Source organism: Vanellus vanellus, assembly GCF_965231255.1.
Source record: "Vanellus vanellus genome assembly, chromosome: 14".
NCBI classification, from domain to species: domain Eukaryota; kingdom Metazoa; phylum Chordata; class Aves; order Charadriiformes; family Charadriidae; genus Vanellus; species Vanellus vanellus.
In genome coordinates, this window is record NC_138919.1 from 10,354,528 (window position 1) to 10,415,475 (window position 60,948).

A 60,948-nucleotide genomic window follows, 5' to 3' on the forward strand; every position below is an offset into this window, starting at 1 on the left:
TTTTGGGGGTGTTCTTGTGTTCAACTACCCCTGTGGCCTGTGCGGCATGCAGGCAGCTCCTGGATCAGTGCAAGAGATCTGCAGACAAGTCCTCTGCAGTCATGCCAGGAATGTTGCTTTGGGCAAAATGTAATCTTAAAGTAGTATTAGAAAACTTCAGTTAAGTCTATGATGAATGTGTCTGGTACAGGATAGGCATGTTTTACCCAGTTTAGGAGCTGGAAAAGCATTAGCCATTTGGTAAAGGGGATCCTCAGCCATTACAACAGCATAGCTTCTGAACACAGAGCAAATTGATTTGTTACCAATTCCCCACTAGCTATTGAGGGTAGCTTTAATCCAAAGGTCAACAAGGTTATTTTTCATTTGTTTGTTTGTTTTCCAGTCTTGCTGACCAGAGAAGTTACTTAGGAATAGGTGCTGGAAGTTTTAAGATGTGTGTTTTTCTGGGGAGATAAAATATGCCAAAATGGCGTAACAGTTACATTAACACGAAAGTGGCTGTAATCCTAATACTGTAATTCTGTACAGTATTAGCAAAAAGGAAAAAAAGTACTGGGCAGAGCACAGGTCTGGGACAGCAGAGCCGGTCTTGTCCTTACCCTGTTTCCCTTTTCACCTGTGCCTGTCCCAGTGGGCCCCACATTCAGTTTGAGGATGCCCCTCTGTGCCGAGGACAGCATTTGCTCTCAGGAAGGGCACTGGGCACCAGCCTGGCAGTGACTGTTGTGTGGTGGGAGTGCTGGGGTAACCCCGGGTCCAGCTGGCAGCATCCTATCACTACAGAGTAGTTAAGGTAATGGAGGCATCCTTGCTGGGCGGCTTTGGGACACAAATTCCTGCAAGAGGCACCACCCCAGCAATTCACTGGCTTCCCAGCATTGTGCCCTGCTTGGTGTTCAGCTGCAGCTTTGTCTGGTCTGTAGTTTTGCCCATGTCTGCTTGAAAGGAAGACACACAGGGAGAGGGGGAAGACGAAAAATCAGTATCTCTGTGTTGCACTAAAGCAGTAGTTCCTTCTGGTCCCTACAGAGTACAGGAAGACAGGGCTGGTATTAAATTCACCACCACACTCTCCACACCTCCACCCCCCCTCAGGAGCTGCTAGTTACTGCCTGTATTGACATGAAATGTTTCTTTCACCCCTAGATGAGCCTTCCTGTAATACAAATAAAAATATGTGAGGTCAAGATCGTTCTTTATCTCTGCTCTACAAATCATTAATCCAGGGATAAAGGCAACACATCATGTGTCTGAAAACCATTTCTGTCCTCTTATTTTTGTGTTATTGTGATCCAGGGCAAAAGCAAAGCACGTTTTAATTCTTGGAGGGAAGGAGACTAAATATCTTGGAGATGAAATAGAAATAAAGCAACGCGTTCCACGGCAGGTAACACGAAATGGACTTTTTGTGGTTGTTTTCCTTTCTCTCTTTGAGCTGTAAGAGCAAGACTTCAGCTCCCCCTTTCCGGGGGTGCAGTTCCATGCACAGCCCCCTCGGGGGGAAGGAAGGGAAGGGAAGGGAAGCGGGCGGCCGCGGCGGCACCCACCGGCATCGGCGCGGAGGCGGGACCGGGCGCCGGGAGGAGCCGCCGCCGGGGCGGGGAGCCGGTTCCCGGGGCTCCCGCCGCGGACGCCGAGGCACCTGGCGCGGGCGAGCCGGGGCCGGGCAGCCCTCTCCCGGCAGGCGGACAGGTAAGGGACCGGGGCCGGGCGTCTCCGGGGCTCGGGGCTGTGGCTCCGCGATCTCAGCGGCCGGGATCGCCGGCGGCGGGGGCTGGAGCTTGCTGGGGTCCGAGCAGGGTGTGCACCGGCTCTCCGGCGGCAGGGCTGGAAGGTGGCTTATCCATTCACCTAGCCTGGAGGAGTCACTGGAACTGCCTGATGGGCGACTGCAGTTTAATAATGCTCGCGGTTAATTTAGAGTGATGGAACTTATAGGGCAGGACGGCATGTGTGCTCAGGGATGTACTTGCCTTCTGCTATCTGGGCAGTAAATAGTCACTCGGAGCAGCGCTCTGACCTTGATATCGGCCCTGGTGCGTGGCACCTCACGGCTTTATCACCCTGTTAGTCAATGCGAGCTTCCCCTGTCTTCAGCTGGAAGGGTTGGTCCCACGGGGGATTAACAGCCACATCCTTCCCTGGTGTATTTAGCGTGTGCCACACTTCAGTCTGTGAGGTGTGGGACCAGCCTTGCTGGGATCACCAGCTTGCAGCATGATACCTGTTTTTGCTTTGGTGTAGGTTGCATGTTGGAGTCTGCTAGCTAGTGAGTGAATGTGTTGCTGCATCTTCCAAATAGCAGGTTGTGAGTTTGATATGTTACAATAAGTAACAGGAAGCCAGAAATATATTTGTATTAAATAGGTGGGGAAAATATCAGGTTTAAGTATTCATGTTCTTTGTGGTCAATCATTTTGTCACTCCCTCAAAACACACAGGCATACTATTTAAATACTACTTTCTTTTTCTCCAGTCTCTTCCTTTATGCCCTAACCTACTAAGGTTGAAATGTTTCTGTGCAGCAGATTAAATATACATCTAGAAGCCAAATCTTTGCACCCAAGATTTAATTGCTAAGTCTCTGTCCGTTAGTAATTGTCTGTTAGTGAAGCAAACCTGTGAGGATTCTGTGGTACTGTGTGGGAGCTGTGCTAACTTCTGCTTCTGCTGACCTAGTGTCACTACGGTCTCCTCTGCCAGTCCTGGGACCGACAGCAGCCTGATCCTGCTCCATGTAGCCGAAGCAGCCAGTCGGTAGCCCTAGAATCATGTTTAAGGTGTGATAGCTCAAGTGCGATTGCCATGTCAGTCCCTGCCCATGTGATACAGCCCTGGCATGGGATAAGGATAGCAGTGGGCCACCTGTGTGTCCTGGTTTTGGCTGGGATAATTTTCTTCCTAGTAGCTGGTATAGTGCTGTGCTTTGGATTTAGGAGGAGAATAATGTTGATAACACGCTGATGTTTTAGTTGTTGCTGAGCAGTGCTTATGCTAAGTCAAGGACTTCTCAGCTTCTTATACTGCTCTTCCAGCGAGGAGGCTGGGGGTGCACAAGAACCTGGGAGGGGACACAGCCAGGACAGCTGGTGTGGTATGTGCTGACATAACTAGGAACTAGTGCTCTATGGCAGGGTCCCATTTCACATTTTTGTGAAAAACCCTCTAATTGCAACTTGTATAGTCCATAGCTTCTGTATGTTCATTGTAGAATAGAACCCTAACGTGTTACCCTGCATTTTAACGTAGCTGTATTTTGTCTGAAAAAAAAAGAAAGTATTTAGTTTGTGTGAAACTATTTGTCCAACAATTTGAAAACTGCATGTAAGGATTTTGAAGAGTTAGGAGAAACCCATGATAAAACTGGTTTTCTTTTCTTTTGACTTTTCTTCTTCCCTAGCCATTTTCTAGCTTCTTAGTTGATTTCCTAGAATATTGTGAATAGCTTTTGTTTTCCCTCAGGATCATCTTAAATGCTGGTTGTGCAAATAGTAGTGAGATGACAATATCCGAACAGGAAGTTAAGCCAGAAATTACAAACAGAATAACGCCCTTTTTTTAGTTCAACATCATCGTGTATCTCTAAAACCCTGGTTATTATCTAAAATGACCATATGTGTAGTTTTCATAAGCTTTTCCAATTGAATTTGTGAATGAGACTCCTGTAACTGATACTGCTCATTAAAGTATAATTCGAAGGTTGCATTTAAACTGGATAGATATCCATTGCAAGTACAGGATAAACAACGCTTTCTTTTAAGGCAAAACATTAGAACTGTTCTAGTAACAGTATCTCATGCCTCTAATAGACTAGTGTGATAGGCCTTTTCACTGAAAGCAGAAAACTAATTCCAAACAGGTACTCAAAAACTGCTTCCTCTTTTTTGTTACCAGACATTTCCTTCAAATACAAGTAGCTGGTAATGGTGGTTAATAGGCAGACTTAAAAAACTTGTTTTGCAAAGCAAGATTTAGTCCTGCTATATGCAAAGAACGTGATAGTCTGTAGTTTGGATATTTAATCACAAGACTGGCTTGCAGCAATATGAAGTGATTCTTGCCTTAGCCTTTTTTTCCCCATAATGGTCAAACTATGAGCTAGGTAACATCTTTCAAGTGTTAAAGAAATAATGCATAGTTCTGTTCACAGTTTCTTACTCTTGTTAATCTTTACTCTCTTTGCCAGGTATCCTGTTCTTACTCTTTGGTTCCCTATTTCTAATTTAGTAGTTATTTATCCCTGGTTGCTCCTCTTTACCAAGTGTCTATAGTTTTCCCAATGGATTAAGTTTGCAACTTGTTGTCAGAGTTAAGAAAATAAAAGCAAAAAAGCAGCAAACAAAAAGAGACTTGCTTTCAAAGAGGTCTCTGGGGAAAGGGTTAGATAGTGCAAAATCACTGTGATATGTACTTCAGTCCCTAAGAATTGAGATCCCATGGGGCCTTTTGGGTGGAGAAGCAGGGATTTGTGTGGTAGGTTAGGGAGAGTACAGTGAATTTCACAGACTTAATGAAGTATCTGAACTCTCACTCGCTGCAATTAAGCAAAAACTCTGAAGTGCGTGCCACGTCTTTACGGCAGTTTACTGGACAGTAAAACTTAACTATCTGTTGTAACAATTTTTTTGAATATTTCAGGAGGATGTTTTTAATAAAGGTGTCTAAACTCAGGTGAAGAAGTAGAATCCTGCTTGAGATGCTGCAGACAAAGTACTTGGCAGTCCTCCAAAAGCCTTGTCTAAGCAGCCACAGGTGATAGAAGGGCTTTAACTTGCAAACAAAGTGAACAAGATGAGAATATTGTAGTCTTACTATATTTGGGAGGAGGAAATTACAAGAGGAATGTTAAATGGAAAGGACAAGGCAAACAAGTGAGTAGGTACAAAAAATGGATAAAGAGCAGATGAGGATCAGAGTTCACGACGCTGAAGCAGTAGCTGGAGGCGATGGGAGCAGCCAGCTGAGAGCAGAGCTAGTCAGACGGTAGGATCTTCCCCCGTGTCAGACAAACACTATTCTGCCTGCTTCTGCCAGCCTGCCTGGCTGCTCTGTGACCCACTCTCACTAAGAGGGGCTGGGGAGACAGGGAGGATGGGGTCTGAATTCTGGTAGGTAGCATTGCACTATAGGACTAGGAAATACCTTCCTTTGCGAGCTCGAGTTCCTACAAGCTGTGGGAAGAGACGGTGGCATTGTGACTGTAATAGGGATGCTGTCACTCTCCTTTCCCTCACCAGTTTGGTTGTCTGTCCTTTGCCTATACAGTAGTAAGTAGATGAGTCTTTAGTGCTACCACATGTCATCTTTCACTGGGAAGATCTTTTGTAGCAGAGGCAGAATTTATATTGCTAAAATTGATTGAATGTCTAAAATAACGAAGTTGACATTGGCTCCTGTAATTGATCCCACTGACTTCAATAAAAACACAATGGAAGGACATTAAGAGGTGGTGATTGTCAGTGCAGACTGGGTACTTTGGCAGTATTTATAAAAGGTAAGTGACTTTCACTTCTGTGTATGATTTATACTTTTTCATTGCTAATATGTCAATTAAAGATCATGTTTTCTTGAGTGTAGTGTTTGATTAGCGTCAATCCACAAGCTCTTTAGAATTTCTGAGAGGCTCTCTTGGTTTGTTCCAGCGGTGCTGAAACTGTTGGAAGTGAGACAGTGGAAGAGTAGTGGTCAGTACTGGAACCTAGTTGCTGATGCAGCATGTTAATCTAGTTTTAACTCTGGTTTGTCTCTCAAGCTCACTTTTGGCTTCCAGAAAATGGTCTGATCTTTTCAGTGTGAAGCTGTGTGGGACATTTTAAACAGGACAGGGACTCACGAATAAAAATAACTTAGGTAACAGTGAAGCCCTGTCCAGTCATACCCTACAAAACAAAATTATCTTTATGGAAATAGAGCACATTCAACCTTCTGAATCAGTTCTTCCATGAGTTCTGTTCCTTTCATTCAATACTATTAAGTTGACTGTGATAATAGTTCTGGAACTTACTGTTTCCATTCTTCTTCAAGATTTGTGGAAGTAGAATTTACTTTACGTAATCCTTTTTACCGAGGGATTACAGGTAAAGGACTTGAAGGTCTAAGTGGCTTTCCTGAAACTTGATACCAGGACAAAGTGCTATTTTAGCAAGACATTCATGTTTGATTTATATTCTAAGTGAGGATTAGTGTCTCTAGCAGGGAATTACCTGTACAGGAATGGATGAAACTAACCTGGAATATTTAGTCAAGCCTGTGGGTCTGTGACGTGAAGGCAGTTATTTTTCTGGGAAATGATCCAAAAGCATGAGTCTGCGCTGCTTGGAGTTTCCTGTTCTATATCATTACAGTGCGTGTTGAATGATTTAAGCGGATAGAACTCACTCTCCACCTATCCTGTAACTTATTTACATATCAGTGGTTATTAAACCCACTGATCTTAAACCCTCCTGTTCTTCAGAGAAGGAACACAAGATTTGTCTAGTTGCTTGCCAAAATCCAAAATGTTGTCCAACAAATGGACACCACTCTGCAAAGGGAAGATTTATCAACCTCATGCTTTTTATCTTTATTTCACAAATGAGCTCTGTTCTCCAGCAATTTTTTTTTTCCCTTCTGGAAAACAACTTTTTAAAGGGAAAGCTAAGTCTAAATGTCATAGCTTTTCCTGGAACTATAGTTCACTCCATCACATCATAGGTCAAAAAGAAGAAAGAGATGGTTCAGCTTGAGCATTGCCTGCTTTGGGTTCTTTCTAATGAACTAGGACTGGTCAGAAATTTATAAACTGTCGGTCTACTGAACCCCAAACCAAACCTATAATGTAGGCGTCTGATTTGATAGGAAGAGTTTCTCACAATCTTTGGGCTTGGGATGGAGGAAGTAGGTGGATTGGCGTGCTGCCTGTCTACCCTTGGCATGCTACCTGCACACCATTGGCGTGCCACGCACACACCCTGAGCGTGTATGCTCATACACCCCTCCATCCCACCCTACAGCATTGATGTACCAAGTAGCATAGTAATTTCTGAGTGGCAACAGCCTTATTTAAGAAACATATGGGTTATCCATGTTCACGTTCTTGCTCACTCCAAATGTCTTAAGGTTTGGGATTTAATGCTCTCAGATAGCAGGAGGGAAGTCTCTATTTTTTCAAGAACAAAATGCAAAGATTTTAATTTGCCTCAGTGTACATGGGGAATTTATTTAAAATCCTTAAAACTTTGGGAGTGCGGAAAAAACAGAGTGGCTTCACATGCTGGATCCAGTGTTAAACTGTAAATGTCCCTGTGGATTTTCATAGAAATCCTGGCATAAAGCAATTCTTAAGACTCAAAGGAAATAAAGTGGATAATGATGGAACTAATAGATGGTCTGTCTTGCGCTTATTTGAGTGTCTTAGCAAGCCTTTAGGGGTATGCCTAGAAGTCTTTAAAAAGAGTAAGAGAAAGAAGTGATGGATGCATATTTTAGTCAGGCTGATCTGTTTCTTCCATTTGGTTGCACTTTAGCAAGTTGGTTGATAGAGGTGGTGGACGCTTTCTACGAGCTTGCTTCTGGATAATGCTGATTCTACACAACCCATACATTTCCATCAAAGTATCTGTTCTCTTCACAGTCTGAATGAGGACAAGGCAAGTTGACAGCAGTTTAGATCAGTGGTCAGCTTTCCAGCTGCCTTGCTGGCAAGCTTCCCACTTTCTGGATGGCTGAGTCTGAGTTGGGTTCCTGGGAAACCAGTTAAAAAATAGAAAAAATGTAATTTTGCGCACTCTTCAAAGGGAATTGTCTGAGAATTTTCTTCCCTTGAGAAAGTTATCTTTTCCTCTTTAGCTTTTCATTACAGTTTGAAATGTAAAACACTTATAGGGGGAAATTTAGTTTTCCAGGCAACTTTACAGAGAAGACCATGATTATCTTTTTCGAGGATTGTTTCTGTGCTTTTTAATGGAGTATAAGTGTACTAATTCCTGAAGAGTTTGTATAAAACTTCAGATATATTCCAAGCTAGTTTGTAAAAGATCATCAAGAGCTAAGTGGTTCCTGTCAAAGTAAACCTACCTCTCAGGAGATTTAAACTTCCCGTGACTTTTATGTAAGAGCCTTAGATTCCTGGGGTGTTTATTGGTATTCTTTGGAGATAAGGGGAGGAGGCTCTGCTAATTACTTTTCTGAATAGAAGAGGATCTCGCTCTGTCTCTGTAGGTGTGAAATTGTTGCCTGAAAAAACACAAGTTTCATGTAGGGGAGACTATGTTTATAGTTTCTTGTTGGCAGTAATCACATTCCTCTATTTACAGAAGGGATGGGTGACGCACCATGTATTCAAATTGCCTGGTATGCTTTTTTTACTGAACGTTTGCCGAGGACACGGGCCTCATAGCATGTCTCATCATGCTATAACGAAAGTGTAGACAATGTTCTGATTAAAATGTAGGACTTTTGATTTCAATTAACCACCTGTGTTTATATGCAAATCTCTTTGCCAGTCAGTGTGCAAAACCTGGGCAGTGTTTTACAACTGTATGTCATGCTGCAAAATTTTAGACTGTCTTCCAAGAACTTTAGGTATGTAAATGACACAATAGTAATTTAAAAGCTTCTTTTTGGCAAAATTAGGAGATTTTGACAAGCCTTAAGAAACTAGACACTATACAGTTATCCATTTTGATGATACTTTTCTTCATGTGATACTTCCTTTACTGCAGTAGAAATTGCAAATAAAAACCACTGCAGACAAAAACGTTGGTTGAGACTGTACCATGAAATGAGGTTCAGCTTTGCTTTTCCAGGAGTAGAGCTGAGATAAAAGCGGGGTCTGATGGGTTTTGCCAGATGTGTCCTTATTGTTTATTTTTTTCCTTCCCTATTCTTCAATAGCTTGCCAGCTGATCAAACTTGGCATAGTGCCTTTAAGAACAAATGCTAAAAATTGCCTCCTTTTTAATTTTGAGTATGACTTTGATTAATTGTAAGAGGTGCCTGTTTAATTTGGATTCTGTTTTTCTAATATAAGGTTCCCTTTTCATTGACTTACCTGGACTTCTGTTTGTTAAACTCTGAGCAAGTCTGGTTTGCTTAAGACTAAAATGGAGCACTCTGTGAGAAATAAAGCTACAAACCAAACCTATTTACAGGATCAAGACATTAAGTCATTAGAAGAGCCTTCATTAAGAGTGGATAATAATGTCAGCTCTGTACATAGCGGTGGTCCAGTGGGTCCCTTGTTCACAACTAAGGCTTAGAGATGCCACTGCTAGTAAGGAACTGGGCAGACCTCTTTGGTTTTGGAAATGTAGTACTCAGAGGAAAATTTGCATATCTGGCTTTTCCTGTATGAGGAGGAAAGAGAGAAGTTTTCTTCTTAATATTTCGACATACTTCTAAAAACCTGGTTTCGCTGTCAGTGTTGGGGAAGATTTCACATGGCACTCCAGTTCCTTATTTTTTTAGAGCTTACTATAGAGAAATATTAGTTCCCATTTTACCTGCAATTTCTGGTGGACCCTAATTTCCCGATGGTAAATAGTTCTGTTAGAACCATTTCCAATTTATATTGTTTCGTGTTATTTCTTAGCAGGGTGGCAAAATCTTCTAAGATGCAAAAATGAAGTTCCTTTCTTTTCACTTTATGTATACGCACATCTGTTCTGTAATTAGGTCTGTAATCAGTCTTCCCATGAACATATTAATGAAGCAATAGAGACGAAAATAAGGAAGATTTCATCTCTCAAACCAAAACCAAGGACTTAACATGTCTTACCGTTACAATGAAGCCTTTGAAAATCCAGACTACCACTTCTCAGAGACACTGGAAATTGATAGAAGGTCAGTTTATTTAATTTTGCTGTTGTGACTGTGCCATAAGAAATTAAATTCTCTGTTTATGTGCAGGAGATTTTTTTCTCCAGAGTTTTAATTTGTGGAATTCTTTTAATCCCTCCTTTGTGCTTGCATTCTCAGACACAAATTCTTAAAGCTGTTATCAGGAAGGCAACATTCAAGACAAATGGCATGTTTGCTTTTTACATGTTAGATTAATTTATCAGTTAAACGTATTTTAGGATTTATGGCATAATGTCACAGATTTTTTTTAGTTCCAGTAATTTTCACAGTGTGCTATAACCTTTTATGTCCTTGTTTTCCAAGCAATTATTCCTGTTTAGGTAGGGTCCAATGTGGAGAAAAGTTTTACTCTTTCTAGTTCAGTTATGACCAAATCAGAATTCTGATGTTGCAGTTCTAAATGCAAAATACCTCTCAGTATCAGAGTTTGTTTTATAATGTACTCAAATTTGATGATAATAGGTAACAATTTATTAAGAATATCTACTGACAGTTTTTGTGGCACTCAGGTTTTCCTTTTTGTTACTTACACAGGAGTTCTCAAAAGAATTTTTTTTCACATCAAACCCCTTATGATTCTTCATGGCATGATTTCTACGGAGAACACGGTGGAAGAGGACAGAATTACCCTCTGGCCATACCCATGGCCTCCATGAGACATGACTTTGAATACAGCGAAGATTTACCACGAGTTGATGTCCTAAGCAGAAGTCCATATGGAAATTCCACGTGTATGTCATTTCTTATATGAACAGCTTACAGAAACACTGGAACAAATAATGGCTTACTCTGTCCTGAGGGAGTCCTGCAGCTCTGGAAATCTCAATGCTGTATATATTTGTATGTGGTAGCAGTGGGTTTTTTTTTTCCTTTTTTCCTAGAAGTAGTTCAGATATTATATCAACAGATTCATGGACTGTCTGTTGTATTACCAGATCAGTGAATACTGACTTGTATGACCTGCATAAGTCATTAAGTACTAGGATGTACATTGGAGCGAGATATAGGAGTTTTTTTAATGGGATATATTGCTGTGTTGCCAATAGAGCTGTATTTGGTCAACAGGGCTGATAATCTGTGTCTGTAAATAATCCATAGTAGTATACAACTTTCTGTATAATTCTGATTCCCTTCAACAGATAATCTTTCCTTTGAGCCTGAGCCAGAACTGGCATACACCCCACCTTCTGCCTTCCACCGGCTGAATCGCCCCTATACCCACAGAATTTCCAATGTATCAGAAGGTAAGACATAATGATTGCCGTGCATCAGAATATTGCATGTCAGTCTCACTCTCTGTAGAACGTTAAATATGTAAAAGCCTTCTGGTTCAAGTATGAAGATCTTCACGTAATAAAAGGAATCATAAAACATAAATTCTCTGTTACTGTCCTACATCATTGCAGCTGAATGGTTCAGTATCTTTCTGCTGGTGATGATCTTTGTTTCTTGAGCAATGAAAGATATAATGCCTACCCACTTTAATCCAAACTCCCTGTAAGTGGGTCAACATAAAACAAACTTACACAGTTATCTGAAGAGACTCATTGTAAGAGGAAATAAGGGGAGGATAGGATGCATTTTTGAAACTCTTCAGTGAATTTTTCACTATATTGTCTCCGTGTAAATTCTAGACTATAACAGTAATTAGAGATTTATGTTCATTAAAATACAGGGCTTCTGGAATGGTATAATCTGGGTTCTGGTTTAGGCTAGCATAGTAGTTTATTGTTCATGTTCTGGGTAGGAACTGTTCTTCCTATATAGTGTAGTTTTTCTGTTACACTCAGTTTGGTTCCTGCCTGCTGCTCTGGAATGTAATTCAGAGTTCTCTTCTGGAATTGTTACCTAGATGCATTGAAAGAACCATCTCTCTGCCCCCAAAGTGAGGGATTCTTAGGTTGTTTGGTTTTTCTTTTTCTCATTTTTAAGAACATGGTTTTAAAGTTAAGATCTGATTTGGCAAAATCCTGTATTTGTATTAAAAAGCAATGATTTTATTGGTACTTGGAAATGCCTCGTTCCATGAGTCACCGTGGAAATAGAATGCTTCCAAACATTAACTACCATGCGTGGCTTTTCATACCTGATAGCAAGGAGAAGAGTATATTTCCAACACAATCAACTGGAGGATAAATATCTAGGTGCTGAAAGTTCAGGAAGTACTTCCACAAGGAGGCATGTATGCTTTTCTTTTTCTTATTCCTTTTAATTGTTACAAAGAGAGCTGGCTCAAACTGGAAATTACATTATCATGAGGGGACCATTAGATCTAAATAGTAAATAGGCTGACGAAGCCTGCGCCATGTGCATTAACTAACAGGCACATCAGCCAGTTGGGGCCTGGGTCGATGTTAAAAGGGAGCTGTAACATTGCACAGACTGGCCATTAGCTTACTGGGAAGGCGAGGCAAGGAAAGCTGTGGTTAAACTCATCTCCTTCATAGCTTGAAGGCAGCTGCATTTAAGGAATATAGTCACTCATGTTTGAGTAATTGGATGAGAGAAGGTTAAGAGAACAATTGCGTTTTGGCCCCAGGCAAATGGGAGTCTGGTACGTATTACACATTACAACTTATTCATCACGATTGCGTGTGATTCTAAAACAATCCCTCTGATGTCAGTGGAAGGATTTTTAAAGAAAAGACCTGTCTTCTAGGAAGAAAGTCTTGAACAATCAATGTGCGTATTCATGAATGGCTTAAATGACAAAGTTTTCCATGACAGCTGAAGACTGGGCTCAGTAGCTCTTCTACAGCATGTATCTGAAAAATTGCATATGGTCATCAAGCATGACCAGGAAAGGAGTGGGTGAGGGAGTCTATGTTTTCATGTAGGTAGTGAGATTGAAGGGTATACTTTTAAGTTGTTTCTGTGAAAGTGAAATTTGAATTTCTTAAGTGAATTTGTCAGGAGTATCTGGGCTTACTAAACAGTGCATGTTATTTAGATAGCTTTATTCGGAGACGCAACAGAAGACCACCTGATGAGATCTTCGTGACTTCTTCCAGCCTGTTTGAAACAGATCTAGCGTCCAAAGAAGGTAGGAGTTTAGATAAGTGGTTTTATATTAAATAGCATCTTGCACAAGCATGTGTGGTTGATACTATTCTCAGTTTATCACCAGAATTGCAAGTATGGTCTTCCTGTGGTTATGGGAACAACAACTTGGTTTTGTGTTAATGCCAGTGATTAATCTTTTATACTCTACTGGCACACTAAAATCCCATGATAAATGAAGGACAGCGCAGTGTGAATATGTGTTAAATTGTAGAAAGAAAAGCTAAACTCTTTATTAGAATTTGTTTGACCAGCTAATGGATTGTTTTCAGCCACTGTGTCTGGAATTAGAGTCAAATTCCAACTGTGTAAAACCAGCCTGATTGTCAAGTAATACAGTTCTGTCTATTTCATAGGTAGTGCTAAGTTTGGGCACTAACATCAACTACAATTATACAACAAATAAAACAAAAGTTTAGTTTTCAAGTCAGTATGTAGTGCCATAGAAATTTAACTTTTAAACAGTGATCAATCAATAGACCAGAATCTTGGAGTTTGTCAGTATTTTGTTTTCCTTTATATTGCGGCTCTTAGTATTAACATTAATACAGATGTAATTAAGTAGTGCAATACTGAATGTTAAAAAATAAGTACAACTTGTCTGGTGCTTGTTTAGAGTACTGATGGAGCTGAGGGTGTTCTGGGGAGTATTATTGTCTCATAACTTGCCACACGTTGGTAGCAGTGCAGATGGGGAATGTTACTATATACGTTTCAGATCTGGTATAAATTATTGTTATCTCAAAATTTGAATTTTTCATGGGTTTTATGCAGAGGAAAACTTAGTTGGAGATCTTGCAAGTATGTCCACCAGTGAAAGGATTAAAGCAATCCAGAAGATGCCAGAGACCATGAAAAAAAAGAGAGAGATCAGGTAATAAAAGTTTATCTGTTTAGTTTTACAAACACTATGCTTTCAACATCTAGCTTTCAAGTATGGGTGTTTGCCATCTGCTCAGCTTTGATTTGTCACTTTGAAAGAACTGAAAGTACTTTTTAATGCACTTCTTAAAAGTTAACATCTTGCAAGGGAAAATAATTGAAAGGTGGTTCATTGTCCTTTCCCTGAACGAGAAGAATCTCTCATGGTAATATAACAGAATATCAAGGCCTTGAGATTTTATTATGAATCATAACTTGAGACTTCTTTTCAAAGTAACCTTGAATGTTGACCATTGAAAATGGAGAAGAGACCACATGGTCTCAACCATCCTTTTGTCTCCTCACAGAATATATTTAAATTTTGTTCCCAGAATGGGTTAGTGGAGGGGTTAGGACATGGTGTCATAGCTATGGTATCAGCTGATAGAAAGAGAACCAGCAGAACATCTCTGTGTTATTTACTCTGTTTATGTGCACATGTGAAACTGTATTAACAGCAGCTTCTTTGGCTTCTTGTTTTAATTACAACCTAAACTATAATGCTTGTCACCCCTGTCCTGCTCTTCCACAGGAATAAAGTTCTTAAAGAAATAACAAAAAAATCAAGGCACCACAGTACTCAACTTTCCTGCTGTACTCAGTGTCTGCAGGGAACAGTAGTGGTAAGTGTCAGGAACTTCTGTCAGTCGCAATAGAGAAAACCACTTTAGCTGCAATGTTATCACTGTCTCCAGAGGTATCTGGTATCTTGCTTTATGTTACTTACCAAAGAACCAATTAATCGCTGCAGCGTTCATTAATAATGACTTGCATTATGATAGCACTTAGGAACATCAGTTAAACATCTTATGGTGTATGTAGTGAAGGAAATCTGTTCTTATCGTAAAAAGGCCTTGCATTTTTTTACAGTTCCATTTTGATGTGAATTTCAGTCCTATTTAAGACGGTTTGCTGAGATTCATTTCTCTTCTCTTTTGCACTTCAGTCATTTCGGCGATTTGGAGATAGCTTGTCAGGATATTTTCACGTACTGCAGTTCTGGCACAAGACTCTGAAGATCATTGGTGCCAAGTTTGGAACAAGTGTTCTTTCTTATTTTATTTTCTTGAAGTGGCTGCTAACTTTCAACATCTTCTCATTCCTCATAAACTTCAGTTTCATCACAATCCCTCAGTTTGTTGCAGCAGAACCAAATAACCTTTCATTCACGGGTCTGGAGCTGTTCACCGGAGCTGTAAGTATGTAACAACAGATTTGTGTTACTATTGTGTGCAGCAGATCTACTTTAAAACCTCACAATAGGGTAAAAAGGGTAGTATTTCTTATTAAGAAGTGGAGTTAGAATTTTATGTGACTAGAAACAATATTTAGTACATATTTGAAAAAGAAGCTGCAACAAACATTGACTCGGAGTGAGAAGAATGGAACTCGTTCTGATGCGTTTGTATCTGCAATAATTGCTGTGTTCAGCTATATTTCAAGACTTTCATCACTCTTTCAGAAAGCAGTGGAAGAGACACAAAGGAAGCCAGGCCTTCCAGAGATAGCCACAGTAGTCTTCAGCAGAACGTTTTTCCTGTGCTATTTTTCCTCTGTGCAGATTTCCATATGTGATCCTGTGAATTTTGCTTATTTCCAAAGTTTTGTTCTTCCAAGGAGCACACAGATCTTTCTGTGGCAACCCAGTGAATTCAGTGGGGCCTGGAAACAGGAGGATCTTTTGATTCTGCAGAGATCTTTACATTTAGGGAGTAAAATCCCAGGCTGTTTTTAAAGGAAGATTTTGCACTGCTTTAGCTCTACTAGTATTCATCAACTAAGTGATCTGAGAAGACTACTTACTACTCTTTTTTTTTTTTTTCTCTTTGCTGTAAAAAAAAGTGTCAATTTTATTGTTGTTAAAGGATTTCTCTAGTTAATAAATAAGACTTGGCTCTTACTAATGCTTAGTTGAGAAGAGGTATTTTTAAAGAGGAAAGGAGTCAGTCAGGCTTTTCCTTCTAAAATTGCTTTTAAAGTGCTTTGTTTTGTTGTAGTGCTGTTTGATTTTGCAAAGTACTGTCACCATTGCAGGAGTACAGCTATACTCTAGCGCTGAATGTCACGTGTTTCCTTCCTGGTTCCCTTCATAGTTGATACAGTTTGTCAGTACAGAACCTTGCTCCTAAAAAAGAAGCAATTATGCCTTTCCCTATCCAGGAATTTTCAGTAAAAAACAAATTCTGCAAAGGTGTTGAATGCTCATTACCATCGCACATTAATCTTAAGAAGGATAAAAGCAATTTTTATAGCTCTAGAAGCTCTCAAAACTATGGAAGATTTTAGCTGATAGAAGGAAAATAAAGGGTCTGATCCTTAGAAATGTAATCACACCTGTGATTTTGTAGTAGGGAATAGGACAGCTCCCACTTCCATTAATTGGGCTTCAGGTGATGATACTTCCCACCATATGCAGGTGATAGCAAATCTTCTGAATGATGTCCATATCTTTTCAGGGTTATTTTCAACAAACAGTACTCTACTATGGCTTTTACACCAATGCTACAATCAGTAAAATAGAGAATGGTCCATCTTATAACATGCAGCTGGCCTATATTTTCACTGTTGGAATATATTTTGTCATCTGTTTTCTCATCTTGTTGTTCAGGTGAGATAGCTATATATTATTATTTCACTTATATTAAGGGGGGGGGGGGGGGGGGGGGGGAGGAAACAACAAAAGAAACCGACAACAACAAATCTACCCTGTCAGTGATTGGCAGTAATAATTACCTGAGTATGTTTCTGTAAGTCCCTATTTCCAGGTGTAGAGATTAGGTACAAGTTTCTGCTCAAAAGATAGTATCCAGAAACCAAACCTTTATTAGACAAATGAAGAATAACTGCAGAATATTAAGAGAAGTGCAGAGAATCCCAGTTCAAACCAATGAATATCGTGATCCTCCTTTTGTAAGCTGTGCTCCTAATATTTTCTGTTATTGATGTGGCCTTCCAGAGGTAAAGACTGTCAGCAACAACTAGGAGAAGGAAATGTGAGAGCTGTTTCTTACATTAAAGTTTATTTTCTATGTTGTCTTATGTGACATGCTCTGGCATAGGTCCAGTAGCCTTGGGATAGGATAGAAAAATTGACAAATCTCCCTTCTTGCCCTGCTGTACAGACTTGATGTATTTCCCCGTTATGCATCTCACAAATTTAATTTTCATTGCAGCATGGCAAAATCCTTCTGCAGGAACTTTATTAACCCTCAGACATACTCTGGAAATGCTAGCAAACTTCTCTGCGCTTGGGACTTCAATATAACTAATGAAAAAGCCGTGAAGCTGAAACAAAAGAATCTCAGCACACAAATAAAGGTACAAAACACAGGAGGTACAATAAGGTAGAAAGGTACAAAACTAGCAAGCATGAGTCACTTTGCCAGGGAACTTGTGCATACAAATTTGTGTATGCACATACAAGTCTCTGGCAGAGTGGCTCAAGCATGCTAGTCCTGTTCCTAAGTCTTCTTGACTGTTAAGTTTCATTTGGTTTTAACTCCTGGAGTTGGCTTAGCTACCTGTTTTTCTTTTCTCTTTAAGCTATATATAAATATTTGTATGCCTCTCTTCTACTGAATGAATCTCTGTGACTATTAAATATTTGCCAAACTGAATATTTATTCTTTTTTTCCTTCCTGCTATTTAACCATATTGTAAACAAAAGACGGGCTTGTAATATTATCTGTGAAATACAATGTAATTGTCAAGGGAAAATACTTTTAGGATAGGAACGCAAAGCTGTCTCAGGCTATTACTCTGCCTGTCTTCTAGAGAAATAATCTTTCATTTAGTCTCTCAGGTAGTTACTTGAAACAAGGTTTGCTTTGTGCTGTTTACTAAGGGGTTCTTCATTAGGAATTGTTTCCTTGCAGGAAGATCTCTCTGAAGTAAACCGAGAAGTTCTAAATTTTTCTGTAACAGAGACAGTTGTTCGTATTGTTATTCATCTTGTTGCTTGGGTTGCTTCCCTGGGAACAGCAGTAGCTGCTTGTGCTGGTGTTTACTTCCTCTCCATTAACAACCTAGAGGTAAGGACAGATTTTGCAGTCTGGTTTTGGAGATGCATTTTTCCACATGGGTATCTTACGCTGAGTGCAAGCAGTGGTCTGTTCACTACTAGGACCTTAGGGAAGCATAGCTGTTGTTTCTGCCAAGGCAGACACAAATTCTGCCATACCTAAAATGCTGGTTTCCAAAGACTTGCACCACTGGGGACTATTGCAAGAGCATAGAAACTGAGGGGTCTGAGCAAATCTCCCCCCTCACCCCAGCAGCTGCTTGCCTGGCCTCGAGGCTAGCTTAGGGATAGTGCAGCTGGTGACCTTGAAAGAAACAGCAAGCAGCAGCCTCAGCAAGGCCTGCCTGTCTTTTGCCTGGGAGCTGCATTTAAGCTGGGGCTCCCCCCCATCCTCCCATGAAATGCAGGGGAAGGGGAGAGGGTCGCTGTGCTGCTGGGCATGAATCCATAAAACATGATTGTTTCTAACCTGAGAACGTACAGGGAGGTGTGCCAGGTGTCTTCCTTGTGGACACAACTTGTAGCAGCATTTTTATTAACGTGCTCTGTTTGGTTGTTTTGTTTTTCCTCTCTAAGCTGTTTGTGAAAGAGCATGAAAATGACCTAGAGAGCCAAGCTGCCATGTTGGTGCTACCTGTTGTTGCATCTCTCCTCAACACATTCATCCCATTCTTCTACTCCTGGCTTGGACACCTGGAAAGATTTCAGACTCCCGGGCACCACATATATGTCACTATTACCAGGTATTTGTTGCTACCACCTCTTAGTGCTTTTTGCCTGAAGTTGTCTGATTTTTCTTTTTGGCAGCAAGCTGTATCTAGGTGGTGTGGTGGACAGTAGGGAGCTATGGAGGAGAAGTCATCTTCTCCAAAGGCTTCTGTATGCTCTTCCCTCCATGTTTTGTTTGGCTTCTGTGAGCCTTCTGGAGCGTTACATGGCTGCATGAGGATGGGATTTCCCTCTCAATTAGGCACACTGTGACACTGGGCTTGGTTTTATTTGTAGCTTGCCTAAATGTCCCCTGGGCTGTTGGACGCCCAGAGAAAGGAAGGGGAGAGAGGATTGAGGAGGTCTTACTTAAATACAGATGTCTGGAATTAACACCGCATAACCCTTAGTGTGCCACAGACTTTCCTCCCCCATGGAGCCCCCACGCCCCACCAACAGCCTGTTTAGCAGAGGGGAGTGCCAAGGTTGCCATGCCCAGCTCCCCTTCTGCCAGGACAATGGAATAATGGCACACCCGAGCTCAGAGGAGAGCTCCTGTTAGTCCTGGCGCTCTGTGGTGCTATTGTTTTTATAAGAGGAGGTAATAAAGTGTAACCAATGGTCATCCTGCCATCATTCCCTCCAGTGAGCTTATGGACCAGCTGTCAGTGCAGTTACTGTTACTTTTTCTTTTTAGAAATATTGTCCTGAAAATATCAATTGTTGGAATACTGTGCTACTACTGGCTTAATATTGTGGCTGTGTCAGAGTCACAGGTAAGGTTTCAGAAATAAAAATTTTTGGCTTACAATGGCAGGTTGGGAACCACTCTGATAATAGGCTTGCTCCAGCAAAGAGAAGTACATGTAGTGTCTTGGAAAGCTGAATTTGCCACCCCAACATTTTTTATTAGCATCTTTAGAGAAATAAACGGTAGGAAAAAATTAATCCCCCAACTCAGGACTCAGCTGGTTTGCAGCATTCTTCACTGGGAGGTCGAGTGTGATTAGCCAGGCTGTTAGCAAGTTTTTGATCTGTAGTGCAAGTTTCAGATGCCCAAACATTTGGCAACAATGTTAGAATGGCATGATTTTTGACTTCTAGATATGCATTTTTATTTTTTTTCTTCTACTTTTTAAAGTGCTGGGAAACTCTGGTTGGCCAAGATATCTATCGTCTTGTTCTAGTTGACTTCATATTTTGTTTGCTTGGCTCTTTCTTTGGAGAGTTTTTACGAAGGTGAGTACTACTTTTCTAATCTTGTTTTTATTCTTTAACTGAAGACATGGCGTTTTTTTCCAGTGTGAGAAAAGAAGTCCAACAGAAGCATGGCTGTGCCACCATTGAAGCTTTCTTAGTTGTCTCTAGCAGACATAGTCTCAGGGGTCATGCCTTGTGCATATTGCAGCTCCTTCTTAGGAGGAGGTCAGAGTGTGTACCGTTCGACTCTCCCAGTGTGTCCTTTTTTCCTTTGGGGATGGAAACACAGGCAGGGAGGAAGGCAGATTGTACTCCCATGGATCCCCTGAATGGGGTGAGAAAGGACCAAGTGTCTCAAGCAGAAAACCTTGTTTTTCTGCATATGCACAGGCACACTGCTGTCTTTCCTTGGTATGTCCCCCTATAATTTTTTTCCTTTTAGTTATGTCACTCAACAGAGCACACACAAGTTTAAAATCTTATTTTAATCAGTCTTACAAAGGATGTACTATAACTCTCAAGTGTGGAGTTCTACAGCATGGTGAGAAAGTATTTTTAACTGAACATGAATACAGCTAAGTATGTAAGCAAAAAGTCATTTACTTCTCACATCTACTGTATGTACCTTCCCATTGCCAAACATTATTTATGACTTTGGGTATTTAAGTGCTTGCCAGCTCTACAGAACATTTAGTGTTCCTGGCCGTATTTGCATAGCAGATCTATTGTTTGCCCTTTGCTCGTGATGTGAACAAGACTGGTTTACAAGGTAGGACTTTGTTAACCTTACGTTAAATTAACACAAAACAACGTTGAGAAGCCCTTGAAGACTTTCTGTGCACAGCCCTTGCCAATGTACTTTAATCCTCCTCCTGTTGTCACTCTGATCAGATAGGAAACCACCTCCCACCAAAAGGTCACATTACCAAAACTGCAGTGTCAGCTGTGATGAATGTCTTCCACTAAACTGCGCAAAAGCACCAAACTTACAGCTGTGAAAGATTAGAAATACAATTGCTCATATTTATTTTTATGTGTTCAGAATAACACCCTGAAAGCCCAGCCCTGAAACGTTGTTGATGATGCAGCTAAGGGGGTACCAAGACCGGTATTCAAGGCAAGATGGGATAGTTACCAAAATCTTTATTGTTCTTGCTACAACAAGCAGAAACTGAATCTCCCTAACTCAGGAAAAATGAAGTGGTAAAAAGGGATTGTTGGTCCTCAATAGGAATCCTCCAAGTACTTGCTTACCTGTGTATGTCTCAGCTACTTGCAACCTCAGTTAGTTTGAAGTGAGATATACTTCAGGACAGATTAAGAATATCAGTCTACAGGATTCAGGTTTTTGATTGAGGCTGAAAATTCTCAGGACTCGGGAACTGAAAAGCTGTTACAGTTTTGTACTGAGGCAACTTGCAATTTCAACTGTTTAAGTATAAGCATACTTTTATGATATAGTTACCATCTTTTTTTTTTTTTCTTTTTTTGAGTTGCATGAAAAATATCCTAGGTCTTATTCAGCCCTGCTGTGCGTTATGGGAATCTGCTTTTGCCAAATTCTGTTCCATTAATCAACAAGCTGTGGCTGCTTTGCATGACGTGGTTAATGCAGCCCCTGAATAATTTGTCATTGATGCTTGTATTCAGGAGGTCATTTGTAGAGATTTCTACAAAGAGTTTTATTAATTAGCAAATTCTATTATGCAGTGGTTTTTCTTTACCCCCAGAATTATTGGAACTACAGTCTGTGTGAGCCTGGGACTGCCAGAATTTGATATTGGACGAAATGTTTTAGATTTGATCTACGCACAGACTTTGACCTGGTAAGTGTTACGTTTACGGCCAAAACTTCCTTTGTACTTAGAAATAACATGGAACATTCTTATTGGGACATTTCTCGGTGCTTCCCATCATGGGGAAAAGAACAGGATAAATGCCTGAGAGATATGACATATTAAGTACCTTTGCAAGGACTGTGACTTGCCAGGTCTCTTTGTAATTATGCAGGTAATAACGATAACTTTAGTCAGTAGTTTACCCTGTGGAACAGGTAACATCCTAGAGTTTTGTTTACTTCCCCACTGGAATGGTGTTCCTGTTGAAATAGTCTCATTATTAAACCCTGGAAAATGTGCCTTATTTCTAAGTATGAGTGTGTTACTCCATTTATAAGAGAGTTTTGCAGATGTGTACATAGATAAGTATGTTTGAAGTTGCATATTTTTGAAGGTTGACTTACTGTTACAGGATCAATGTTAATATAATTACCTTTCCAAATAGCCAAACGTTAACTTTATATGAAGTTAGTGTGATGCTTTTTGCTTTCAGTGCATTGAGAACTGTGTGGTCAATAGTGAAGATTTAACTTCATAAATCCTTTCTTGTAGGATTGGTATCCTCTTCTCGCCTCTGCTGCCTGGAATCCAGATTATATCATTTTCTATAATATTTTATGTGAAAAAGGTAACAAGCTGTACATGTATTCATCATAAACTTACACTGTTTGAAATCTGGGCAGAATTTATTGCATTACAGAGCTGGTTTTGTCTGCAAGGCTTTGGGGTTTTGTGTGCAGGGGAGCAGTTTGGTTGATTTGGGTTTGGGGGCGAGGTTGCTTTAAAGGAACATAATTTAGATGCATGCCCTTGAATTACAAACCTGTGAAACTTGAGAGGAAGGGGAGAGTGTGGAAGGGTTATAGAAGTTAAGAGCACAGTTAGAGAGGGGAGAGAGTGAAGTAGTAAAATTAAAGGCTGGGGAATTGACGGTGTTCAAGTGCATATGTCAATATAGACATTCAGACTGGGGCTGTGGCTTTGGCTTCTTGCGTACTGCCCAGCAACTCCTCCCCCGCCAAGTTATCTAGGTGTAAGCAGGGTGATTCAGCTAAAGATCATGGTGGAAATTTCCTCTTTTCAGAATTCTTTGTCTCATTAGTATGACTAGGTGACAGATTGTTGCGTCATTGAACAGTTGGTAGTGTTGAATGTAGAACAGCAAATCTACAGCTAGAAAGATTGATTCAAACTTCCCTAACTGTGGGTTTGCGAATGTTACAAAAGCAAACTCTACCCAACAGCGTCCTGAAGAACCCATCAGAACTTCGTTTTGCCTCTTACTATTTAAAGATTATATTTGTGAAGTTTTCTAAAACTACAGTATGGCTATCAAATTAATATAAAAGTTTGTGGAAACTTTTGATAGATGCTATTTCAGCATTTGCTGCCAGCAGTTTCAGTGGGATTGACTTAAATGGAGTTGAAGTGGCAGGTAATGCCGTTCCAAGAGTCAGTGTACCTTCATCTCTTGAAAGGTCAGTCTGATAATGAATTGCCAACCCCCTCGCAAAGTCTGGAGAACTGCTCAAATGACAACATCCTTCATGTTCCTGCTGTTTTTCCCTTCCTTCCTTGGGGTCTTGTCTGTCATTGGAGTCACTGTCTGGAGGTATGGAAGAGCACTGGTGTTCAAGCCTACTATGTTATGCTGTGTGACCTGATACCAGGCAGAGGAATATGCATTTTCCTATAGACAAAGCTATATTAATTGCTGATGGAAGGTTTCAGATGTTCATGAGATGTTCTGTATTCTGAAAACAAGACATGCTCAGTGAATTTGCAAGAATGTGATTAACGCAGTAACTTGTCTCATAAGAAAGTGGGAAGAGAAACGAAGTTGCATTGAAGTTTTGGGTTCCTATTTAAATGTCACAGCAAATTTGGCTTTTCCTCCTCCTTAAAAGTTTCTGTGACGTAGTCCTAGTTCCTGGGCTTATTTATGTTATAGGCCATATTGGGTCTGCAGTGGAGAAACACCTGGAAAAACTCAATTGAGGTCAACTTCTGGATTATTTACAAACTTCAAAGGCTCTTTTTGCAGGGAGTGCTGACCTCTGCAATAATTTGGCTCAGTTGTTACCAGTATTTTAAAGATGCTTTGTTTATATGCGTGTTACTCTCATCACAATAAGGAGGGCAGCATGGATACCCCTGTTCTTTTTCTTGGTAATTCTCAGCCACGTGATTTCAATATTTAGTAAGGCAGGTGGCTACACATGGAGCCAGGTGGGATGAAATATTTCAGAGCAAACATTTCCAGATGGCAAATGAGAATTTCAGCTTGTCTGGAGTGGTTCCATTTCAAAGTGAACAAGACTTTCCTATTTCAGTCTACCTGAAAATCTTAATTCTTGCTATGGGCTGCCTTACTTCACCATGCCTTGTTGTTTCTGAAAATCTGTAGTGACTCATATTCTCAAAGGCAAGGTGAAATGATGGTTCCCTTAAGCACCTGTGGTGAAACCATGAAAATCCAGACTTAAAATTTGCTGTAGCTTGTGCTACAGTGATTGACTTGTTATATTTAGGTCAAGATTGTGTTTACAGGGCTTGGTACCGGTCCATTGCAGCGGGGCCTCTTATCTCGCACCGTGTAGCCTGGGGTGGGCGTTTTAATGGCTGGAGAGTGACAGAGGTTAGAAATCAAACATAGATCATGGAAGTTCCCTGAGGGTCCAAAGAGAGCAGAGGGCTATAGCAAACTAAGGAGCATCTTGATGTACCAAATCACAATATTAACTAAATCACTGGTTAATACATGAGGCTTTAGGTAGCTGTTTTCTCACACTTTCAGGTTAAAACCTTCAGAAGAATGCGGTCCTTTCAGAGGTTTGTCTTCTATGTACGCTGCAGTCTCTGAGTGGATAAAAATACTGGAAGGTTACACTGCCTCAAAATGGGTAGTGTGGATCTATCATAACTTAATTACAAGTGAACTCTTCTTCTTCATCCTCTCTGTTCTTGTCCTGTAAGTACCTGCTAATGAAAAGCACTGGGGAAAAAAAAGCCTGAAGTGGAAAAGCCTGGCTATGACACAGCCATTCCTCATTAAAAAAAAAAAAAAAAACAACAAACCAAAATCAAAAAAACCCAAAGTGCATTTTAAAGCATCAGAAATAGTTAATATATTGGAAATTCATGTATTTGAAGTATATAAATAAATTATAAAACCTATTCCTTTTATGTTAGGATGCCAAAGCTCTTAACAAACCAGCTTCATGCTAATCCTAGGATGTGCTGCTTTTAATTGAATATTTCTAGTTTACTGCTGCCTAGGCTCCAGACCTTACTACCACTGGCACACTTAGCTTTAGGAACATCAGTGGAAGGGAACATGCTGCATACAGTTGGCAGGATAAGTTTTCCCCCCAGAGGTGAATAAATCCACAGGGAAAGAGCAAGCTTTCACAAGTGCAGGGAATACAGGCCAGATCTACACTAGGACCCTGAGCGACATAAAAAGCAGAAGTTTGGGAGGTGGTTGCTTTGTCTTTTCTAACCGTTTCTCATCAGTGGAGTCATTAGAGGAGATGATACTGTGTAAAGAAAAGCTGAAGTACTGTAGGGACACCGTGGTGGAAGGGCATGGTGGGGCACAAGCAGCATGATAAGCGAGGACACCATACACCATATGGGGAAATGCTAGTTAATAGGTTGCAGTCTGCTTCCAGCTAACCTTGGGTAAATTCACACACTGTCCCTTGGCTGAAGTAAATTATTTTGGCAAAAACAGTATGTGCATGTTAAGCTATGTGCCCACTAGTAAGGTTTGATGTTGTGACTGTACTGCTTGATATTTCTAGCATGGGCCACGCACACCTAAGAGCCCAAACCCATTCTCATGAAACAAGTTCCCACTCATTCTAGTAGGACCAGGAGTGGCCTGGGGGCAATAAGCGTTCAGTGTTGTGATTTAAGGTCCAGGCATGTGTCTAAGCAAATGACGCAAAGTTGGATAAGAGCATTAGGTTCCTATTTGTTACCTAAAATGCACCTTGTATTGTTGACTGACTTCAATTGTACCTCTTATCTTGAATACGAGTCCATTCTAGTTGGTGTCCAGTCACGAGTGGTGTCCCCCAGGGATCGGTGCTGGGGCCCGTTCGCTTTAATATCTTTATCAACGATCTGGATGAGGGGATCAAATGCACCCTCAGTAAGTTCGCAGATGACACTAAACTAGGGGGGCGTGTTGATCTGCTTGAGGGTAGATTGGCTCTGCAGAGGGATCTGGACAGGCTGGACAGATGGGCTGAGGCCAATGGTATGAGGTTCAACAAGGCCAAGTGTCGGGTCCTGCACTTGGGTCACAACAACCCCATGCAGCGCTACAGACTGGGGGCGGAGTGGCTCGAAAGCTGCCTGGCAGAAAAGGACCTGGGGGTGTTGGTGGACAGCCAGCTGAGCATGAGCCAGCAGTGTGCCCAGGCAGCCAAGAAGGCCAACACCATCCTGGCCTGCATCAGGAATAGTGTGGTGAGCCGGACTAGGGAAGTAATCATCCCCCTGTACTCGGCACTGGTGAGGCCTCACCTCGAGTACTGTGTTCAGTTTTGGGCCCCTCACTACAAGAAGGACATTGAGGTGTTGGAGCGTGTCCAGAGAAGGGCTACAAAGCTGGTGAAGGGTCTGGAGGACAAACCTTATGAGGAACGACTGAGGGATCTGGGGTTGTTTAGCCTGGAGAAGAGGAGGCTGAGGGGAGACCTTATCACCCTCTACAACTACCTGAAAGGAGGTTTTAGAGAGATGGGAGCTGACCTCTTCTCCCTGGCGACAAGTGATAGGACAAGAGGAAATGAGTTCAAGTTATGTCAGGGCAGGTTTAGATTGGATATTAGGAAGCATTTTTTCACTGAAAGGGTTATTAAACATTGGAATAAGCTGCCCAGAGAGGTGGTGGATTCACCATCCCTGGAGGTGTTTAAGAAAAGGGTAGATGAGGTGCTTAGGGACATGGTTTAGGAATGGTGGTGTTTTTATCAGGGTAGGTTAATGGTTGGACTTGATGATCTTAAAGGTCCCTTCCAACCTCACTGATTCTATGATTCTATAAATCTTCCAAGAGAATGTCTTAAGCAATTTCATGTGTTTGCTGTTCCTTGTATAATTACATACATACATATATGTATATATATGTGCATGTATAGATAACTTGTATGTATCTTTTAATAGATAAACAATATGACTTTCTGTTTAGGTAGTGACTAGGAGGAAATACTCATGGGTATGAGTGCTTATATGTTGGACTTTTTTTTTTTTTTTTTTTTAGAATCATTACTTATCTTTACTGGCAAATAATAGAAGGAAGAAAGACCATGACCAAAGTCTTACGTAAGCAAATTGTTAATGTAAGTTTGACTTTCAGCTTTATCTCTTTAAAAATTTGGCTTCCTTTTTGATTGTCCCATCCTGCTATTGGGGAGCTGTAATCTGCTTTTCCTATGACAGTTTGAGGGAGGGTGGGAGCCCTCCCCCATGTGAATTGCAGGGAAACTTAACTCACCAATAGAGTTGTTGCAGAGTAATTTTACCTTCAAGCTGTGCTGTCTGTAGGCAGATTATTTCAGAATAAAATGAATTTTAATTATTATTCTGGTCAATGGTTACTCACAGGCCTTGAGCCTCTCAAGGCTCTCAATTAGTCCATTCCAGCTAATGATCAAATGTGTCTTGACCATAGGAAGGAAAAGATAAAATGTTTTTACTTGCAAAACTACGGACGCTGCAAAGGGCAAACCAAAGCCTGTCTGCGCCAAGAGGACAAGACCAGCAGGTCAGTTGGACAGTTCAGATACTGCTGTTTTAATTACATGCTTGGTATGATTTCGTGGTGTTCTTCTAGCCTTGCAAACAGGCTGCCATTTGGGGATCTGTCTGTATTTAAAACTTCACCTAACTTGATTTATTACTAGTTAACTCCAGACATCAAAAAAGTACTGTGGAAATTCCCTAACTATTTGCTCCAGACTGGAATTTAACCTGGGAAGGATATAGAAAAGTCTTTACCCTCACTAGACATTATTTATGATTATGAAACTGCAAGAAACCATTCCTAATCTGGGAGTGCAGTGATGGTCACGAAAGGGTTCGGCCACACTTAAACTTTGCCTGCACTAAGGAGGCAGCTGCCTTCCCTCCTGATGCTGGATTTGTAGATTGGCTCTGCAGAGGGATCTGGACAGGCTGGACAGATGGGCTGAGGCCAATGGTATGAGGTTCAACAAGGCCAAGTGTCGGGTCCTGCACTTGGGTCACAACAACCCCATGCAGCGCTACAGACTGGGGGCGGAGTGGCTCGAAAGCTGCCTGGCAGAAAAGGACCTGGGGGTGTTGGTGGACAACCGGCTGAGCATGAGCCAGCAGTGTGCCCAGGCAGCCAAGAAGGCCAACACCATCCTGGCCTGCATCAGGAATAGTGTGGTGAGCCGGACTAGGGAAGTAATCATCCCCCTGTACTCGGCACTGGTGAGGCCTCACCTCGAGTACTGTGTTCAGTTTTGGGCCCCTCACTACAAGAAGGACATTGAGGTGTTGGAGCGTGTCCAGAGAAGGGCTACAAAGCTGGTGAAGGGTCTGGAGGACAAACCTTATGAGGAACGACTGAGGGATCTGGGGTTGTTTAGCCTGGAGAAGAGGAGGCTGAGGGGAGACCTTATCGCCCTCTACAACTACCTGAAAGGAGGTTTTAGAGAGATGGGAGCTGACCTCTTCTCCCTGGCGACAAGTGATAGGACAAGAGGAAATGGGTTCAAGTTATGTCAGGGCAGGTTTAGATTAGATGTTAGGAAGCATTTTTTCACTGAAAGGGTTATTAAACATTGGAATAAGCTGCCCAGAGAGGTGGTGGATTCACCATCCCTGGAGGTGTTTAAGAAAAGGGTAGATGAGATGCTTAGGGACATGGTTTAGGAGTGGTGGTGTTTTTATCAGGGTAGGTTAATGGTTGGACTTGATGATCTTAAAGGTCCCTTCCAACCTCACTGATTCTATGATTCTATGATTCTATGATTCTATGATTTCCGTAGGGGTTTACGCTTTGTGCCCCCCCGCACAGTCTTTTCAGCTGAAGTAAAACTGAGTGCTTTGACCTAACCCCATTTTAAATCCCATACAACATTAAGATAGACATCTAACGTCTTAAACTTGAATTTATTTTTCGAATCCGTCCTGTCTGCTGAGCCATCAAATTAGTGTTAAGATGTGCACGTATTTTGCTATGCAGTGTTTTTATTTGGATTGAGCGAAAACTCTTTGACCTACATACTGGTGATCATATAAGTAAATATTAATAAATATTGACTGTAAAGAAGGGAGCTTAAAGTGAAGGGGCATTTTCTGTCTGCTGGGGATTTTCAAACACTAAAAAACCCTGTGGCCATGTCCAGGGTGACAGCCGGGACTCCTGAGGGGAGGGTTTGATAGTCTACAAAATGTGGGTATTCTTGTAGTTGTTAAGGTCAGATTTCAAAAGGGGATGCCAGAATAATCACATTGTGCGTCTAGGAGAAGAGTCATCTCCCCAAAAAAGAGGGTAATAGCCTTGGGTGTGAGTAGCACTGACTATAAAGTCATGACTGGAAGCCATAATATATTACTGCTAATGCCAAATATTCTGTCTTTCAGAGAAGCTCTTCTTCATACCACCCATCCTGGCAACCTGCCCAGCAAATGCCAGAATACCCAGGAAGAGCATTTGACCGAAATCAAAATGCATCCTACAGCAAGGTGAGGTGGTCAAAAGAAGGCAGTCTCTGCTAGGTGTCCCTATATAGAACCTGGGGCGTGATATGGACAATGGGCGTATGTTGAACAAAGAGGTCATCCTGTATGTATAGAAATAATTTTAAAGATTGGTTTGAACAGGAACAAAAATGTAATCAGAATGGCTGTTGGAATCGTCATACTCTCAGACTTGCTTAAGATCTGGAGAGTATGGGTTTGTTACAGGTAACTGGTAACTTTTTAAATACAAGATAACAGACACATGAGGGAAATATCGACCTAAATCTACTTGTGAATTTTGTTTTCAGTATCCCTACTCTGCTGGGACCTCGAGGGGGACTGACTTCCCACTAGGTAAGCAACGAATGCTAAACACAGAAAGCAGCTTTTAGCTCAGCTCAGTAAAAATGTTTGATATAGTACAAACACAGCATAGAGCAGCTTGATGTAAGGGACACAGAACTTCAGCATCTTGCATAAAGAGAAAACAAAAAGGCTGGGTTTATGGGGTAAACGTTTTCCACAGGACGTGCTTGTTGTGATGCTGGTGGTGACTTCTGAAGACTGATCACAAGCCTCTGCATACCAGAGAGCTGAATTTCTGTGGGTAAATGAGCCATTTTGTCTTACGGGAGCAGCCACAGGCAAGAATATTACATCACATTAGAGAAACACTTCGCATCTTGGTGTGAATCTCAGAGGAGGTTATTAATGATGTACAGTCCCAAGGACATTGCATGTCTGGCATGAAAATACTATGCAAACTTGTGTGGCAGCGTGAACTATTCCTGGTTTACGCAAACATGTAACTTCATTCCAAATACTTGACAGATGAGACACTTATATAGCATGTTTTTTTTCATGGGGGCGGTTATTATACTGACGGCAGCACAGTTAACGTTATTCCCTTTGTGAAAAACAGAGTGGGAGCCGTCCCAGCCCAGCAGCAGGCCCGGCGCGGCTGAGGCAGTGGCGCTCGCTTTGCGTGCTAGAGAAGCAGTTCAGTGGGAAGACGAAGATGATGACAAATATTTTCAACCGTGAGCAGGCACAATCAACAATGAATGTGAAGTTATTGACTGGTGTGCTGCAGAAAGCAATACTCATTTGCACTAATGACTGAAAGAACCATTCAAACATATTTTTTTTTACCCCTAAATGGAAAAAAAATAAATAGAAGAACAGATCGCAAAATGCATCCTGACTGCACTTTATTACTATGAAAGGAAATATCCTGCGTGTTTGGTCTGGTTTTGAAGCAGTGATACTCTGGTGACAGTCAGCCTTCTCCCAGGACTGGCCATTACCTTGATACAGTAAGGGTCCCTCCGCAGTCGGTCGCTTCTTGTTGACTAAATATAAGGAAACTTGTGCCTAATTGTAAACAAAACCTTTGGTCTAAAAATATTTTTATATAAGTTGTATGGTTCAAACTGCTTTTGTCTGATCTAAACCAAAAGTGAAGTATTAGTGAAACAAAAACAGAAGGAAATTTAAGTGCTGTTGTTTTTAATGGCAGACATTTTAATGGCTGCAAAGTAACTTGCGTGAGCCAGGTTAAGCTTCTATTCCACTTTCACTTTTCTGAGCCATTTTTACAGTTTATTAGTCACTCAAAAGCAGCTTTGATGCTAACACTTACCAGAACTCTTTTTAAAGACTACTTTATCACAGTTCTCATCTGGGTAAACCACTGCTCGTAAACAAAAAGCTTACACGTATCTTTTCCAGTAAAGCATAGATTGGAAGTCACACAATTGAGGTTTGTTTTTATCATATATGTCTGAGACACTTGATGCAACTTCTTTTTATTCAGAGCCTCAACTTTGCCATGAGGGTTTATTTGTTTGGGGTTTTTTAGCCCATTTTCTACTGCTGCCTCCTTTATTCCTCCCTCATTGCTTAGGACATAAAAATGCCTTAGCAAAGAGGCACAGCTTTTCCTCATAGGTTAAAGACAACCCAAAACCAGCCATCGAAGGTACAAAAAAGAGGACAAACTTTACACACAAGGTGAGACCAGAGATTCAATTTTATTAGGTTTTTTTTGCACATATAGCTGTGGAGCCTGGCTGTGAATATTGAGTATGCCCCCATTGTTTGCACTGAGGGCAGAGACTCAACCACCAACAAAAAATGGACTTTTGGAGCATGGGCCATTTGCCATGAGGGACCATTTGCTCTTCTGGTGTCTGCTCGGGGAGCACCTGTAGAACACAGCCATAAAGGCAGAGGCGACAGCACTCATGAGAGGGCTGGACAGAAACTGGTTGAGGACATAATGTACACATGCTGTAGGATGTGCACCAGAAGACTGAGATTGTTGGTTCTGCAGTACAAGGTGGATTAGTGATGTGAACTGAAGAGGCTGTCATCATCCTGACAGGAAAAAACACCTCCTTACTCCTGTGTTTCTTTGTCCTTATGTATAACTTAAGCTACAAGGGAAAAATCCATCACCCCTTGCAGACGGTAGCATTGATCTGCTGCTAATGCAGAAGTTTAGACTTACCTTAATTGGGACAACTGTGTAGTTCTTTTCCACTGACGACTGATTTCTTTTTTTTAATCTTAGTTGGATCTGTGCATGAGAACTAATTCTAACCATGAGACATACTATCAAGAACATTTCTCTCCAAAGCAACGTACCAAACTGCACCACCGACCACCGATCCATGCAGTCTGCCCTTCCATTTCCCCTAGGACATCTTAAAGGGATCACCCAGTGCACAGTGCAGCGCCTCCGCTGAAACACAGCAACCCCCGCACAAGGAAACTATGAATTAGCACAAGGAATTACCTTACTAAAAACATGGTTACACTTTCTAGTCAAACATATACATTGCTACATGGGCACTGTAAGGTATCCTGTGAGATGACATCTGAATAACCTGCAGGCAGTAACCGATCAGTTAAATGTTCAAATTCCTCATTTCTGTTGAAATTAGCATCACATTCTGAAATGGAATTACTAAACTTCGTAATCCCATGTAGTTGCCATTAAGAAAAGGTAGTCTAATTTACATTAGGGCTAGCTCCACAGGAGTCTCCTGCTCTTGCTAATTGTTGACGGTCTTCTCTAACTACTAGCTCCTCCCAGAGCAGAGCCAAAATTGTTCACAGCGCCTTGATGGTGGCTGTAGGAACACCTCAGGGTCAGAAAAAATAGCAAGCAACCTGCACTACTTTTGACATTTTACATCAATCTACTGGTGCACAGCTGATAAAGAATGCCACACACATGAGCTATCAGATACGTGTTTATTGTAACTGCAGACTCATTTGATTTCAAGTTAAAGCTGGATTACAATTTCCCCTGTATCCCCGAGTGCCCTTTAATCATGCAAACAATGATCAAAGCAAAAAGACATTTCAGCTCTATTTGTTCTACCCCTAATGGCACTCGATATATAGCTTTCTTTTAAAAATAAATACATTCATGTGCTGTATCATTAGAAGACATCATCTTTTATCCTCCCTTGGTTCTTTTTAAGTCTGTAAGTTAAGATACCTGAGTTTTATTCATTAATTCTCATAGTCTTCACATTGAGCACAGAAAGCTGGCTTCTTTTCCTTGTCAAGACGCAGCACAGCCATGTTTCCATGCAGCAGGAGGGAAACAGACTCACCCGTTATTTTGGCACCATTATTTTCAGGTTCTGTTGTTTTTAAGATGCCATAAATCAACCTCAAATTATTATACAGTCACAAAACAGACTGTTTAAATCTCTCAAATCAAGGTATGATTTTAAATTTTCCCCCCAAAAATATCTGATATGACTTGATAACCAAGACTTAAACAAAACAAAAGAGTAGTCTGAGAATTATAAAGCAACCTGCACATACAGGGTGTTGCCAGTTAGCTTGTCAAAACTCATCCTTTTACATTACAGAGTGATCCCCTCAGGCTGCGAACAGCTGTACCTCAGCTTTGTGCAGTGTCATGGAGAGGGTTTTTTTGCATTCGAGATCTGACCATACAGCAGAAGTAGACTACTGCTCTTTCTTTTCCCAGAACTGTGGTTAGTGGTCCCCTCTGCACCAGTGGATACCCCCTCGATGGTGAATTCAGACCTGCCCAACTAAGACAGCTTATTTGGGTTGGTGGTGGCTACAAAGTACAGGTCTAGTAATGAGGATCACAGTCTTCCACTAAGCTGTCAGTGATGTAGCTGGATTCAAGAACGGTTTCGTAATAGCTTTTTTCGGCAAACGTGTTCACTGTCCAGGCAACCACTTGAATTCCTTTTGAAGACCAGTGCCTCACATACTCCCTGCATGGAACAAAGACACTGTAAGAGGAAGGCCAACACTACCATGTTTAAGGCAGAGTGCTGAGGCTACAACTGAGTTTTAGTCTTTTATCAGCATCTTGTCATCTTTTGCAACGGCATCTTTGTGTGTTTTATTACTGTAAACAGGCAAAAGCAACAGTCTTCTTCCCCTTTGAGATTAAACTTAGGATCTAACATAAGATAAAAATGGACTGAAAAGATAAAGGCTTAAAATAATAAAATAGCATGTGGTAAAGAAACTACCTAAACAAGTGTACCCAACACTAAATGGAACACATTGATTAACATATACTATGTTAACTCCTGTTAACTGTTATTTGCTAATAGAACGATATTGCTTCCTGATAGATGAGCAACCTTTGACACTTACTGAGAAACAAAATTTTTCTGTATGAGGAAAGCTGAAACCCCACACAATCGCCACAAGAAATTGTGCAGGCTCCAATCTAGAATGACATCCATCATCATATACAGATAATGTTTCCAGGAGGAATTGAAACGGGGTGTCCCATCTCCAAAATGACTCAGGTGCCAAGGCCTGTGTGTTAGTGCTGTTACAACATTTCTGTCAGCTTGTCTCATCTGGAACATCAAGGGGAAAAGACAGTAATTCATACAAAAGCAATATAAATAGGGAGAGGTTAGATACAAAGTGCTAGCTTGCACTTGCAGCTTTACCAGAATCCCTCTCCCCCAGCCCAGATAATTTTTTAAGTCTTTTAGAAAGCTGTTCATGATGTTTTTCTGTTTTAAGACATACTGAATAAGCAACTGCTCTGATGTTAAAAAAATTGCTAAACAGTCAGGCAATGGAAAAATATACATAGTAAATGGACTTGGCGATGAGAATTAGGAAACAGTTTTAAGAAGTCCACATTTACATCAAAATATGAGATTTATTTAACAGGGACATTGCACACAGATACCTGGCCACATGCCACCTGCAACAGCGACGCACTTTTCTCTACATAGCTTTCAGAATGGAGGGAATTGCTGTAGATTCACATGTGCATCTAATGAGCACAGTGATCTAATAAGATTATGCAGGAGACTTATGATTTATGCTTAATTTTTTAAAATATTCTTGACAATTTTAACAGCCCAAAAGTAATCTGGAACTGGGAGCTGCATATCTTACTGAAATTCCCAGACAGAACTAAAAAAATCCAAAATAAACTTTTAGGAAACATCACCTTATAAACAACATCTGGCATGAAAGAACAGACTATGCTGCTGTTATACAAACGCGGAAATTCCAGGTAGAGTTGTTTTAGGGCCTCAACTGCCTGCCAATTAGAGATAGACACAGATGTTAGATTTATACATATGCTCGTATTTACTTTACACTGCAAAGTCACTTTGGAATAACCCCTTTTAAAAATACTTTTCTGTTTTGCATAACAAGATTGAAATGGAAAGGAGGGAGAAGAAAAACAGCATCTTGTTTATACCATTAACACAGAAATGACTTTTTTTTTTTTTGCAACAGAAGTCCTTTTCATGATTCCATTTACAGCAATCAGCAGCATTCTCAGTGTTTGAAATACCCTTAAATGTATTGTGGATAAAATTCGGAAGTACTACCTAGGGTTTAGTTCAAGGGGAAAAGTGACTTTATTTCCATATTTTGCTACACTAAAGAAAAAATTACTCTAATTTGCATAAAATGTTAACGATTGATCACCTGTCTCTCCCTTCAGTAATGCAAATTACAAAGAGGCTCCCTAGTTGGAGGCTGAAGATGAGATACTAGCTCCCCTCAGCACAGGCAGGGAATTCAGTTTGCTTTGTTTCATGGTGGTGCTGTGAGCCGAACTCAACCCTCACACGAGTCTCATGCTAATTTTAAGTTGCAGCTTCCCAGGACAATGGAATGGGATGAGGGAACACGTTGTCTTTGCTTTGACAGCCCAACTTTGGATGACACAAATAGCAGACCCAGTCTCATTCATATTAAAGAAGGGATTGTACCACGCTTATCCATTTGAGAACAGAAAAGCAGGTTAGAAACTCAAAGTAAGGGTGAAGGAAGGTGTCTTAGAGCAAGCAGTACCTGATTTGCATGGCCTTTGACATCGAAGTAGATTATAAGATTGTGATGCATAGACTCCACAACAGCTTCTCTCAGAGTCGGTACCTTTTCACCCTGGAATTTGTTCCTGTAGAAACAAAGAACTCCTCACTAGAATGCAGTCAAGATACACATGTGCACACACATGAGCACTCACATCCCTAACTACACAGAGCTGTTTCCTAGGGATTCCTGAACATAATTTGCTGATGCACACTTGTGGGATCAAGAAAGGGGATCAAGCACCACTAGTAACGGCATTGGTGGCTCTCTCACCCAGCAAAAGGCTGCACAGGTAGAGGGATATGTGCACATCTCCTCTTCTCCCAGAATCCCACTATCCTTCCAAATTTAAGGTCTAATCCGATGCTCGCTGACCCTGTGTCCCACACCAAAACACTAACCTCAGTTCTTCACCTCCTTCCTCAAGGACCACAAACAGGCACTTGGTCCCAACTGCAGACCACCTGTCCACCCCCTTCACCCTGCTCTGGCTGTGCTCCCCAGCCCTGAGCCAGAAATGCAGATCCTGGCACAATAAGCAAGACAAGCTGAGGACGTGGGAAAAGCAGCTTCACACATCAATAAATTATTCCTGATAAGGTAACACTGAACAGCAGCTGATCAGTTTTAACTGCCTATGTGGAAGTTCTCACAGAGTGGCTCAGGTGATCACCTTTCCAGTAATAGGGAAGATGCTACTTGTACCACAGCCTCATAGGCGGTACATTTACAAGAGTCTGGAAATCCCTAACTCAGTGTCTCAGAAATACAAAGAACACACACTAAAAGTTCTTCCTCTAAAATGGATTCAGCTATGATACTGTAGAAGTTGCATTGTTATCAACATTTTAGTAACGTATCAAAATATTTTCCCCTGCATACCACTGGAAAGGACCTAATCAGCCACTGGGGTCACAGCTCCTACCTGAGGCTACCCAGGAAATCTGTCTAGCTCCTTTTCAACAAGATAATCCTGATGTTTAGGAATTGTAAAATCACAAAATCCCCAAAACATAATCAGTCAAGAAATACATGTGAAAAAAAGTTAATTTTATTGGTAATTACTGAAGCCAATTTTGATACATTGTGAAACTCACAGTATCTTTAGTGTTCTGCATTCATTTTAGGGGAAGCTTATGTAGACATTAACCTGTTTCACATTAGGTGCCTGTGGATTTTGTCCTTAAAAGCTAATTATCTTGACTCTGCTTCACTGTTCCTATTGCAAGTATAGGTAAGGAGAGAAGTCTCACGCATTTCTAAAATCAAATGCAAAGTAACATATGGGACTCTTAAGTTTTAAATGTACAGACATTTTCATCAGTGATCGATCAAATCAATAATTTTGTTTATCAAGAATGTTTTTTTTCCACTGTTGAAATAGTAGTTTCAGAATAGCAATAGCTCATTTACCCTAGCCAATGTTTTGCAGATGGATTAAGCCTCCTAATTTCATCAAAAGTCAAGTCACACAATCTTCCAGACCCATCCGTTGTCCTGTCTACTGTTTCATCATGCATTAGAATGGGAACACCATCTGCAGTAAATTCAAGATCCAGCTCAACACCTGTTGCTCCATTTTCAGCTGCCTTGAACAAAAAAATAAGAAAATCACATACACAACAGACAGCTTTATAGATTTAATATAGGTACAGCTATAATTAGTTCGTATTCTGGTAAAAAAAATAAACTATTAACATTACTTTCCATAAGCTTAATCTGCAGAACAAAGTAGGTTTCATCCAGGTTATTGTAAGAAGCATGCATAGATCAACTGGAAGTATACAATCTATTTTACAGATAAAACCATAGCGATAATGTCTCCATCTTGAGATTGGGACTGTTTCGGGACAAAAATGCAGAAAATAATCCCGCTCTCTCCTTCTGGTCCAATAACTCCCGAGTCCCTAGGTTATGTTACTTTCTAAAAGAGAAGGGAAGCACATGCCTATAGTTTAGATAATTTATAGATTAACACTTAGAAGCCAGAATCAGAGCATGCCATCAGAGCATAAAGTCTTTGCTTGCACAAGGAAAAGCTATCATCCTTTTTTTTTTTTTTTTTTATAGAACACAGGTGTAATATTTCCTTTAAGAGACAGATTTGCCATTCATGTGCGGTATGGTTGATCCACCATACACTGTAGACACAAAACTTCCCAGAAGCACCACTTACCATGCTTGTACTAAACAGATGTATGTAGCCAAATCCCAGCTCCTATCTGAGGAATCCCTACATCAGAGAGCAAGAAGCAGCTGGGCTGCCTTAGAACATTTCACACTTCCTGCTCCTGCCCTGGCTCCTTCCCAGGAGCTCTTCATAAAAGCACCCAAGTGAACCGCAAGCAAGATGAATTGTTCTGAAGGCCAAATGCCTTCCTGGGAAAAGGGCCAATGCACCAGAAAGACAAATGCCAGGTATGCACTAGAGGCTACTCTACAGCTATCGGCCAAGTAAGGATCTCTATTGTGCAGCTTCAGAATTTATCAGAACAAAGAGCCCTGCCTCGCCCAAAGGTAAGAAACCACCAGAGCAGCAACATTGTATCATCACGGATACACTACATTTGAGAGACTGCTAATCACAATTTCAAACTATTCTCAGCACCACGATACCTCCCAGAGGAGGCAGCAGTAAGTTTCGTGGCAGGGCTGTACACAGTGAAGTTCTCACAGTACCAATTTTTTCCATAACCGTGGATTCTCATTACATTTTGAGCCCCTTCAAGGTTTAAAAAGCAAACGACCTGTTACTAACATGCTGTCATCCCTCCATATTCTGTTGCAACATCAAAAAAACACAGTATTTCATTATTTTGCTACACTGCTAAAAAAATCAATCAGCACCAAGGATATATAATACAGTTCCCACAGAAAGACTCAGATCTGCTCAAACTGTTCTGAGTCCACTTGGGGATGAAGGACTGACAAGCAATAGAGCTTCCTGCAGCAAGTCAGAAGAAGCTGGAGTTATTCGGGATGACGAGAGCTTGGTGCCTGCTGAAAAGGCAGATTATCAAACATAACCCACGGGATTGTATTACTGCCCACCGATTTCAACCTCTCACCCACCAGACCTAAGGGAGACAAGGCTCCCCGAGGCGCCCTCTGTCTCCACAGAGCATTTGGCAGCTTTGCCTCACACTTCTAACCCCGTCCCGGGCTTCGCGCGTCCCTTAGCGGTTGGGCGCGTTAAACGCGCTTCCAGCGCCCTCCGGGACACGGCCGGGACGGGACGGGTCAGGCTCGGGGAAGGGCAGCGGGCACGGCCACGGGGAGGCCCCGCCGGGCTGACCTGTCGGATGGCCGCCAGCGTGTTCTCGGGCGCGTCGTGCGCGCCGCCGCGGTGGGCGATGCGGGCGGCGGCGCCGCGGGGCCGCAGGACGCGCTGGGCGCTCTGAGGCGCGGCGGGCTCCAGGCTGAAAAGGTGCATCGCCAGGTATAGGCCAGCCGTCAGCAGGCAGGCCAGCGCCGGGCTGCGGCTCAGCGCCAGCACCGCCACCAGCAGCGCCGTGAGGGAGCACAGCGGACCCTCCCCATGGCACAACATGATGATGGCGGCGGCGGCGGCGGCGGCGGCACCCCCTGGGCCGCAGCGAACCCGCCGATACCGTCTAACGCCTCTCCTCAGGGCAAGGGCGACGGCAACACGCCACGCCCAGCGCCAGCCAACCAGCACTCAGCCGTCAGCCGCCAGCAACCAATCGGCGCCCGCCGTTTGCCCGCCTTCGGCTAACGAGCGCGCGGCAGCCGGTCATCGCCAGCCAATCCCCGCTCGGCACAGCCTGAGGGGCGGGCGGAGGCGGGGACGAGGAGGGGGAGGCCGCCAGGTCCCGGGGCGGGGAAACTCCCTCAGGTGAAGGTGGGAGGAGCACTGCGAGAAAATATGGGTTAGTCCAGATAAATAAATGGCGCAGATAAAAAATAAATAGCGTTAGTTGGAGGGAAGGTACCGTTGCCCAGAGTTACTGAAGACTTGTTTGTCTGGAGAGTGTCCTCAGGATTTTTCCTGGCTATGCCAACTAACTAAAAATATAATATTAATATTAGTTACTTTTTGATTAATTATTGTATTTCTATAGACAATGTTATGTATTGTATATATTATATAGCTAACTGTTCATTCACTCCTGCTCACAAACTAAAGCTGAGGCCTGATCCTGTGAGGAGGGCAGAGGAGCCCAGAGCCGTCCCGGGGGCCGCAGCTGCCTCCTGTGCCTCAAGTTGCACCAGGGGAGGTTTAGATCGGATATTAGGAAAAAATTATTCACAGAAAGGGTTGTCAAGTACTGGGACAGGCTGCTCAGGGAAGTGGTGGAGTCACCATCCCTGGAGGTGTTTAAAAGACGTAGATTCTGTGAGAGGCTTCTGCTGGGGAGGGCCGTGTGCCGTTACCACTGTGCGTGAGGAAAAGCCTAAGCAACTGCAAAGAATCCAGAGGAAAGAGCAACAAGACAGGGAAATCAGTGAAGGTTGAAGAAACTGGGCTTGTTTAGTCTAGGAAAAGAATAGCAAAGCAGAGGAAGTAGTTTGTCTTAACATAAATGAGGTTTTTGACTTTTTTTTTTTTTGTGTGTACTCCATGGGAAGTATGGGAAGAAACTGCAGCGAGGAACTCTTGCCAACCAGAGGTGGAATGTCACCAGATAATCTTCTAAACTAGATTTATTTTTTTTAATTTTTTGTTTAATAACTGAGATAAATATTTGTCACATCATCCTAGCTGGCTCTGAGCACCTCAGATATTCTTTTCTGTCCATGGTTTTGTGCTTCTGTTGGGTCTATCTGAAGAAAAATCAGACGTATATATGCAGACACATAACAAATAATGGAATGTGTAATTAAATGTCTCACATGTTTAAAAATCTTTCTATAAACAACAGCGTTTGTTAAGATTAAAGATGAAGGTTAAAAAACCCCCTCAATAACATTTAACATGTTGAGGAGGTAACAGATGAAGGAGTTGTTTTTTGAAACAGGAGCGACAGCTTTAACATCTCCTAGTGCTCACTGGGAACTAGACGTTTCCATAAATTTAAATTAATTTTCCCTGGGCCGAGTGCTGGCAAACAAGCATGTATTTTCCGCCCGACCTGCCCCGTGGGTGAGTGTTACCCGCTCCTCCGGCCGGCCCAGCACTGGCGGCCGCCCCGGCAGGAGGAGTAGGATGACTGCGGTGACACCGTGATGCTGCCCTCAAAAAGCGTGTTCGCAAGTTCTCGTGTTTATCTTTCTCATCACAGGCTGCTCGGTGAAACCGATCCCTGCTGGCGGCACGTTTGCGGTCCTGACTATACAAGCACTGCACAGCCATATGGTATGTAATGTGATAGAGCAGAATAGACTTCACCCGTGATAGCAGGGGAACTTGCCTTGAAGACCTGGGGGTGGCAATCAGAGCGGCGGGATGGCCCTCGATCCCCTCTGGGATCTGGCGCTACCGTTGTTCGCCCAAAAATTACAGACTCGTCCCGCGGGGCTCGCTTATGTGACGAGGAGCGTACATCCAGCTTACTAAACCAAGACGACTTTTTTTTCCCTAACTTCTCGGCCGCAGAGAAGGGAGCGCCTCGCCCGCGGCCCGCCCCGAGGAGGGGCGGGGCGGGGCGGGGCGGGGCGGAGCGGGGCCGCGGTGCGCGCCGGGGCCTGTAGTGCTGCCGGCGGCCGCGCGGGGCGGTTGCTGGGAGGCGGCGGGGTAGCGCCGCGCAGGTCGCCCGGGAGCGGCCGGGCCGGGGCTCCGAGCCCCGCGAAGGTGGTTCACCGGGAGCGCCGGGGCCTCGGGGCGGGGGGCGCCGTGAGTCGCGTGGGGGGGGACGGCGGCTGTGGTGCGGGGAGGGCCGCGGGGCCCGGGCCCGGCGGTGCCACCTGCCTCCCACGGGCGGGCGTGGGGCCGGGCAGCCGAGGGGGCAGGCGGGGAGAGGCTGCCGCCCGCGCCCGGGAGCAGGGCTCCTACCGGGCGGCCTGAGGGTGGCTCGGTGCGCCCGGAGCGGGCGGGAGGTAGGCGGGAATCGGCCGAAGGGGTGTGCGAGGGGAACAAAAGCGTTGGCAGGCCTTGGCAAGTGGTGCTTGGCTCTCAATTTTCACTTCTGTAGGCATGGGCAGTGTGAGATTTGTAGGCTTTTTGAAGGAAACTAGGCTGTAATTTGTGGGGTTTTTTTGGTGGAAGTATTGGCGTCTGCTCACACAGGGATGTATCGAGGAGGAGCCTCGCGGCAGTGAGACACAAATTCTTCTCAGCCCCCTAAATATAAAGGCTGGTCTTGCTTTAATACCGGTTTAATTCTTTTTTTAGTTTCTTAAATTTGGCTGCATTTTTTTTGTTTTGCAGTTGATAGGTTCTATCTGATAGTTGTGGGAGACCCCAAAGGTTTAGTGTTTGATGGAAATTGTTAAGATTATCTGTAGCATGTGTAGTTTTGTAAATCTTGATTATCTCAATGCTTGCTTGGTTGCTTCTCAGAGTACCTGTGATCATCTTTTTCTTGCTTATATATGCAGATTCTATTTTTATATGGCAAAAAAAAAAGAACAGCCTTTGCAGCATTTGTTACTGATAGGAAGAAGAGACACTTAATTGAGTTTTCTGATGTGTAATTTGTTTCCCAGAATATACTGATACAGAATTAGTTGTGCTGTTGTTTTCGCTTTGTGGTCTTGGAAGTACATGGAACAGTGATGTTATTATTCTGTGCAGCTTAGTCAACATGAAGATGGAGGACTATGAAATATTCTGTAAGAAGCATCTTTCCAGAATCCAAGAAGAGGCAATAAAAAGAGAAACCTCTTTCACTATTCAGCACAAAAATATCTCCCTCATTCAATTCCATGGAGTTCCTGTGCTTTCCCCTCTGGTAAGGCTTTTTTTTTTTCTTTTTCTTTTCTTCCCTGGTGTGCTAAGTGTGCTATTGGCACTAGCTTTGATGTCCGCATGTAACAATTCTACTGAAGGTACAGTTGTTTGATGTCCGCATGTAATGATTCTACTGAAGGTACAATTGTATTTGAGGTATCATCTGGCCTGCTTCTTAGTGTATTCTAAGCATTCCTAGCCTTAATTTTATTAAATAAAAGGGTAAAATGCACTTTTTTCACATTGACTACATTTACTTCTATTTCTTGAAATCTGTTATCTTCGCAAGGGGAGTAAAATGTTTGTGGTATTAAATAGATGAATGTTATTGCTGGGCTTAACTTTATGTAAAATCATGTTGACATTTCAAATATTGAACATGTGAGTTTGTTTAAAAGTGTCATAAAAAAGTGCAAATAGGAAATACTGAGATAATTAAAAGCTTTTAAATAAATTTCTTTTTCGCTTGTGTTTGCAGCTTCCTCTAATGTATTTCACGGGCTCATCAATTATGTTAAGGCATTCTATGCTTAATGCAAACAGAGCCAAGCATAAGACTGTTGGTAGTTTGTGCAATAATGCAGCTGACTTCCTCATTTCAGTGATGGAAGGTATGAATGGAGAGACTGTCTAACAACGATCTCCAAAAATCATGATACAGATATACAGTGGAAACTAAATGATATACTGTAATATTTTTCATTTACAAGTGGGTTGATATTTTAAGGTTTCATAGCAGAAATGCATAATTTGACTTGAGACTATTTAATTTTGTAGAACTTTGTGAAACTGTTTCTTGTAGATGTAGTTTTGTAGATCTAGTTTTGACTTTTATCCAAACTACGTATTCTGAAGTAGTAACTCAGAAGATTCTCAGATTTGGATTATTGAAAGGATCCAGAAAACTGCTTGCATACATTTCTGTCATGTTGTGAAATTCATCTCTGGTTCAAGAGAGTTTGAGTACAGTAGGAAGATAGGTCACAGGGTACTCTATAGGATGCCCAAACCTCCCATCTCCATAGAGTACTGGGAAAGACCTGTCCTGCAGCCTGAGTCCTGTGTTATTTGAAGTTGGTACTGTAGCATGTAATGTTCATGCAGATTTTTTATAAATGATCTTTTAAATTCATGTTCATTTGCATGTGTGCCAAGAAGGCATTTTGTGCTTCTTCCATTGAAAAAAATATGTATAATTGGTTAAAAAGAAGCTGGTATTTAAAATGTTCACGGAGTCTCAACTTAAGAGACTATTATTCATCTATTGTTTTGTTCTGTTTTCTTGCTTCCTAATTTATTTCTGGACTTCTGTATTGGAATTTGCGTTTAGTGATATAAACCATGTTTCTTACACTCTGTTTTGCAGCTTAGCCTTGAAAAGAAAAAGGAAATACAGCAATATAAACAGAAAGCGCTGGACCTAGAGACGTGGAGACAGAACTCCCGGAAAAGAGCTTTATTGGATCGTGTCCAGGAGATTCTAGAAAATGTTCAGGTAGGGTTAGTCCAAGCCTTCTTAAGGCTTTACAGAAAACCTCTGCTTATAGACGTTTTGAGAAAGTGCTGGGGTTTAAGTATTCACCAATAGAAACATGAAATTAATAGCAGCTAACTCTCCAGAACCAGCATTTTCTCGTATTTCATGCTATGTTATTGACAATTGACTATTTAGTGATAGTATCTACGTTCATTGTACTGCATGGGACTTGCTTTTCACTGCTTTTTTGGTATATGTGAAAGACAGACAACACCAGATGACTGACTGTTGCTTTTGTAACTGTGTGTAAAAACAAATGAACAAAACCCCTGGTGTTAGAGCTTGCTTTATTTGCAAGCTTGTAGTTTAAACAGAAAATAATCTTATTTTCAACCCTGCGATTACAGAATTAAAATTACCTTCACAACAACTTGTAATTCCGTTGTGTGCATTATAATTTTACTGCAATATTTTGTTTTCTTTGCTGCTTCAATGATGAATTTAGTACAGGTTTAAATTGAAAAGACTATTAAATGCATCTAATCAAGTGGTATTATTTGTCTTTGAAACAGTTGTAATACAGTCTTTAAATTAACCTGTTGCTTAAATAAGTACAGTTAAGGCTGAATTTGTTGAGTTACTAAGGTGGCAAACAAACCCTACCTGTTTGCATTGTTTACTGGAGTGTACGTGGCAACAGTCATCTGTCTTGGTATTTGAAAAGCAGACCAGGAGCATATGTTCAATACAAAAATAAGTTAGTTTTTTTTTTTTTCCCCCAAAGGTGTCGCCTTGATAATTGAGTTGCAACACACAGGATAACCTATAGGATAATTTTAGTGTCAAAATATTTTAAACAAATGCTGGCTAGAAGTAGCATTTAATTCTGGCTTAAATAAACTTGGTTTTCCAGGTACCTGACAAATGAAAACTCGTATATAATTGTCTCTGGATTAGTGAAGAAATGAACAAATTATTTTATGGTTCCACTTTTTTATTAGGCGTTTTTTTTGATTTCTTCTTAGTCGTCTATAGGTTAGTTTATATTTCATGCTGAAATTTTTCAAATACATTTCTTATTTGATATAAACATGTTTTCATATTTTAAGAGGAAACTTGCAAGATAATTTGAAGCCATAAAATTATTTTAATATATACAAATTGCCTTACGAGGAAAAGAGCATCTTTGCATTCAGATACTTGGTATCAGTGAAAATGCTGAGTGGACCGTTATTCAAATTTATTTCCAATAACCTCTTTCTCATTGCAAAGAGCTCTGTATTGTAAGTAATTTGTAGGAAATCAGTAACAGTTGAACTAAAAATTTTTATTGGTTTTTAGATGATAACATTCTTTTTAAATTCAGGTAAAGCTTGCAGAAATCTGAGAAGAATGCACTGAAAATATGTGTGTGTTTTTTTTTTTTTTAATTTTTATTTGCAGATCAGAAAGGAGCCTACTGTGAGTGACATGAACGCAGGGGAAGCTGAGAATACTTGCCCTGATTCAGATTCAAAAGCTTCGACTGACTTTACAGCTTTATCAGATGTCAATTTGGCATGTTCTCCTGAAAGGCATGGTCCCACAGAGGTTAAAAAGACACCAGAACTTATGCCAACAGATACTGCAGAGCAGGTGACATCAAATGTGACAGAAGTAGTTAAAGCAGCAGAAGAAAATGTTTTCTCAAAGCAAACTGAGAGTCACTGCTCCAAAGACGTACCTTGTCCGAGGGCTGCATCTCCTGACAACGTGCATAATAAGCTTGCATCACATGTTTTGCAAAAGCAAGAGGGACTAGGAGTGCCACCATCGGATGAGGAAGTCCAAGATCCATATGTCATGAGTCTTCAGAACCTGATGAAGAAATCTAGGGAGTATATAGAGAAAGAGCAAACCAAGCGTAGCTCAAAAAGTAATTCAAAGAGAAGTATGAGTGAAAGTCATTCAGATAAAGAAAATGATGGCGTTAAAACAACTGACTCTGTGAAAGAAAGAGTAAAACTTACAGGCAGAAGTTGCACCACTCTGACACTTGATAAACCCAGTCTTAATAAATCAAATACACTTCTCCAAGGTGCCTCTACTCATACAAATAACACAAGTATGTCAACTTTATCCAGTTTTTCTAAAGTGGACATACCTATGAGAGTTGGAACACCCCCATTGGTGGATTCGGATTCAGATGAAGAATTTAAAAAGACTTCTATGTTTGACCGTGACAGTAGCATTGTCAGGAGCCTCACAGGCTCTTATGCCAAATTGCCGAGTCCAGAGCCAAGCATGAGCCCTAAAATGCATCGAAGGCGCCCAAGACCTTTATCAATGGGACACATCATTATAAATAACCCTGTGAATGCTTATGAGTTAAGTCCTAAAGGCAAGGGTAGAGCGATGGATTTAATCATGCAAGATATTGCTGATAAAAATAACGTGTCTGAATCAGTGCCAAAGTTCATGGTGGACTTCACTATGTTTTGCCCTAGCAGAGTTCCTGGTGTCAACAGGAATTCTTCAGGCCCTTGTGATGGGCTTGGGGTTGGCAAACCAAATCGCCATTCCTTTGGGCACTTGGAAAGCAAAGGAACGTTGTCGGCTACAGTGGAAGGACAGGTAGTGATGGACAGCAGAGCGCCATATAAAGTAGAGACTAGTACTAATATTGTAGCTCCAAAATTGAATGAGCCATTTGCCATCAGTCAGTCTACAGTAACACAGAAGCTCCTAGCTGAAACCAAATCGTCTAGTTTGCTAGAAAATACTAAATGTAATTCTCCAGTAGAACTCAATAAATCTTATGATGTAGAAAACCCATCCCCACTACTAATGCAGAGCAAGAATATGCAAGAGCAGATGGACACTCCAAGTGTTTCCGCAGCAGATGAGCAGTTTCTAGAAAATAGTTTTGAAAAGGTAAAACGTAGACTTGATTTGGACAACGACAACTGCCAAAAAGAAAGCAGTCTCTGCGTTCTAACAGTTGGAGTGGAAGAACAAGAGAAGCAGTGGTTGCAAGAACAGAATTATCCTGTGGGATCGGTTTACATTACCAAGAATACAGCCACTGAGAGTCTGGCAAAAGGTAAAAGATTTCCTGTAGTTGAGGGTTTTTCTTAAACTTACTTCTCATTTTATAAATCTTTCAGAAAAAACCCCAATGATCATTAGTCATTGGTGTTTCTATGTATGTATATATATCAAGAGGTTTAAATTTTATTGAGTGTAAATTATCTTTTTTTTCAGTAACCTCATTATTTCTCTGATTTTTAGTTAAGGACAAATTCTGAAATTCAGCTTGCTACTTGAGCTGTTTTTAACTGCTACAGACTGCTGTCGTTGGAGCTGCTTGGAGTCAAAAGTCTTGTAACAGTTATTTGTAACAAATACTAGATTAAAAAATTTAGGAGGAAACATCAGCAAAAACATGTATCGGTTTTGTGAATTCTGTATTCTCAAGGGTATAATTTGACAGCATAAATACTAATTTCCCATTTGAATGTAGAAATTGGAATTTAGTTTTACTGAGAAAATTATGCCTTATTCCATGAGGTCTAAATAAAACTACTAAAAGAAAAGATGTGTAAATGAAAATACTTTTTAATGGGTTGCAAATCACTACATAGGTATTTTCTTCAAATTCAAGACTGTATTGCAGCTGTATGGGTCTCTACCAAATCAAGCTCAAGTGGCATAAATAATTTTAAATCACTCAAGCAAGTGTAGGTATACTATTCTTAGAACTAGATTTTTTGTGTCCTTATTTTAATATAGGCTCGGTTGGTGTTACAGCTGTTTGTTGATGTGCTTATCCCACAAATATGAACATGCAAATATTTTGAAGGACTGTAGTAACTGATGAGGTTCTTTGCAGTACGTAATAGAAACTTGATATCAAAGTTCTTTGCAATACATAATGGAAACCTGATATCAAAGATATGTTGTACTTTCTTACTGATAATGCAAATTACTCCTGTTAAAAGCATGTGTGTCTGTAGCAAAGATCACATAGAAATTATTTAATATTTGATTCTTTGTAATGTATCTTCTCAGAAGATATTTTAAAAACTAAAATGTTGGCCTTTGAAGAAATGAGGAAGAGACTTGAAGAACAGCATGCACAACAACTGTCAATTCTGATAGCTGAACAAGAGAGAGAACAGGAGAAATTGCAGAAGGTAAGGTAAAAAGAGGAAAAATTCTAAGCAAATGCCATGTGCTTTGTGTGTTGTATTGCAGTTTGTCAGGAAGCAGTTTGTTTTAAAGTGTATATTCTGTTTCTCTGCAGAGTTAGAAGTATAATCTTATAGTTGAATTTTTCTTTTGTAGGAACTGGAAGAGCAGGAGAGAAAGTTGAAAGGAAAGAAGGTTGCTGCAACGGAAATAGAAATTTCCAAAGTGAATATTAACAGTAGGATGGAGTTGGAGTGGAGGAAAAAAAGCGAAAGTGGCTTGCTGGAAAGTGTGCAGTCTCAACTGGAGACAGTCCATAATGCAAACTCTACCAGCATTGGTAAAACCAAGAGGGTAGAATATAGATTAAATGTTGTGATATATTTTGCTTTACAGTGCTTGACTGGACCAGCTGTCCTGGGGCACTTGTTGGTCAGGATATGCGGACAGCTGCTGCCTTCAGCTGTTGACAGCACACGTAAAACAAATTCTGTGTTGCATCTTTGTCTAGCTGGCATTTAGCACAGTTTCAGCCATCCTTGTACCGCTCCCTGTATTGCATTTGTGTATAACTGTTATAGAGCATATTTGAGGAAAACAAGCTAAGGGTAAACTCATTTGATCGAGGATGAGTTGGTGGATTTGCATCGTTTCGCAGAAGGTTCATCTTCATGCCAGGTAGCTGCACAGCAGTGGGCCAGGTGTTCTCATTTGTGTTGGAAGATTAGAAGAGCTCTGCCCTTGACTGTGAGAAAGTACAGCTATAGCTGATTGAACGCCTCTCACCTGTTCCAGAACATTATGAAATGTTTTGGTTTGTCTGCTGTTTAGCAAATTTTGTGAGGAAATGAATCGGAAATACTCAGATTGCTTCTTGCCTATAATTGACCTTGTAAACAAAGCTGCTACCTTTGAGCTGAGTTCTGTTTCTTGAGTGTATTAATGTGCACTCATCAAGCACAGATGGAAACTGGGTATTCTAACAGGCAAACAGCGAAGGAACTTTAATTTGACAGTAAAATTGCTGAACTATATGATTATTCCTTATTCATCTTTAGGATCTATGATAGCAACATTAAACACTTTAAAATAATTTTCTTTGAGGTGCTTTGTGAATAAGATTTTCTGTAGCAATTTTAACATTAGGTAAGTGATCTTTCATGCTGTAACATACTGATGTTTTTACTCCCACTATACAAGTAGTATAATTTGCAAATTGAATAAAAATAGCTAACAGCACTGGGAGCTTCTTTGTTCTTAAACCCAAAAAGGCTTCCTTACTGCAACCAGAGTTAAAGTTTATTTATGTGCTTGATTTTTATCTGCATTTTTCATTTTGTGGTTTTTTTTTTTTTTTATGGAGTGTTGCATTTGTGTATTTGTGTATATATCTATGTATATATGTACATACGCACCCATAGCCATTACTTTATGGACAAGGTCTGTGTATTGAACTGTGTGTTCTGCTCTGCTTGCAGGTTTTGCTCATACTACGACACCTAACACCTTTGCTTCAACAAGTGAAACTTCATTCTTCCTCTGGGGACCATCAGGTAGTGGAGTTATAAAAACCTCAGTATCTAGGCCAAGTAACAGGATCAAAACTAGGTGGACTCAGGTAAGGAAAAAAAAAAAAGGTTTGTTTATAGATTAAAAAGCCCTCTAGTTTTTGTAAGACACTGGTAGTTTTATAATAGCTGTGCAGTAATAAATCTCACAGAAAAGTTTAGTATCCCTTCCTATATCGACTTTGATTACACAAGAGAACTGTATAGGATATTTTTCTTGTTATATATGCAAAATAATAAGATACTGCTTCTGCTAAGTTAATGTTATGGTGGGTGCTTCTGGCCTAGCCAAAACGTTACCAACAGCTTGTTTCTTACTTGAAAACGTTTGTCACATGATTGATGTTATTTGAGAAATAATTCATAATTCTTGCTTTTTTATTGAATGTTTAGAAGATGCTTCTTTTCTTTTAAGGTTTTCAGTCCAGAGATACAAATGAAGTTCGATAAGATCACTGCTGTGGCAAAGGGGTTTCTCACTCGTAGACTTTTGCAGACAGAAAAACTGAAACATCTTAAGCAAACTGTGAAAGTAAGATCAGCATTTTTAGTATGCAGCTTCTCCTCCTGTTTGGTTTTGCTTGTATCTTCAAATGACAGATGAAATCATGCATTTTCTGCTTTCAGAAGAATTTGGGAATGTCTGTCACATGAACATATTTGAGTATTGCATTGCTTAGTGTCATAAGGTTCCAGTCAAAGACTGTACGTCCTATGCATACAGTTTGTAATGATTCCTTTGCTGTGAAGGATTATGCCTGGTGCTTAATCTTATTTTCCTGTCTTCCCAGGATACTATGGAGTTCATAAAAAATTTTCAGTCTGAAGCACCATTAAAAAGAGGAAGTGTTTCAGCACAAGATGCATCCCTTCATGAAAGAGTAATGGCTCAGGTGACACAATTTAAACCTCTTTTTTTTTTTTTTTTCTTCCTTCCTAGCTATTCTGCTTTTTCAATATAAATATCTCAGACCTTCACAGTGATTTTGTTTAAAGTAAAGGGTTTAAACTATGACTATGAAGAGAAGATTCCATTTTTGTGCTGACACGTTATGATTTCAGAGTTATCAAGTATTTTGTTTATATTGAAAGCGAGAAGAGCTTGATGATCAAAACCCTGTGAATGTTAACTTGACTGAATATGTTATTAAAATTTTAATTATTCTTTCCAGCTGCGAGCTGCTCTGTATGACATCCATGACATCTTTTTTACGATAGAGGCATCAGAAAGAATGAATATTCTGCGTCATGATCGTGAAGTTCGTAAAGAGAAGATGCTCAGACAAATGGTGTGTTAGACAAGAGAATGTAAACTGTTTAAAGACTTTAAGTACTGAATTGTTTTGCTTTTACGATATTCTTCACTCAGTAAAAAGTTTTTTAAATCTTAATTGTTTAATTATGCTTCTGTAGGTAACTTCAAATTAAAAAGAGGTCTCTGCAGTAGATTAGTACCTTGAAACTTTTAGTGTGTAGGTGTACAAAAAATAAAATGAAAAACATGTTGAAAGTAATAACAAAGTATTCATACTTTAAGGCACACAAATTTTTAATCTGATAATATAAGGAAGTTCCTTTAATTTTAAAAAAGAAAAAAACCCTTGAATTTAGCCTGAATGTGAACTTAGTACTGAAAACACTGTTGGTTTTGTTTGTTGTGGGTTTTTTTGTTTGGTTGTTTTTTTTTTTTTTTTTTTTAAGTAGGGGCAGGTCTGATGAGATTAATCTTAATAAGAACAATATCCAGTATTATTGTTGGTTCTTTTGTTTTTTTTTTTTTTTTTTTTAGGATAAAGTGAAGAGCCCAAGAGAGAGAGTGACACTTTCAACAGCTACACAGAAATCTCTAGACAGGAAAAAGTACATGAAGTATGTGTAGTTCTCCTTTTGGGGGGGAGTGGGGAGGGATGGGGTGCAAGAGGATGGGTAGGAGGCATTGGAAGTAGTGAAAAGAAGTTTTTGGAGTAACAGCTGCTTTGCAAACTAATACATCCCATAGGAATAATGAATTTAAAAAGTCTTCAGGTCTGTGGTGTTTTACTAATAGTAGTTCACTCTTACTTTTAAGAGACTTCTTGTTTGTACGGGAGAAAGATGTGTGTTTTAAGCTTTGCATTTATGCTGTATTTCAGGGGTGAGCAAAATAATCCTTGTGCACTTAGTTTATGGTTGATTTTATAAATTGTAAAAAGTGCTCCAAGTTATTTTATCAATCTTTCTAAAGTGCGTAGCAGTAGACATACTTGGTAGAGTATCTCTGGCAGAGTTTTTTGGGTGGATGGTAGCAGGCATTATCCTGCAGCACAGCGGACTGAACAGTTGTGTTACACGTGCTCATGAGTAAAAGGTGATAGTCTGTAGTACTGCTCTGGCAGTGTTACATGTAGGTGTAGATCCTCTTGTAGGATTTCTCTTACTGTTTCTGTTTAAGACCTAAATGATGATTTTATAATTTAAATATGTTTCAATACTTTTGTTTCACTAGGGCTTCAGAAATGGGAATGCCAAGTAAAAAAATAATCATAAAACAAAAAACTCCTGAAAGCCGGTGAGTGAAGATTACTCGTATTAGGATGCTGTTAAAGAACTGTCTTATAATGATAGATTCTTTGATCTGCGTTGCTGGTTTGCCATCAGTCAGCTCCATTCCTGCCACTATTATGATGGACAGTAATGAAATCTGATTTAGCATGGTCTGAGAAAGGGGATTATTAGCTCATTAGAAGTTAGAAAAGATACATTTTCTTCAGAGTCAGTTCTGAAATTTTATCTTCAGAAACTGTTTATGGCTTTAAATCTCTGTGCTCAGGTTCAAGTTTTTTTCTTTGAAATACGCTATTAGTATCTTTTAACCTTCAGTTTGACTACTACTTTTCTTAATACCCTTTACTTTGCAATGTAATCATTGATATGTTTATCTTTAGAAAGCTGTCAGGAAAGAAGCGGCTTTCTGTTGTGAGGAAAAGTTCTTGCTTCAAGACTGTGTGATTGTTTGCTTAGATCACAGAAGTTACAGTCTTCAATACTTGCTGTTCAGGAAGACAGCAGTCCTTCTCTTACGAGGCCTGTCTGCACCTTTTTCTGGTATAAAGAGTCAGATACCTGGCATCCCCTAAAAACGATTTTTATCCCTTGCTTACCCAAAATCTTTGAAGACATGCTGTCTACTGATACAGTTCAATCTTCAATGACTAGTTTAAGCAATTCAGTCCTTTTTTCCTGTATGTCCTTATCAATGATTAGGAACACATAAGGCACTGTTGAAAGAGTTTAATCTGTGTGCTTTTTGGTCTCTTTGATTTAAAAAGCAGAAGTAGTAATGTTATTCTGGAATTTTAATTGCTGACACTTGCGTACGTCATCTGTGTTACAGAACCTGTTAGTGTTTCTGAAATTTGTTATGTGAAACATGATGCAGAATTCAGTATTCCTTGTGAGTTTTTTGTTTGGTGTTTTTTTTTTTTTTAAGGGAAAAAGCACTAATAAAAGTTTGTGTTTTAACAGTGTACTTCAACCAAATCAAGGACAGAATGCCCCGCTTCATAGACTGCTTTGCAGACAAGGGTAAGTGCACAGCATGTTTATAGTCTAAAGATGAAAGTAAATGCAAAGTGCAAGAGCACAGTAATTTCTGAATAATATTTACACATACTGGTGCAACTGTTGTTCAAAGTAAAAATATTTACTTCTTAAGAGTATTTTGAGAGTGATGAAGCTTTGTTTTATCTTATACTGCAGAAGAATATTTAGTGTTCTCATCCTCTTGTTTCTCCATTTACACTGTGTTCCAACATTTCTATTTGTAACATTCATTCCATGAAGCTTTGCTTCCACTTAATGAGATGTGTATATTTTTAAATGTAGACTGTAATGACACAGTATCTGAACTGAATCAGTTTCTTGAATAGAGTTTTAAAAATGTGTTCATGGGAGATGTTCTATTTAATGTATCTACTTAAACCATAATAACGTCAATAGGGGTTGTACACATATTCAGGAGGAGGCTCTGTGGGACACTGTAAAAAATGTTTTCATGCCAAACACAGTTTGATAGTGTCTTGATATTTTTGGATACAGCCTTTCAACTTTGATGCAAGTGACTTATTAACTCTCTTATATTTAATTAGAACCCCTAAGACCTCAGTGAAGGGGGTTGAGCAAAATAGAAAGAAGGCCTCAGAGAGCAGAGTGTCTAACAAGGCTGTTTCAGGTGTGTAGAAAATTGGTGCTTGGATCTTATAGTAAATAAGTTACTAGTATCTAGAAAAAGTAAACGGGGAATATATTGTTTTTCTTTTCTTGTGCACCTGCTTTGCTATGTCTTAAATCTAACCTATCTCTTTAAATAAACATGCTCTGGTAACTTAACCATCCACTTTCAAATTTTGTAAACATAGTGTATAGAATGTACTGCACAGCTCATTTGCTTTCACTCACCAAATGCCCAGTCATAAAAGGGTTTACCAGGTATATTCACTGTAACTGTTTGAGAAGCTAATGTTAGTCAAAATAGACTTGGATTAGAATCTTGATGTCATTTGATTCTTAGTTCTGTACACACAAGTAGCTTGAAAAGACAGGAAGGACAGTTCCAGACTTCTTGTTCAGTCATCATATGCTCCTGAAATCGTATATATTGCTGTAGCATCTTACGGAATGTTTGTCTTAATGGCCCAATTTTATAAGTGGAGTATTCCTGTACTTGGATACAGAGATTACTAACTGGTTACCTTTTATTAAAAAGGTTTGATAATAGTGCCAAACCTCCCAGTTTTCAGCCTGTTCAGGCATGAAGGGAGTAAAACCCTATGAAACATCTTACACAATTTTTTAAATCGGATTTTAAATTTCATTAGGGATAAACATTAATTTATCAAAAGATAAAGTGATTTATAGGTTTTAAAACTGTTTAAGATCTTAATTACACATTGTTCTCAAAAGAGAGCTCCACAAGTCAAGTATAAAAATTGGGAATTTTGGGGCTCAATAAAAGGCAAATGTATTGGGATTTCAATGGGTTTCCCTAGTGATCTGAGTTATCCTTGCCATCAGGGCAAGTTTTCATCTGCAATTTTGCAAAAAATGTGTCTGGTATTAATTAGAACAGGGACAACACAACAATCAAGACCTCTACCAGTTGCAGTATGACAGAAGTTGTAGAAGAATAGTAGTGTAGAGGTGGTGCCAGTGGCTTTAGCAATGATTTGAGATTTGGATGCCATCCCAAGCTCTTATAATTTATGCTCAGCTCGTAATGATCTACAGTGTTTTTTACCTTTGTGTCTGGCATCAGACATCCAATTAAAGCACTCTCTCTTGCTCTTCTGTGTTGGCAGCATGTGCTGCTCTGCTAAGTAATTCCCCAAGTTTATCTTAGTCATAATTAATCTAAGTCATGACAGTTGATACTTGGCAATGAAAAGAATCATTTGGGATATATCTCTAAATTTCTTTTTGCCTTTCTTATTTTTACTGGAAAGCTATTTAATGCCTTTGATAGTGGCCGCCTTGGAACAGAAGCAGATGTGTCTAACCAATTGTATGCTGCCTAGTTCTGGTTGCACAGAACCTCATTTAGTGTTTGGACATCACATGTGTTCCCATGGTGTAATACCGGTACTTCCCTATGATCCTTTGTAAATAGGTTAGACTAGTTGCACTAAATGAATAGACGTGCATTCTGAAATTATTAGGCAGGGAACACTTGGTATGGAAAAAATAATCTGCCAATTTTTTTTTTTTTGTTGAGGCAATAAATTCTGTCTGGGAAAGACCATAGAGAAACTACAATCTTCAGTCAATTTGAAAAGAAAATGTAAAAAGCCAAACAAGTGCATATGCTTCTCTTATTTTAGTAGAAGTTGTGCATGTCAGAAAATAAAGACTTGTAGCAGTGGTTTGGTCTGGGCAATACAGAGTTTTATTGTATCTGAAACAATGTCCGTCTGCTATACTTCTATCCCATAATATTTCTATTTAATTTCTTGTCTTCATTCATCCCTGACTCCCAATTAAATTGTGCTTATTGGAGGGGCAAAAGGGAAGGAGGCTTAGAATACAACTGCTATATAGAAATGTCACTTATGCATTCAAATTAGACGTGAGACATACCCTCAGAAGAAAACATATTCATCCAACTACTTTTTTCTTTTAATTCTTCTGATTGTTGTTTTAAATTCTGTCTGCAAAGTGCTTTGTAGCTTTAATACCACTCTGACTGATTGTTGTCTTTTTCTGGCGAGAAGGTGTTTATTTTAGGAATCAACTGGTGATCCTAAATTTAGTTTTTGTTGGTTTTTACTCCTTCAATACAGAGTTCTGTGCTCAAGGGAAAAGTACAAACTAATAAATCTATAGAGTCATTTTTTGTTGATTCTTTTTTATTATTTTAAATAGGACAGAGATGCTCAGTCAATAGCCTGTAAGCTGTGCCTGGCAGGGCATTTAATGTGGTCTGGTGGCATTAGAAAGAAGGTCGTTGAGATCAGGCTACTGCTGCAACTACACCTGTTAATTTCCTCGTTTCTGCCCAGGCTGAGTTAAGTGTTGTGGAAAAGAAATATGGGGCATGAGGCCCATGGAGTATGTGGGTGGCAGTAGCATGTGGCCAAGCATGGTCTTTCCTGCATGCTTGTCCCAGCTGAGCAGGGAGCAGATTGCCGTGTGAGATGGTGTGTGCTGTGGAGTGTGTTGGCATTCAGGCCGGCACTTGAGGAAGGTGTCAGACTTGCTACGCGTGAGTAGCAGGGCAGTCGTATGTCATAGGAGAGAGGCTTTGTGTAATTGCTCCCCTTGCTGCTGGAAAAGGCTGGGTGATAATTGTATTCAGGACGACTGTAACTCTTTTTAATAAAATTTGGCTTCTTCAGTTCCTTAGTCTAGATTGCTGGGGCATTTTACACCTCCCTATACCATCCTGTTCTGTATATGAGATTTTTATATAACTTGGAGTGCACTGGAGGAGAGTTAAGAGGTAGCGTTAAATCACTAATGAAGCATCACACCTGTCAGCCTGGTTGTTTGTTGTATGAGATCGCAGGTGAGTTGAAGAGCACAGTACTGGAGAGTGTTGGGCCAGAGAGAATGCCTTTTTGTATAGTGGGAAGCAGTGTGCAGATGTGAGGGACCCTGCTGTGGTAAGGCCTCTGTGGGCATTTCCAAAGCTGCTTTGCACTGTGCTGAAAGTAGCCCTTGAACACCTGTAAGTAACTGCTGCAACTCTGACAAAGAGTAACCAAAGACCCTAAAAAGGACTGGCACGCACTTTGTCATGTTCATTTAATTGCCTGGTGATTATTTCTCTTGTGTGGCTGTCTTCCATTTCCACTGCTCTGCACCATGTGCTGTGGTTTTCACTGCTGTGTGTCAATGTTTGCTCACATTGCTGGACACTCGATAACTGCCTGAACCTAATGAATGCCGAGTTGTGCTACTCTAGCAGCCTGCAGTGCTAAACCCTTATTACTGGAAGGTAACCTGTGCTATGCGTAGTACAATATGGCTTTCTAAACATATGTACACGTATATATATTTGTTCCATGTGGATAGATTTATTTATTTATTATTCTTTTTGTACTTTAGCAGCTTTCTGTTTATAAGGGCTCTCCAGATGGCCTTATTCATGCTGCACTTTTAATTCTGGATGTGTATATCGACATACAGAATCCTAAAACTGTCTCTTGGTTTATTAATGTGGCAGCTGGGGAAAAGGAAAGAGTTATCTTAAATATTTGACTTTTTTTTAATTGATAGTTTGTTCAAAAGTAGTACATGGCATAGTTAAACTTATCAGTCATTTAATCTCTGTCTTGGTGATGTGACAGACTTATCTTTTGAAAACTTGTAAATTGCGGTTGTAGATGTTTTGGTACTCCAAAACTTTTCTGCTACTGCAGAAAAGATGGAATAGTTACTGAGGAAGGAAATAACTATAAAACGTTGTTAGTTTCAAACCTATAGGTAGTTTTTGTGAGGCATTTTGCATATAACATGAAAACTGTAATTTTAAAAGTAGCCACTAAATATATAATACTGCTTACAAAAACAGTCGTCCTAAAATTTTTCAGCTATTTTTCTTGGATAATCTGGTTACAAAAACAGTGCTACTATTGTGAAATGGTCATGTTTCTACTTCATTTTTAGGAGCATATGCAGGAAGAACCCTAAAAAAGAAGCCAAATGTTGTGACAATTTAAGAAGACAGCACTCACTGGGATAAAATGGCTATTTTTTTGACGATGGCATTCTCAGCACTGATTCAAATATTGCATCTTCTATACGTATATTTAGAAATGATAACACGCTTTGTCATTTCCAGACAATGACACATTAATACAATCATATTGAAGTAATAAAGGGCTGTGAAGCTCTAATACTTGTGGAAAAATTGCATGTTAAAACTTAATGTTCATACTGCTGTGTATACGTAAGATTCATAATGTTGTTTATTTAAAGACCACCAGAGGGCAACATTAAGCTAATCGCTGACTTTTTCACTGACATATGCTTTCTGCATTACTTAAAATTGCAATTTCTGTGTAAAATTGCCACCATAAATAAGTTGCGTGTATATGTTTTTAGTTTCATACCATAATGTTAAAGCAGTTAAATAAGAAAAAAAAAACCCCACAAACTTAATTCAAACAAAACTGAGCGCTTACACCAGAATTTGTCAGCAGCCTTTTTGAATGTATTTTCTGTAAGAATGAGATTACCTCAATTTAAATACTAATGGACTAAGTGTTTTGCATTTCTGCTGAGTTGGACAGACACGGCTCCACATTAACTGCTGGGCAGACAGACGTACTTTTGATGACTATACCGAAATTGCACGTTTATATGTGTGGTAGAGCAAACCACTGTGCTGAAAGAGGCCTAGGATTTTTTTTCCTTGCTGTCTACTGCATTTTCTTATGGGAACAACTTTTGGCCGAGATGAAGAGAAGTGTATGTTCTACAAAGATTTCAGAAAGCAAGATTTTAATTGTTTTACTGTTTCAGATTTACAAATAGTTGTCCATAATTATAATTCAGCTAACTTATGTTTTGTTGGTAATAGTTGCAGTGCTTCTGAGCAGTTTCTTTTCTACCATGATCTAACAGGCCCTTGTATTGAAATCGTGATTTCAGGGCGGGGAGGAATCCCTACCAAATCCCCAAAACCACACTGTCATATTTATGAAAATCTAACATTAAAAGATCATGCTTTTGTTTTACCTTGATCTTGCTACTGATGGATATTATCCTTTAACTTGAGGGGAGCAGAATTCTGTAACTTCTTTTAAAGAACTTGAGACGTGATGTTAACGTTCAAAGTCCGACAGAGACAAGGTTGGCTGTGGAAGCCCGTGCAGGGCTTGCTCTTCTGCTCTGGACCAGCAGTAGTAGAGAACTGACGACCAGAATGTGAAATGGGTTATGTTTTGTTATTTTTCCCAGTATCGGTACAATGCAACACCCTAACTTCAGAAGCTTTGTAATATGTTGACATGGATGTAAGAGAAAAAAGACTGACCAAAAATTTCTTAAATAGTCAGCATGAAAGAGGAACATAAATGATGGGATGAGGAGAGTATCTTTGTGGGCAGTGGCATTGCTCATGGCACTAGTTGTGGCCTTTATCGGCCACCAAGTCTGTCCTGTGCAGCTAGTGACATTGTTAAAAACAAGTGTTTTTAACATGCAGTAAGTTACCCAAATTGCGTACCTGGAAAATAGCAAAAGTGCTGCCTAAACACCTCAGAGTGCTCAGTGGCTCTTTACTGTGGCGATTATTGGAAAGCTTGGGGGGGGGCTCCTCTAAGGGTGTGACTGTAGGAGTTGACACCAGTGGAGGACCTGCCTCTGTCACGCAAATGCTGTGGTTCTTTAAAATTTAGACCTAACACAGAAAACGACGGAGGTGAGCTTCCTGCTGCCCCAGCTCGCACCAGGGCTGTGTGGGCTCACAGCTTTCCTCAGCAGCGGAAAACCTCTCCAGAGGGGAAAGTGTAAAATAATGGGAGTAACCTGTGTCACGGGCGACAGAATGTGCTATTGATAGAACAGTGCTAAAGGTTGATGTTTTTAAAGGGTGTTTTATGTGCTGTGATTGTTGTTAGCATAGGCAATATATTGATGTAAACGTAGGTTTAGCTTAAGTGCTAGTAAAAAGAAACGCTTACCTTCTGTTCAGGTTTCACATCTAAATCTCTTGCTTTAAGCATGCTTCCAATACGTGTAATAAACCATTGTAGCACGAGGGTTTTTTTTAACTTTCATGAGGCCTTTCTCTTGACAAGTGCCAGAATTTGTTTTTGTATTTGATGTTTTGTATTTATACATATTTAATTTAATCTTTTTATTTTGTGTGGAATTGTAATATCATTATAAAAGTGTATTTATTTTTGTACTTTGTTTCGTTTTCACCAGTCTTGCTTTTTACTTAAGACATGCTGCACAATAAACTTTAAATCTTTAAAAAGAACTGAGTTTCTTTTCATTTTCAGGCTTGACAAATCACTTGATGTAAAATTAGGAGAAGGCAAACCCTGTGGTGCAAGGCCATTTCCTCACAGCTCGCCCCGATTCGTAAAAACGGCCCTTTGCCCCCATCCACGCACCGCTCTGACTGTGTTTTACACGAGACTCCAACCAAAGGCCCGCAGAGGACCCCTCCCGCCGGCCGCCCCCCGCCCGCTCTGAGGCGAGGCGCTTCCCGCCGCGGGGCGGGGCGGGAAATGGCGGCGGAAGGCGCTGCCCGCCCGTGGCGTCATGTGACGGGCCGGCAAGATGGCTGCCTTCCCCTGGTGAGGCTGCGGGAGGAGCGGGCGGAGTGGCCGGGCGCTGCCTGCCCCCGTCACGGCAGGGGGCTGCGCTGGTGGGGGGGTGAGGCCGGGTAACGGGCTGCGGAGGGGGCTGCGGGTTCCCGCGACCGCGTGAGGGAAGCGGTCGTCTCCGGCGGCCGCGGCGCTGAGGCGGGGGCGCTCGGAGGGCTGCTCCCTGAGGGGCTGGAACCTCCGGGAGCGGCGGGAGGGGGCCGGGGCGCTGGGCGCCGCGGCTCCGTTGGCCTGGGAACGCAGCCCGGCCGTTCCCTTGGCGGCTGTCTGGAGAAAGCAGACGGGTCTGGTCTATAACACGCTGCTCCCGGGGAGAGGAGGCCCGCGGGACCCTGCCCGCCGCCGTGCGTTTATGACTTCCTAAGTAAGCGAGAAGGT

The 60,948-nt window shown here is 40.8% G+C and overlaps 3 protein-coding genes across 5 annotated transcripts; 2 read left to right on the top strand and 1 right to left on the bottom strand.

Moving 5' to 3' along the window:
- Positions 1–9,661: 9,661 nt before the first annotated feature.
- TMC5 (transmembrane channel like 5) lies at positions 9,662–27,009 on the top strand. Its single transcript, XM_082490845.1, has 18 exons — positions 9,662–9,849; positions 10,378–10,574; positions 10,983–11,087; positions 12,794–12,886; positions 13,678–13,777; positions 14,357–14,447; positions 14,771–15,019; positions 16,281–16,432; positions 16,998–17,142; positions 17,700–17,855; positions 18,422–18,588; positions 19,251–19,329; positions 19,695–19,792; positions 21,484–21,579; positions 22,144–22,219; positions 23,070–23,203; positions 24,389–24,562; positions 26,867–27,009. The coding sequence occupies exons 1-18, from the start codon at positions 9,752–9,754 to the stop codon at positions 26,994–26,996; spliced, it is 2,340 nt and encodes a 779-aa protein (XP_082346971.1). The 5' UTR covers positions 9,662–9,751; the 3' UTR covers positions 26,997–27,009.
- A 5,616-nt stretch (positions 27,010–32,625) lies between these two features.
- On the bottom strand, positions 32,626–39,238 carry GDE1 (glycerophosphodiester phosphodiesterase 1; the record flags this gene model as incomplete). Of its 3 annotated transcripts, none has more annotated exons than XM_082490849.1 (6): positions 32,626–33,593; positions 33,985–34,196; positions 34,808–34,900; positions 35,668–35,773; positions 37,102–37,277; positions 38,984–39,238. In XM_082490849.1, the coding sequence occupies 6 exons, from the start codon at positions 39,236–39,238 to the stop codon at positions 33,446–33,448; spliced, it is 990 nt and encodes a 329-aa protein (XP_082346975.1). In that variant the 3' UTR covers positions 32,626–33,445. The 3 variants fall into 3 exon arrangements, with proteins under 3 accessions (XP_082346975.1, XP_082346977.1, XP_082346976.1); XM_082490851.1 differs by having other exon boundaries at positions 37,102–37,273; positions 38,984–39,080; XM_082490850.1 differs by lacking the exon at positions 38,984–39,238 and adding an exon at positions 37,865–38,151.
- A 4-nt stretch (positions 39,239–39,242) lies between these two features.
- CCP110 (centriolar coiled-coil protein 110) lies at positions 39,243–60,207 on the top strand (the record flags this gene model as incomplete). The annotated part of the gene is made up of 16 exons (XM_082490727.1): positions 39,243–39,441; positions 40,932–41,005; positions 41,246–41,513; positions 42,295–42,539; positions 43,905–44,033; positions 45,459–47,097; positions 48,066–48,190; positions 48,342–48,525; positions 49,664–49,803; positions 50,169–50,285; positions 50,545–50,646; positions 50,926–51,042; positions 51,543–51,622; positions 52,239–52,301; positions 53,258–53,317; positions 57,896–60,207. The coding sequence occupies 16 exons, from the start codon at positions 39,243–39,245 to the stop codon at positions 57,969–57,971; spliced, it is 3,618 nt and encodes a 1,205-aa protein (XP_082346853.1). The 3' UTR covers positions 57,972–60,207.
- Between the last annotated feature and the right edge of the window lie 741 nt (positions 60,208–60,948).

Excerpts from the sequence above, each read along its gene's own strand:
- TMC5 (XM_082490845.1), top strand. The coding sequence starts at position 9,752 with ATGTCTTACCGTTACAATGAAGCCTTTGAAAATCCAGACTACCACTTC. Across the intron at positions 10,575-10,982 it reads TCCATATGGAAATTCCACGT|ATAATCTTTCCTTTGAGCCT; the intron begins GTATGTCATTTC and ends TCCCTTCAACAG. Across the intron at positions 19,330-19,694 it reads TGGCTGTGTCAGAGTCACAG|TGCTGGGAAACTCTGGTTGG; the intron begins GTAAGGTTTCAG and ends TACTTTTTAAAG.